We start from the raw sequence: 51,612 nt of genomic DNA, 5'->3' as shown, positions 1-51,612 counted from the left end.
CTGGTGCCTGGGAGATTGGATTAGTAATGACAGGCTTCTTTTGACCTTACCACGGTATAGAGTATGCCACCACTTTTCAGACCCCAGGATATAAATTGTTTTACTACCCCTCCATGGCTGTATATTTGCAAGTGTTGTAGGCACTTCAGAGAGGAAGTAAATGGGTTCACTTTAGCACCCCTTCTCAGTCTTTTAGGCACTATGAGATATTAAAACAGAGCAGACACCACTACTCTGGAGGCACACTGCCTATTTCTCTGTTTTATATTCTTTTTAGACTTTATCTCTTTGAAGTTTAATTTATTCTGCATTTCCTGTGAATATTCTTTATGCATTAATACATATTTCTTGACATCTAGAAATTCAGGTGCCACATGTTGGGTGAATCTGCCTCAGTTCTCAGCAATTAAGTTTTCCCCCTTTTACATTCCCATTCTAATCCCTCACCCAATCTCCAAAGGCAAAAAATAAAATAAAATAAAATAAAAAGTCATAAAACTTGTGGTTTCCATTACACTTCCCTCAGAATACCGACACCGGGACACCTGGTTGGTTCAATCTATTGAACTTCTGACTCTTGATTTTGGCTCAGGTTATGATCTCAGGGCCATAAGATGGAGCCCTACCTACATCCTACATCAACGGGGTGGGGAGGAATCTGAACTGGCAGTGCAGAGCCTGCTTGGGATACTCTCCCTCTCCCTCTCTCTCTCTCTGCCCTCCAACCCCAAGTTCTTGCTCTCTCTCTCTTTCAAAACAAATAAAAATAAACTACAAAGAAAAAGAAAAAAGAATACAGACACTTTCATTGAAATTCTCTCAATTTCCTGCAGGGAAGGGAAATTCAGTGTTATTGCCACTTGAAAGCAGCAAAAAAGGCCTAGAGCTTATCTATATGAATTTTTGGTAATGTTTCTCCTAATGCTGTCCATGGACTACGAGCATCAGATTTACTGGGGGACTTGCTCAAAATCCATATTCTGAGTGCTATCCAACTCTATAAGAACAGAATTGCTGAGAGTAGGGTAAGACATTAATCATCAGGAGATTTTCATGTACATTAAAGTTAAGGTATTATATCCTACTTTTGGACATAGGGTTTGAAGAATGAACGCTTCAAGAGGACAAGCAATTTGGCTTGTTCCCCCAGATGTCCCCATCACCTAGAATATTGGCTGACATTTCCCACACACTCAGTAATTAGTGGTTAAGTAAATGAACAGAAAAGAACATGAAGTTGTAGGCTTAAAACAGGAGTAACTGGAAATAGGAAGAAGCATTAAAACATGCTAGAATCCTGGTTCCACTGTTTATTGGTGCTTGACCTTGGACAAAAATTTAACCTTGTTCTTCAAAGTTCTCAAGGAGACTAGAGTAATAGTACTACTTGCTTAGTCTATCATGAAGAATAAATGAATTTAAATATATAGAGTGCTTAGAACAATTCTTGTCTAAAACATTTAACAACTTTGTCATTTAGCAGTAACCAGCCCAAGGTCAGGCATCTTTTCAGCCAGATCTGACCCAGGTTTTCTCACTCCTCCAACACTCATATACATATGAATGACTTCATAAACAGCAGAAGGTCCTCTCTTTCCAAAATATCTCTTTAAGCACACCACTTGGTTCTTCAGATATGGGTAGAAATTTCCACCATCCCAGTCATTTTTACTTAAGTAGACAGGAAAACAGTGAGCACTTTCTAGTAAAACAAGCACCTGTTACTAAGGATGGACTGGCAATCACAAACTGACCTCCCCTTTCTCCATGAGCTAGTTTCCCCCATTAACCCTAGTCAAGGATGAGGGTGTCAGCAGGTGGCCAATGAGAAGATTCCAAAAGTCTACCCAGAAATACATACTTTTTTTTTTCCTTCAGAACTTCAGATATATACTTTTTTTTTAACCGCTGGGGTGAAAGAGAAAGGGAGTGGAGGAGTAAAGGTATAGATTTAAAAAATAATGAGGAGTGCCTGGGTGGCTTGGTTGGCTAAACCTCAGGCTCTTGATTTCAGCTCAGGTCATGATCTCACGGTTTGTGAGTTCGAGCCTGCATCCTGCTCTGCACTGACAGTGCAGAGATTCCCTTTCTCGCTCTCTCTACCCCTCCCCATTTATACTCTCTCTCTCAAAACAAATAAATAAACTTAAAAAAAAAGACACCTTGATCTTTGTTCTACAAAAATAAAAAAATACAAAAATGACGCAAACACCAAATTTTAAATCCTGAAGACGTTCATTTAGTGATGTTTTTGTTTTGTTTTTGTTCCATGCAAAGCACTAACCCCCTTCGCAGGATAAGCATCGATTATAGCCAAAATGAAGATAGAAGCGACCACTGTCCTGCAGATCCTGGCATCCCAAAAGAAGAACAACCCCACCAGAAGCCGCGTTCTCAAAGGCTTCAACTTTTCTAGCCTGATCCCTAGATCCACATTCAATAATGTTGGCAGCATGATGGGGATGGATTTGGAGTGGACACGAAACCGTTTTCACAGCATTTGATTAACTCAGATAATTAAAGCAAAACCAAAACAACCTTCCCTATTCCTTCACCTGGAGGCGTGTCGTTGGGAAGAAGAGGGCGCCTCGTCGCGGGTACTTCAAGGGGGGCGCTGTGCGAGGGTGTCTTTTGCGCCTCTGCCCTGTAGAAAAGCAGAAGGTGGGAACCAGAATACAACTGGGATGTAAGAGGGGTAGAGAAGTACGAAAAAAGCAGCAGGGCTAGGGCCGAGAGTAAGAAGAAGAAAGAGAAGCGCCTGCGGGGAGATCAAGCTAGGCGGCCCCAGGTGGACGCGCCGGGAGGCGCCGAGCTGCAGGAGGCGGGGTCTGCACCCAGCTGGCCGTGGGCGGGGCGGGGCGAGGCGGGCGGCCCCGGGACCACACCCAGCGCCCGCGCGGCCCGCGCTTTCCCCAGCTCAGTGGGAATTTGCTGCCGGAACCGCTGAAAGGGCCGACGGATGAATGAGCCTCCCACCGGGCTGGGGGGCCCCGGCCCCGGGGCCCCGGGGCCCCGCGGGCCTGAGAACGGGCCTGAGAATCTCGCGGGCGCTCCCCGCAGCCTGGGGCGCGCCGGGTCCTTTCCGCGAGACGTGGGGCGCGGGGCTCCCCTGGCTCCTGGCTCCCGGAATCCCGCGGCGACTGCGGGGGCGAGCGGAAGCCGGGGCGGCGCTCCCGAGAACCGCCCGGTGGCGGAGAACCTGGACTGTGAGCCCTGGGTCAGAGAGAAAGTGCTCTTTCTTCTGCACCCAGAGAGATGGTTGGGGACTCCAGGGGACCCTGCGCGGGAAGAAGCGGCCGGTGAGGAGGACTTCTTCCAGGCGGCCGGAGACTACCGGGAACCCAACTGCCCTTCCCTCTTTCCGGGAAAAAAGGGAATTTCTGGCAGCCGTGTAGACGCTCCGTTCGGAGCCCCGCCGCAGGACCCCGCAGCCCCGCCCAAGTCCGTGCTCGTGCGGATCGTGGACTATCAGGTAACAGAGGAAGTCCTGTGGACCGCCTGGACGCAGGGCCGCATGACCAGGCGCACGGAGGAGCACTCCATGACCGCGATCACGTTTCGCACCAACAGGGAATGAAGCCGGCTGTGGGGCGCCAGGCCCCCCGAGAACCCCGGGCTCTCTCCCCTTGGGGGGAGGCACCCCGCGTCCACGCTGCGGAGAGGTCACTTCGCGGTCCCCGAGGACTTGATTGCCCGAGGATATGAAACAGGAAAGGAGAGCCTGAGGAATGTTGCGAGCAGGTGGTTGAGCAATAATCCTTAAGAAAAGAAAAATTCTCTCCTGGGAACGCCAGCCTGTAGTTATCCAACGGAAGGACTTTTTGAAAGACTGAGGCAGCGCTTCTGGGAGGCGGATGTTACTCCACACAGAATGAAGAACAGTGAGCAACATAATACCTCCTTTGTGTCTTAAATACTGTGACGGCCTGGGGACCTAAGTCATTTAGAAGAGGGGCAGGAAAGGTATTTTCAGATTGGTAAAATGTGAGCCTTTTGAAATAAGAAAATGCTTTTGTTAAGTCTCATTTTGCAATACATCTCAATTGATCTCTTTGCTGCCTCCGTGATCTCTCTAAGAACTAAAACCAGAAGTGCAGTTTGAGGTCTGCCCCCTAAAGGGGGTGGGAGTAGAAGAGGAGAGCGGCTTCTTTTAAAGCTGAAAAGTAAAGTAAAAAGAAATGGGAAAATTAAAGTACCAAGTAAACAAAATATTTTCTTTTTACTTTCTTCTGATGTGCACATTTTTCTTTTTTATTTCATTAAGTGTTGGGGAAAAAAACAAAACTAGGAAAAGAAGAGGGAGAACAGAAGGCCCAGCTTTGAAGGTGAGATGCCATTTAAATGGGCTTTATACTCCAAAGTATTTAGTCTAGTAAAAATACTTTTTATCTGGTTGTTATTTATTTTAAAGTTTTAAATACGGTAGATAAATCGGATCTCAAGGTAGATAATGTATAGTTTGCTTTACATGATTTGTGTGTCTTACTCATGTCCTTAGCTCCTTATTAATAACATTTGTATGCAAGACTGGATTGAAAATACGTCTCTCTTGATGTGTTGGAAAAGAAAGAAATTTTTTCTGGTGCTATTGAAATAACTCATTTTATTTGTTCCTCTTTTTTTTATTAAATACTGTTGTCATGAACTCTTTAGTAGTGTGGCCTGGTTTGGAGATCAGTGAGAAGCAAAGATGTACTGCTGGACTTCAGCTGTGTTGAAGGAGTCTTTGGTTACTTCAAGAATGAACAAAACAAATGGGACTCCTGGCTTTTGAGGAGTAAACTGTTGAACAGGGCCCCCTACCTCATTCCTCCCTCTTTGCCCTTTATTTTCAATTTAGAGCTTGAAATGTCCTCAGATATCATCTGATCCTCTTGCCTCCTGGCAGACAAGATAGGTAAGATACATCCCTGTTTTACAGATGACCTAACCTAGGTATAGAGACCACGTGGCTTGGGTAGGTCACACAGCTAGTAATTGCATACACTTATTAAGTAGGTAAGAATACAATCTCCCTTCTAAAGGTTTGAGAATGGCCTTCAGAGGAACTTACTTGTAGGGAGTCAAAACATGACAGAGCATCCTGGGTTTTCTGACTCATGTTTATGGAAGGTGCTAGAATCACCTTGATGCCCCAGAGTCCTACAAGGTCTTTTGGCTGGAGGATCACCACTGGCAGTTCTTAGGACCATGAGACCCACACTGGAGAGAAGAATTCAGCACCTGACCTCATCTCGGTTCAAAGCTGCTTGGTAGATAGAAAGGGTAATATAAGCCCCATAAAGTGAATTATCCTTTACTCCAACAAACTTGTCTGGCCCCTATGTGAGGTTAAATTTCTTTGGTAGACAGTTTTCAGGACTGAAAATTAATTTAATGAATTTGGTTGTGAGTCATTATGTGACCCAGGTGACTGAACATTGAATTTACAGTCAGCAAGGAAAGCCTCCTCAACGTTGACCAAAATGTCATTTTGTTGCCTTCTGTATGGAGGCAAACTCTGAAGTTCAGCTTTTGGGTTCAAAACTGTCCCATTTCTTACTGTGACTTTGGACAAGTGCTTAATCTCTATGTGCCTCTGTGTCCTTATTTGTTAAGTAGGAATAATAAATAGCATCAACCTCATAATAAAGTTTTTTTCCTGGGATTAAGTTAAATGAAGAAACCTTAGAATAATGCTTGGCACAGTAAAAATGCTGAGTTAGCTGTTATTATTAGTGTTGTGATTGTTTAGTTCACTTTCATCCTAACCATTCTTTTATTTAATAAGAAAAACAGCTGAAGGCATACAACACCAGGAATCCTGTGATCCAAACCACTGATTTTTATTGACTTATGCATTCCTGAAAGAAAAAACTTATCTCTGGTTTTTGCTTAAACTTATTTCAGGTACATCCTTAAATTTCTTAGAAATGACCTCCACATCTTGATTCAAAGGCCTAAGGTGCATCATGCTTGACAGTCTTTGAAGAGGTTTCAAGTCTGCTTAGTTCCCCTTTGTAGGAGTTTTGAATGCTTTCTTTAGGTGTCAGGTTAGTTTCCCCTTAGAGTTTTAAATCTGATGCCCTATTGTCCCAGAGAAGCAGAATAGATACCCGTTTTAATCTTACCTCCTTTCTGACAAAAATGTATTTATTCAAGTCAGCTTAACTCTTTTAGTCCAAGTATACTTACGTTAATTTTATCTCAAGTAAAAATTATTTTTATTTTTTTGAGAAACAGAGGCAGAGTGTGAGCAGAGGAGGGGCAGTGAGTGAGGGAGACAGACCGGAAGCAGGCTCCAGGCTCTGAGCTGTCATCACAGATCCCAATGTGGAACTTGAACTTATGAACTGTGAGATCATGACCTGAGCCGAAGTCAGCCACTTAACCAACTGAGCCACCCAAGTGCCCCTAAAATAAAGGTTATTTTTAAAGCACTTGCCAGCCTTCTTGTTGACTGCCTACAATGCGCTTACAGATTTTCTAATTAAACCGAGGTCTCCCTGATACGAAGTAGTAAGTTGAAGCACTGTTGAATTAGCTGCACAGGTTTTCAATATCCAAACAGAACCCTCTTGAGTGAGGAGCCTGAGTCTTTTCCCATTCACAGTGTCCTGGGAGTGAATCCAAAGTGAAATTTGAGCATTCTCAATACTAAGAAATCTCTGCGAATGGCTGGGTGTTGGCTGTTTGGTCTTACCACCACCTTGCTGGAAAATATGATCATCTATAATTGTCTCAGGTGGATGAATCATAGCAAGGACTTCCAGAAGCCCCGTGGCCACTCAAGTGACCATAAGGCAAATATCACATAAGTTCCATCAGGCAAGTGTTGGCCTGTCTTAAAACCTTTGTCCCCATTAGGCAAGTGTTGTCCTCTCTTAAAACCTTTGTCTACATCCTTCGCCAACTTTGACATGCATTACATTTGACTTGCTGTTCTTGTTCTTTATCACCAATACTTTATGTGCCTTTTTGCTTATAAAAAGGAGAAAGAAAGACAAATCTTCCTGTTAAAAGAAGTTATATTCACTGCAGAAAAGTTTGAGGAAATAGTTTGCAAGGAAAAAGAAAACTGGAGTAAAAGGAAACAAAAATTCACCCATGACCCCAAATCTGTTCATATCTGATACATTTCCAGTCTTGTTTTATTTACTTTATTTTTTATGTGTATATCCATACCTACAGAACTATGCTTTTCTTGGCATAAGCAATTATAAAATCTGAGTATCGTCAACTACATAAACTAAGATATAGTGATGCTATTCAGGGTGAACCAGAAGCATGGGCGTCTCTAAGAATATTTTTTTTTAGACTTGGAGAATCTCGGGCCCCAGTCTAAATGTTTAATCACAATTCTAAATATTTAATCACAATTTGTATTCCCACAAGACCACTGGGTGGCTCACATTAAAGTTTGAGAAGTACTGATATATATGCTGTATGTAGTTCTGTGTCCTACTTTGTCACAAAAACCAAAACGTTTTCATTTTCTCTCTATTCCCCATTAACAATTGTTAACAATGCCATGGAAATAACACTTTGTAGAATTACAAAGGCATTTAGAGATTACAAAAGAGTGAGGTATATATTGATTCGTGAATTGGCAAGGAGATCTCTAAAAATCTGTGGTTTTTTTTTAAAGAGTCATTAGTCTAGAGGTTTTCATAATGAAACATTGATTATTAGAGTTCAGAAATGTGGTTCTTTTATTACCTAAGGATGTGAGACAGTACTTAAAAAACCCCTTAAGGGAGGAAGGGCAGGAAGTCATTAAGGAAAACACAATTTCAACACTTCTACAGGCTGAGTCAGGTCTCCTGTTAATGAATTGCAAGGGGTTGGGGAGGAAGGTGGAGCCTGAATTTGAATCCACGAATCAGTGATTCAGATAAGAAAACAAAGGCCTTGACTCTTGAACACCCTGATTTGTTTAGAACTCTAGTGGGTACTTTGCTCTTTAATTAAGGAGGGCAAATCTTTGTAACTTCTCCAGATGAAGATAAGAGGTGACACAGTACTGTTTACTTTGGAAAGAGTAAGAAGTTATAATCCGTTCTTAGGCACTGTTCTGCCAATAGTGACCAACGAAACGTTAGACTTGCTTGCTTTGAGGCTTGGAATTAACTTTAAATTCAAACTCAGATTTCAAAGTGTTATGATAGAATGAATACTTTTGGGGAGACTGCAGCCTTTGCAAAACTGGACGGGCAGACGTTCTTTATTTAGAGTTCGGTGTAGGAAAGGAATTAGCCAGCCTCACTTGGCACTGGGCAGGGAAGCAAAGGCAGGCAGGGCAGTGGGAATGCTTTACAGTAACCACGATGACCTTAATGTTACCCCCAGCTTGACTAAACCAGACAGCTTGCTTTCTGAGTGTAAGCTTTTGACCTCCCTTTCCTTGGAGGATTTTCTTTTTTTTTTTTTAATTTTTTTTTTAACGTTTATTTATTTTTGAGACAGAGAGAGACAGAGCACGAACGGGGGAGGGGTAGAGAGAGAGGGAGACACAGAATCGGAAGCAGGCTCCAGGCTCTGAGCTGTCAGCCCAGAGCCCTACGCGGGGCTCGAACTCACGGACCGCAAGATCGTGACCTGAGCTGAAGTCGGCCGCTTAACCGACTGAGCCACCCAGGTGCCCCTCCTTGGAGCATTTTCTTTACAAAACTTGAAATTGTCAATTCTTTCTTTGCCTCTTTGGCATGTAAATCTCTCAACTTCGTGTCTGTTTTTACATCTGGAGAACATCTTTCTCAAGGATCTGGGAGCCATCTCTTGGAAATGTAATAAAAAAAAAAAGATAGGGCTCCTAACTTCCAGTGTCTGGGAGAAGGTAAGAGCCTACCTTAATAAGTATCAATTAGCAAACAAGAGGGCCTAATTGAATTGACCACCCTCCTCTCAGTGCCCCCCAGTACTTTTCCACTAACCTACCCCAGTGCTTAAAAACTCTGTCACCTTTTATTTCAAAGGAGTTGAGTTTAATTCAGTTCATCTTCTCTCTCCTATTGCAATAAATTCTTAAAGTTATTTATCAGTGTTAAATAAATTCTTCCTTGCCGTTCCATTCTGTCTGGTACAATTTTTCTTTGACAGTAGTGAAAAAAAGGCTTCATATATGCTCTGATTGGAAACTATTAACATAGAGAAGCTGGAGATGGGCTATCTAAAAAAACTTCTTTGGGACGCCTGGATGGCTCAGTTGGCCACTGACTCTCGATATCTGCTCAGGTTGTGATTCACAGTTGTGAGAAGGAGCTCTGAGTCTGGCCCCCACTCTGAGCCTGGAGCCCCCTTGGAATTTTTTCTCTTCTCTCTCTACTCCTCCCCTGCTTATTCTCTGTCTTTCAAAATAAGTAAACATTAAAAAAATTATTTTTAGAGAGACTTCTTGTATGTTTGGCTTGGGGCTTTCTCTGGTGTATCCTGCGCTAGAAGGGTACCAAAAAAAAAAAAAGGGAAGCTGGCAGTCACTGACCAAGTTCTGATCTTTCTGGGCTGATTGCTGCTGAGGCTGTGGTTCCCAAGCTATTTGCTTTACAAATTGTGGTCATAGTTCTACAACCAGATAAATAATATCAACATCATAAGGTTTGGTTTTTTTTCCCCCAGGAGTAAGTTAAAAATACTTGGAACAACAAAAATGCTTAATATTAGCTATTAGAATAATATTACTATTATCTGTGTTATTATTACTGTTTAGTTCACTTTTTATCCTAACCCAGGCTTCAGTCTTTTATAACACAACAGAACACATACAACACAAGAAATCATATCAAAACCAAACCAGTGGCTTTTACTAAGATGCTTTTCTGTCTTTTTTCACATATTATCATACATGGCCTGGCCATTGTCCACTTTTATATTCAGTCTTTCATTAATTTTAGGACAATCTTGAAGACAGAATTAGACACCAGAAGACCTAGTCACAGAATTCTGGAAGGTCCAGTCACAGAATTCTTTTTTGGAGATAATCACATTATATTTATTTCTTAGAAACATCCAGAGTACAGCATTGCAAGTAGTTTCTTTATGGGGGTGAAATATGCTTTGGCATAGTTCAGCCCTGACTGTTGGGACCCAAAATGCTGTATAATGGATTAGTGCCTCCTTACTGAGGTAAGGGCTGTGTAAAGTCTACCTGGGCATGTGGATTTCCCAGTGGTCACTGAGATTGCTGGGTGCATAAGCCTGATCTTAAGCCTGGTTTGTTAGACAACCTGCCCCAGGCCCAAAACCCTGAGTCTTAAAGCTGATTCTATACCCACTCTATTATCCTTAGGCACACGTCCAACTTCAAAAAAAAAAAAAAAAAAAAAAAAATCTTACGACTTTGAAGTTGTTTCGAAAGTTTACTAGGTTTTTGGAAAAGTGGATATAATTGAATTCCCAAATTCAGCTTACTTGGGAGAAGGGTGGGGGAGTATAATGGACACCAGATACTTTTTACGAAACCAAGACAGCTCTCAGCAAGGGCTTCGGTACACAGTCAATTTCTGTAAAGATTGGTTCTCTGACAGCTGGTCTCCGTGTCTCAGAGAAGCCATGAGAGTACCTGTGGGCTTTCCAAGACAGCCTCAGTATTAATGCAGATCCCTGAGGTTATATGGTTCAGGCTCTGCAGTCCTTCTTTTCTTTCTTTCTTTTTTTTTTTTTTTTTAATTGTAGTATAATTAGCATACAGTATTACACTAGGTTATGCAGTCTTTCCATCCCAACATAACTGAGTGGGAAAATGTGCAAATGTACAAGTGAAATAATTCTATAATCAAAATGTTGGAATGGAAGGGGGCACCTGGATGGCTCAGTTGGTTAAACGTACAAATCTTGATATCAGCTCAGGTCATGATATCACAGTTTGTGAGTTCGAGCCCCACATTGGGCTCTGCTGACAGTGTGGAGCCTGGTGGGATTCTCTCTCTGCCCTCCCCTGCTCCTCTCTCTCGCTCAAAATAAATAAGTGAACTTAAAAACATGTTTGAGTGGAAGAAAGGAGATTCTGTGACCTGTAATTAATGACATGCCAAAGACTTGGCCTGAGGAGCAAAATAAAAGCTGTGTGTCATCTTTAGAGCTGTTAAAACAGGGATAAACCTGAACTAAAAGTCTATCTGCTTTTTATCATCACCAAGTGTTTAGTGATAGAATACCCCTCTCTAAAAAAATTCTATTGTTGATCTAACTTCTAAAAAATTCCTGATTACTGCTTGAATTTGAATAATACAAGTGTAAGCTTGAAATGAACACATTAAAAGTTTTCTTTTTTTTTGTGAGGAAGATCATTTAAAGAACTCTTCAATGTTGTCCCCCTAATATCTCTCTCTCACACATGCATGTGGAATCAACTACATGTGTTCATTTTGAGAGTAAATTCCTAAGGGTTCTGAATACTTTCAGCTCACTGGGAGTGCACGTTTTGTCTCCAACCCTTATATATTCCTGCATTTCAAGATTCAATATAAACATTAACAGAGCAATTATAGTGATTAAGAAAATGAACTTGAGTTACTTCAGTTCTGACGCTTCATGTGATATTATGTGTAAAATTTAAAATAAGAAAACAGTAAAATGTAATAGTTTTTGTTTGATAACTGCAAATTTAGTTCATACATAAACTTTTACTGGACTCGGATAATGTATTTAACATTAAATTTATTTTTTATTCATTATTTTAAAACTAAAGAATGAGTCAAGAAAATAAAACATTGCATGAGTGGTGTAATTTAGTAGTTGTTTCTTTTGCAGATACTTCAGTTTTATTAAAGGTTACTTGACAATTATTTACACAAATCATTAGACTAACCAAAGGATCAAAGTTCTTTGTTTTACTTTATGACTATTGCTGAACATTCTTTTCTCATGCTGGTTTTTTTTTAACTTTATTTGTTTATTTTTTTAAGATGGAATTTATTGTCAAATTGGTTTCCATACAATACCAAGTGCTCATCCCAACAAGGTGCCCTCCTCAATGCCCATCACCCACTTTCCCCTCCCTCCCACCCCTCATCAACCCTCAGTTTATTCTCAGGTTTTTTTTTTTTTAATTTTTTAATGTTTATTTCTGAGACAGAGAAAGACAGAGCATGAGTGGAGAAGGGGCAGAGAGAGAGGGAGACACAGAATCTGAAGCAGGCTCCAGGCTCCTAGCTGTCAGCACAAAGCCCAATGCAGAGCTTGAACCCACAAACTGTGAGATCATGACCTGAGCCGAAGTCGGTCACGCAACCGACTGAGCCACCCAGGCACCCCAGTTTATTCTCAGTTTTTAAGAGTCTCTTATGGTTTGCCTCCTTCCTTCTCTGTAACTTTTTTTTCCCCCTTCCCCTCCCCCATGGTTTTCTGTTAAGTTTCTCAGGATCCACATATGAGTGAAAACATATGGTATCTTTCTCTGTATGACTTATTTCACTTAGCATAACACTCTCCAGTTCCATCCTCGTTGCTACAAAAGGCCAGATTTCATTCTTTCTCATTGCCATGTAGTACTCCATTGTGTATATAAACCACAATTTCTTTATCCATTCATCAGTTGATGGACATTTCGGCTCTTTCCATAATTTGGCTATTGTTGAGAGTGCTGCTATAAACATTGGGGTACAAGTGCCCCTATGCATCAGTACTCCTGTATCCCTTGGGTAAATTCCCTGCAGTGCTATTGCTGGGTCATAGGGTAGATCTATTTTTAATTTTTTGAGGAACTTCCACACTGTTTTCCAGAGCGGCAGAACCATTTTGCATTCCCACCAACAGTGCAAGAGGGTTCCTGTTTCTCCACATCCTCTCCAGCATCTATAGTCTCGTGATTTGTTCATTTTAGCCACTCTGACTGGCATGAGGTGATATCTCAGGGTGATTTTGATTTGTATTTCCCTGATGAGGAGTGACGGTGAGCATCTTTTCATGTGCCTGTTGGCCATCTGGATGTCTTCTTTAGAGAAATGTCTATTCATGTCTTCTGCCCATTTCTTCACTGGATTATTTGTTTTTCAGGTGTGGAGTTTGGTGAGTTCTTTATAGATTTTGGATACTAGCCCTTTGTCTGATATGTCACTTGCAAATATCTTTTCCCATTCCATTAGTTGCCTTTTAGTTTTGTTGATTGTTTCCTTTGCAGTGCAGAGCTTTTTATCTTAATGAGGTCCTAATAGTTCGTTTTTGCTTTTAATTCCCTTGCCTTTGGAGAAGTGTCAAGTAAGAAATTGCTGCGGCTGAGGTCAGAGAGGTTTTCTCCTGCTTTCTCCTCTAGGGTTTTGATGGTTTCCTGTCTCGCATTCAAGTCCTTCATCCAGTTTTTAGTTTATTTTTGTGAATGGTGTAAGAAAGTGGTCTAGTTTCATTCTTCTGCATGTTGCTGTCCAGTTCTCCCAACTCATGCTGGTTTTAAAAATTAACTTCTTTTTGGTGCCAGATTCACTAAGTATGCCACTGCCAACATGTGGTCATAAAGTCACAAACATGGGGGACTAAAGGTTTGGAATTGAAGCTCATATTTCCTGATCTCTAATCAAAATTGTATCTTTCCCCTCTATGAGTGAAAGCAGTCCACAAATTAATTTTGACTTTGGATGGAGATTTAACATATATTATTGTACACCAGTTAGGTACTAAGTGTAACTCAGAAAATGCTGCTACTTCTTGAATGTGTTCAAACAATAAGTTAAAATTAACAGGTCCTATTTCTTTTGGCATTGGCGGCTTTATTTAGTTCAACAAAGTCGGGGAACCTGAATATTCCCCATCTGACTCTTTCTAAAAGGACTCTGTGTACAGTGCTGCTTGGGGGATGACCAAGAAGGACGTAACATTCCTCTCAGTTTGACTAAGCTTTAGACCAGCTTTTTCCTGACTTTAGTTCCTGCCTTCCATTTTCTTAGGGCATTTACTTTAGAAAACTTTCACATCAATTCTTTCTCTGCCCTCTTTGAGTTGTAATTATTAAAAAAAAAAAAAAAAAAAGAGCCTCCTGCCAGATTTACAACCCAAGGATGTCTTTTGCAAGGACCTGGAACCCATCTCTTTGAAATGCAATTATCAAGGAAGACAGCACCCCTGTCTCCAGTCCCCATGGGAGGGTAGAAGTCTGGCTTCAACGGATGCTGTTAGTTAGCAAACACTCATGGCCTAATCCTAGAGAAAAAATGTGCAAGTTAAGAAGTAACTCAGAGTAGGGGACACATGCCATTGATCAGCCTCCACACTAAACATCACCTGTGCTCTTCTACTCACTCACCAGGACACTTCAAAACTCTTCCCCGCCTTGTTTCAGCAGAGTTGAGTTCAGACTAAGTTCTGGCATCTTTTCTCTATTGCAGTAGCCTTAAAGTCTTGCTTCATGGCATAACTTTATCCAGTGCCAGTTTTGCTCTGACAGGGATCAGGTAAGAGCAGGGGAGAACCATTTATGTTGATGATGGGGACATACATTTGACTCCATAAAAACTGAAGATGGTTTTTGTGTCTTGGGAACTGCCGATGATTTTGTTATTCTGCAGCCGTGTTGCTTGCATGTGCCTTCACTGGGACTTCAGAGCACTGAACACAGGGGACTGGGGTCTGCAAGTTCCAGTTATGTCAGAGCAGAGGAATTCGCTTTCTGAGCTCAGCAAACTGGCAGTACTCGTAAGCAATTATCTGCTATTAATCCTCCCTTTTTGGTTATTCACAGAATGAAGCCAATGTCTTATGCTTAGTGTGCTCCTCACTCAAAAGTTGAATTTTCTTAGGGCCCCTGGGTGGCTCAGTTGGTTAAATGTCTGACTTCGGCTCAGGCCATGATCTCACAGCTCGTGAATTCAAGCCCTGCGTCAGGCTCTGTGCCTGACAGCTCAGAGCCTGGAGCCTGCTTTGGATTCTGTGTCTCCCTCTCTCTCTGCCCGTCCACTGCTCATGCTCTGTCTCTCTCTCTCAAAAATAAATAAATATTAAAAAAAATTTTTTTAAGTTTAATTTTCTTCCTTGCAACTTTGAAGGTGTTCTTGGGCATTCTAGAACAAAGCATTATATTGTTTTCCTGAGCAAACCAATTAAAACGATTGATTGGTGATACTTAGATGTGTCCTATCCCCTGGAAGAAAAGGACAGATTTGACTTGAAAGACCTTAGAGCAGGAAGTGAAGTTTCTAGGTGCCAATGTTCTGTCTTAGAGAATGGCAGTAAGGTGGTTTCCACTACATTGATTAGCACAGGAACTCAGAACCCTCTGTGATAATGTGGCTGATGATTTAAATAAAGCTGAAGTGCTTGGCAGAATATCATGGCTGGCAAAATGCAGAAAAGGGAAGCTGGCACATCAAGAACTAGGGCTGCGTCTTGTATTGCAGAGCCTAGGCTCAGAGCAGAACATATATCTTGTGAGGCATGAGTTGAGTGGTAAAGCCAATGTCAGGGGTTAGGTCCAGGTCTAGATGGGAGACCTCAGGGGATGGATGGACGGCGAACTTCTGCATGAGGCTGGTGAAGAACAGGAAAAGCTCCATCTTGGCCAGTGACTCACCAACGCACATCTGGAGACCTGGAGAGATGGACATGGTGGAGGATTATAAGATATACGAGCACAAAAATCTGAGCCACAATTTGGACAAAGACAAAAGCTGTCCATGTGTGATTTCTCCTACTTTAGAATGTACCTCTTCTGAGCCTCATGGACTCTTCCTAAGCCCCGGAAATACAAAATTAACTACACATGCTACCTACCTTATGAGCTCCCAAGAGGGAGATGGGCAGCTAAATAAACATTAACATTTCAATGTGAAAAATGCTACAGCAGGTAAAGCCAAGTGTGTCATGAGAACAGATAATAAAGGTACCCAATGTGATTTGAAGGGCCAGGGAGGACTCCTCCTTTGTGTGAGAGCTTTGTATCTCTCACAAAGCTGCATAGACAGCTCCTATGCAAAGGGTGAGAAGAAGTCAGCCAGAAAAAGATGGGGTGAGATGTGGAAGGGGTCGTGATATATTTCAGGGCTGAAAAAACTTTGACTCTGACCAGAACATAGAGCATGAGTTAGGGAATATAAGGCCTGAGGCCAAAGGATAAGTAGACAGTAGGTCATGCTGAAGCATTTTAAGAACAGAGACTTGGTTGCTTTTGGAACATGACTTATTTGAGAAAATGTCAAGGTATCTGAAAAGTGGGGTCAGTTAAAATTGAGGAAGGAAGTCTTCTCGGTAAGTTTTTTATTAAAGAAAAAAAAAACAGGAGGCTTAATGTTTATATACATTTCTTAAGATATATTGTGTTGAGGATGGCACCTTTTTTTTCTGGCTCAAATTTAATGAGTTTGTGGTTATATTATAAAACAAAGATGACATATTTGACTGAGATGTAGCATTATTACAAGTTTTTGCTTCTAGTCCTTCAGAAGGCCCAACCAAGTCTTTTCGTCCCTGCTTCCAGAGTCTATAAATCCTAAGCCTGATACTTTGCATTCCTGCCAGTAAAATGTTGTAGACAGTCCAGCTAGATTTCTCTTTTTTAAAAAAATATTTATTTATTTTTGAGAGAGACAGACAGAGTATAAGCAGGGGAAGGGACAGAGAGAGAGGGAGACACAGAATCTGAAGCAGGCTCCAGGCTCTGAGCTGTCAGCACAGAGCCCGGCGTGGGGCTCGAACTCATGAACCGTGAGATCATGACCTGAGCTGGTCGGACGCTTAACCTACTGAGCCACGCACGTGCCAGCTAGATTTCTTTTGTTGTTGTTTATTTATTTAATTTGTAAAATAACTCACAAGTATACTGAGTCACAAAAGACTTCGAAGTTCAGAGAAATATTTAAATGTAGATAATTTACAACACAGGGTAAAGTAGTACTTTGGTTTATATAGGACTTCCAGGAACCAGATTAACTCCACAAATGGGGTGGTTGGGGGTATTTTTTCACTGTGCCTAGTAGCAAGGCAAGATTTTTAGGGGTGAAAGGCCACTACTTCTGTCTAAAAATGTTTATTGAATGAAAGCTAACAGTTCAATCCACCAATGCATGTGCAATGTCAACAAGATACAGGTATTTAATTAAACTTGGCTGTGAGACTATTGTTCCCAAGGGGCTTCCTGCCCAGTAAGTGAGCCTAACAAGGAAACAGGTAAATCTAACAGTGTCACAAGCTATGATAGGGTGTTGAGGGAGCCCATGGAAGGAACACCTAATCTGCCTTTTGGGATCAGATTTTCCCACCTGCCCAGAATGAAAAGTATGATTGAGTGGTGTCATCTAAATGGGTATGTAATGCAACTTAGGGTGTGAATTATCTACCCTATATTTAGGCTTATTCAGTTTCAAGGTTAAGAGTCTAGCTGCTCAACAAGACAAAGTATGTATCATTTTCGTTTGTTTTTAAGGATAAATCGGTGAAAACATAGCAAATGATCTTGTTTATCTTAAAAAGAAATGCTGTATGCAAAATTAGTTAAGAGTGATGGTGATCAAAGATCAAATGAGGCCTCCAGAGAGCAACATCTCTATCTCAATAAAGTAAGGAAGAAGTGATAAGAAAAGAACTGGGGAAGAGTGACTTCACCACAACTTAAAGGAACATGAGGACTTAGCACTCAAAACTGGTTTTATGATATGTTTTCTTATGGTGATAGTTTTGTGATTATTATACTCTACGGATATTTCCATTTGTTTGCCTAGGATAAAAAAAGAGTATCAATACTCCTAGATGTCCTAAAGCAGGAAAACACACACACACACACACACACACACACACACACACACACACACACAGTATATCTGGAGATGTTTAGAATTCCTGAGGCAAAATTGTTTGAAGATGGGCCTCTCTGCCAAATTCTGAACTACTACTGCTTGTCTCATAGTCCAAAGAAGCTTCCAGGTCCAGGTGTGTGAGAAACCACAGAGGACCTGGAGACAGTGTTGGTCAGCGTAAAAGTAATTGTTGTTTATGGAGAAAAGGGGGTTTTAAGGGGAGTAAAACTTCTGTTTAAACTTGAACATCAGTTTCTTCTCTCTAAACATAAACATCAGTAAATCCAAGGTCTGATAAAGGAGACTAGGAAAGAAACCTTTATGTGTGAGAAACTAACTGCTCCATCTCTCCACTTACAAAATGAGGGTTCAGAATTAGAAGTATGTAGCTGAAGAACCCTCCAGAGATTATCGTTTGTTTCCACGGCTTTTGTTTCCCCCCAAAATATAATGCAGGGAAGCGTTAAGAAAAATTGAGCTCACAACACTGTGAATTACATGTAGATTATTTTTCATTTCTGTTCACTCTGTTTCCAAATGTGATATTATGTTTTTATTTAAATCAGGAGTCATTACTACATTTTCTTGTATATCATCCTGTGTGTGTGTGTGTGTGTGTGTGTGTGTGTGTGTGTGTGTGTAAAAAATTGGAGCATGCATTGTACTCTGTCTCTCTCTGTATCCCTGAGTCATCAGTAGTTAAGGAAAGTCTATCTTTTGGGTGACTGCTGTTTACCTATCACTGAATGGGTATCTGGAGTGAATGCTAAGCTGTTGTTTAAGTAGAAAGGCACACGGTGACAAACTGCTTATGGTTTATAGTTTTTCTAAGATTCTTTTCCAGGAATGAAGAATTCATTTCAGGTTCTTAGGGATCCAGACAATTATAAAGTCATTTAGTTCCTTGGATTCCAACATATACTCTTGTGGAAAGCTCTTCTCTCTTCCCTTTCCTAAGCCCCCTCCCTCCCTCTCCTAGTCAAGAAATCCTAAGAGAAACATAGGTATTTACACATATTGAAGCAAAGCTTTTCTGGTTGGAGTGAAGTGAGTTGCACATTGTCACCCTTGCTACACTTTCTCATGAGATTCCCAAGGCTCTACACTAGCCTCAGCCGCATGGAATCTTCAAGGATTCCTTAAGAAAATACCATTCCAATGCCTAATGTCTTAACAGCCAATTTAAAGCCTGGGGAGGAAAGTCTCTTTCCACTTTCCCATTTTTCTTATGTTTAGTGCCACATGGAAAAAAAAATACAAAACCTAAGCACAATCCTCAGACAAGGCAGAATCTCTCCAGATTTTTTTAAACCACCTGTTTCAAAGTAGGAGACCTTACCCACTGAGAAGTGCATGAAAGCTTCTTTCTTGATAAACTTTCCAGTAGAACTGATGAAATGTTCAGGATTAAATGTGTTGGGGGGCGCCTGGGTGGCTCAGTCGGTTAAGCGTCCAACTTCGGCCCAGGTCATGATCTCGCGGTCCATGAGTTCGAGCCCCGCGTCGGGCTCTGTGCTGACAGCTCAGAGCCTGGAGCCTGTTTCAGATTCTGTGTCTCCCTCTCTCTGACCCTCCCCCATTCATGCTTTGTCTCTCTGTCTCAAAAATAAATAAACGTTAAAAAAAATTTTTTTTAATGTGTTGGGTTTTTCCCACTGTGTTTGATCACAAAGTACCGAGGTCAGCAAAGTGATGACCTCAGTGCCCTAGAAAGAGAAGGGTTGGGGCGCCTGGGTGGCTCGGTTGGTTAAGCGTCCGACTTCGGCTCAGGTCATGATCTCGCGGTCCGTGAGTTTGAGCCCTGCGTCGGGCTCTGGGCTGACAGCTCAGAGCCTGGAGCCTGTTTCAGATTCTGTGTCTCCCTCTCTCTCTGCCCCTCCCCTGTTCCTGCTCTGTCTCTCTCTGTCTCAAAAATAAATAAACGTTAAAAAAAAGAAAGAGAAGGGTTATTAATGACAGAGATTAAATACCTTCCTAAAATGGTGGCTCTTAAAAGATGCGTGAAGGTCTCGGCTGGCAATTTTTCAGAAACAGTGTGTTCTAGAAGGATAGGAGAGGAGGGAAAGTAGAGGGGCAGTGGGCGGAGTTTAAGATGGAGCGTGGAACATTCATTTACTCAACCAAGTTTTTGTTCTGTACCTACTACAAGACACGAGTCTTGCACTCAGAACTGGAAATAAATTCTTACGTAGTCCTATGTTTGCTATGTGATAACGGCATGTTATTTAACTTTTGATATGTCCCAGTTTCTAAATTTATAGGAAGGGAGTTAAACAGTCCTCATGTGGTGACTGTGAGCCTTAAAACTGGGTGCAGTTCCTGGCAGGTTTGAGGCTCAGTGAAGTTTTGCTCTATTACCCCCAGGGACTGTGATAGTGAACAAACTTAACAGGCCCCTCAAAACAAACTCTTAAAAGTCAGCTACCCCCCTTCCACATCTTGCCACAGGCTATGAAACAACATAGGGCCATCAAAGAAAGGAAGTTTAATTGTGATACAGGAAAGAGTATTCTGAAAAATAAAAATAAAACGAGAATAAGAGGAAAAGCCTGTCCCTAAATTAAGGACAATGTTTACTGCTTCACCTTAATCATAGCCTCCTCTTTAAGAAAGTTTTGGAATACTATCATTGTGGTTAGCTGTTTTATCACATGAATCTGTATAGTTTTTGAGTCACAAAAAGCAAACAACTGCTTTAAAGTGTTTTATTTGGGGACGCCTGGGTGGCTCAGTCAGTTAAGCATCCTACTTCGGCTCAGGTCATAATCTCACAGTTTGTGAGTTCCAGCCCCACATTGGGCTCTCTGCTGTCAGCTCAGAGCCCTCTTTGGATTCTCTCTCTCTCTCTCTCTCTCTCTCTCTCTCTCTCTCCCCCTCCCTCCCTCTCTCCCGCTCCACCTCTCCTGATCATGCTCTCCCTCTCTCTCAAAAATAAATAAACATTAAAAAACTTTTTAAAAATAAAGTGTTTTGTTTTAAAACATTCCTTGCTTTGTTTGTTTGTTTGTTTTTTATTTATAATTACATATACCTGGGCATTGTGGATTTTTTTTCCTCCTCGTAACAAGTATGCTAAATTATTTCCACTGGGGCTCAGTGAAACCAAGGGACTAACAGCCAGTAGTATGGGTAGGAGTGTTAGACACCCTGAAATCCTGCCATTATTATAGCTTCCTTGGTCGTCTCTTTTTCTTCTTTTTGACATTGGTTATATTTGTTTTCTCATGTCAGCCATTGTGGCCCCTGTGGATTCATGCAGGGATGGGCCCAGAAGCAGCAAGCAGATTTAGTTTTAAGGAAAAGAATTAGTGCCATGGGCATACCATGACCTTATGCCAATCCCTGCCTTCAGTGTACTTTTAGCAAAGATCTGTGCGTACTTCTTCAGGTTGCCAGTGGAAAGCACAAGAATGCATCTGGAAGTAGTAAGATTGACAAGCATAGGGTCTGGGGGGTGTTTCTGTGTGAGGGGGGAAGTGAGGCTGGAGGGGCCCTGTGAGGTGAAAACAGTGCTCTAAGTGGAGGCACGCCTTTCCTGGGATCTGGCCCTTTTACCCACCCACCTCGCTTAAGCCTTCTGATCCCCGATTTCTTCAGTTACCACATAAAAATAACTATACCTTATAAAGTTGCACAGAGTAATTACCACCTATTTTGTGTACTTACACACTGACACACTCAGTTACCTTTTGTTGGACGGGAGGGAGGGAGGGAGAGAGAGAGGAAAAAGGGAAAGGAGGGTGGGAAGGAAGAAAGGTAGGCCAAGATTGTCTTTAACAGTTCATTTCAGTGCTTCTGTGATTTTGAGCAGCTGACATCCTTTCCCTCTCCCCTCATTTCCCCTTCTTAAACCCTTACCTTGGGACTGTAGTAATTTTTAAATAGAACATTTGTGGTGGTTGCATGAGGTAAGCTTGTGGGCAGGGTATTAGCAAATCTCTGCACTTCTGAACGATCACCTCTGTGTATGGCACTTGAGTTCGATGTGCAGTTCGAGGCCGGGCTGACCCCACAAGCTTGGTGATCTCATCACAGACCTTTTCTGGATAAAACGCAGAGTGATTTGAGTCTGGCGTGGGAGGGGATATTGGAACCATCTTCTCACATTTCTTTCCTTGTGAAAATCAAACCCAGGTGCTCTCCGAGTTCTGCCTGACTCATCTTTTCTCTGCACTGCTTCCACTCGAGGGCTCTATTCCCAAGGTTCCTCTGGGGACCGGCCTGGAGTGACACCTGCAGACCATCTCAGGAAGCTTAGGAAGTGAAATCTAATTTCTTACGTCAAAAAGAAACTAAAGGTATACACTGTCCTCAAGGACATAAATTAAAGGTATCCAGTGTGGCCATAGAATTCTGCCTTTTCCAGTCCAAGAGATTTCTGAGTCCTTCCTTCAGGCAATGCTCTGAATCTTAGGAGACTTACTCTGGACCTCAGTATATCGCATCATGAGCAGAAGCTCCCAGTGCAGTGTGGAGGCCGTGGTCTCTGTACTAGCCACAAACGGATTACTAACAAGTGCCGCCAAATTTTCATCACTGAAATGGGCAATAGATGTGTCTTTTCTCCTGAAAGGAGAAGAGGAATCATTAGTGATGAAATAATTTTATACTGGACAATCATAGTGAATAACCTAACATGAACTTAAAAAAGCAATGCATTGCATTCTTTCCTCGATACAGTAGAATTTTTTCATTATGAGGGTGCTGTGCAGAGTGTTTGAATAAAGCCTGTCCCCGATGTCCCCAATTTAATAATGATAAATAGTTCTAACAATGGGAGAGGCTGTTTGCCACTTGGAAATTAGTTTTTACCCGAGTGATTAGAATATGCTCAACCCTTTCTTTTTTTAAAAAACTGCATTAAATACTCTTTCTTGTGTTAATCAACTGAAACATTTTCAATATTGTGTGAAATATTGCAATATTTCAATTGCAATAAAAGGAATACTATACTAATTCTAAAAGCTAACATTTTGGATCTTGTATATGTCCTTTTTTTTTTTTTTCAGAGAGTGATGTGAAAAGCAGTGGAAAATATTTGAGAATGCAGAATGTACTAAATAGCATGTCTTGGAGTGTACAAATCTACCATGATTAACTTAATTGAATCCAGCTATCCTTCTTCTTTGAAAGAAATATTTTTCCTCCAGATGCTATTAATTAAACCAAATAATACACAATAGGCCTAGGTAACCCCTGAGCAAAACACCATGATCTCCTGCTGTCTGACCAGAAAGGCATCAGTGAAACTTCTTGGGTCATTTTTGTCAAATTTATGCTGACAATCTAGGAAATAACACTTTTATAATCATTATAAAAGCAAATAATTCATCTTGGTTCCTGAGTACTGTCTTATGACTTTTCAGGAGGAACCCCAAAACTGGAAACACACTGAAAAGCTGAAAGAACAAAAAACAACAAAGATAAATATACATATATAATACTTGCAATAATGGGAAGGCCCCATCATTTCTGAAAGCATTATAGAAATAGCATCTCATTTAGACTTCAAGTTTATCTCAACTAACTGGCAGACTGAATTGGACAACGCAAATTCCTCATTGGAATTAAGTAACTTATGATGAATATTGGTATGGTTTATAGTAAGTTCTGTGTACCCAGAGTATTTTGTATATTATGCTGGTGGTAGTACATCTACTTAGAGGTTAGATGAGACATGAAAACAACATGGGCTTTATGGACAGAGCTATAAATCCAAAGGTTTTCTTGCAAACTCCTAGGTGATTCCAGGTCAAGCTATTTTAGTTCTGCATAGCACACTCACTTTACCACTGTTTCTTTGCAGGATTAGAATAATTATTTTTGTAATTTATAATAGGCTTACTGTCCCATAGAGCAGTACCATGTAATTCTAATATTCCGTAATCCTTAAAAACTTCAGGGAGGACTTCACTGTTTGCTAAATTTGGTGGGTTTGTCAGTATATTCATGTGCTTGAGAGAAGCTCTATCATATATTTCATCAAATTCTCTATAGGGCCCCTAACCACCCAAATGACCTAATAAATACCGAAGATAAAAGGCATCCCTAAAATACATATAGTTGCCTGATCCAGTGTTCCCCTGAATCAGTACTTAGAGTAAATACGTACTTATAGTAACAGAACCTAAATTATTACAAAGTGAAATAATATTAACAGTTGTCAGTTGTGCTATTGGAAATGGGAACTATTTGACAAGACTCTTTTCCTTACATTCTAGAAGACAGCAACTTCATCGCTCACAAGTATAACAAATTGGATTGTAGCATTATTGTGAACTTACATGGCTCAGAGTAAATATTAAAGTTTTAGTTAGAACTTTGTTTAGTATTTGACAGTTCCCCTTTGTTTAAATTCACTCTTGTAAGTGAATTCTACTGAGTGTTCCTTATTCATTCATGGCTTATCCCATAGTCCGTGTATAAGTAGTGGTATAGGTAAAACATGAATGGCCAAAATTGTAAAAATGTATTGAAGTCATATACTGAACTATTTATGGTGTGATTCACAATCTGTGCATTATAAGTAAGATATTTGACACAGTAATGTGTGATTGGAGAATTATCAAATGTGTTAACCAAGCAGGCTTGTGACATCTCTGTATTCAGAATGTTCTATAAAGTGTACATTTTTGAAATGGCAATTCTCTAACAAATACTGTTTCATGGTCTCTTGAACAATCTAGTGTACCTAAGAAGACGTGAAGTTGAAGAGGGAAGATACGATTACTGCAATCCTAGGACCTCCAAAGAGCTTCACATTTTCATCAATCAAGGTTAAGTCTCAGGAATTGAGTGCCTTGTTAATCAAACCATTTTCCAAGCAACACTGGCACAATGCCATTAACAACAGAAGCATTCATTACTGTTTTGCCTACAAGGGAATTCATTAATCAGAGTAGGAAAACACATACACAGTATTAAACCAGTTCTGGGCTGATTGTGACAAACTGTCAAGAAAAGATTTTATAGAGGAACAAAATTATTGGTGACCATGCCTTCTAAGAAGAAGTGACACTTGAATGGACCTTTAAAAATTTCCAGAATTTGATTAAAATATTGACACAAGCCAGAGACAAAAAGTGTCCCAAATTTCTAGAAGGAATAAAAGAAGGTAGATCCTGGAAGCTGAAGATCAGGGATCTTGAATGAACTGTTGTTACTCAATGCTGATTTTAAGAGATGTTAGTGGGAATTCCAAGAAAAAAATGTTCCAAGGACTAGTAAGTGTGAAAACTGAATTAAATAAAATTAAACAGGTTTTTGGTGTTTTTCTCAGAGGCTTTAATATCCTAATAGGCACACCATGAACCAAAAGAGAGGCCTGTAATATGAGCATTTCTCAAATTCACTTCACTGACACTGCTTTTTTGCATAGAACATCTACTAATGTCTCAAAGAACAAGATTTTGGAGAACAATAGTGTGAGAAATGCCTTTTCAAAAAGTTGTTGAAACATTAAAATAGCTTAGTAGTATTTGCTAGATGCCAATATTAGTCTACTAAAAATAATTAAAGTAAAGATGAAACCATTCCCATTTTTAGAGTTATTAAAGTACCATTAAAAAGTTAATCTAATGATTTAAAGGGTTATTTAAAAAAAATTTTAATGTTTATTTATTTTTGAGAGAAAGAGAGACAGAAAGTGAGTGGGGGACAGGAAGAGAGAGAGGGAAACACATAATCTGAAGCAGGCTCCAGTCTCTGAGCTTTCAGCACAGAGCCCGATGCAGGGCTGGAACCCATGAATGGTGATATTACAACCTGAGCCAAAGTTGGACACTTAATTGACTGAGCCACTCAAGCACTCCTAAAGGGTTATTAAATTAGTGGAATGACATAAAAGTACAATATTTGGATTTCATCAAGGCATTTAGCCAAGGCACAAATACAACAACTTTATCTAGGTGAAAATATGGTTCAGTATATTTATAACACTAGTGTTATTGTTTACATTCTTTTTAAGAAAATGATTATCTATTTTTGAGAGCAGGGAGTGGCAGAGAGTGGAAGACAGAGAATCTCAAGAAGGCCCCGTGCTCGAGGATATACATTCAGGATTGTTGGCTACAGAACTTGTGGTCTTAACCCAACAGAGGTTTAAGCAAAGAATGAGATGAGGGCTTCTAATCCTAGCTTTTTAAGGAAACTTGACTTTGGAAAATAACATTAGAATTGCAACTTTTGTGCACTGTTGGTGGGAATGTAAATTGCTGCAGTCACTATGGAAAACAGTAAGTCAGTTCCTCAAAAAATTAAAAATAGAAATATATTATGACTTGGGTATTTACCCAGAGAAAATGAAACACTAATTTAAAGGTATATGCACCCCTATGTTTATTGCAGCATTATTTACAATGGCCAAGAAATGGGAGCAACCCGAGTGTCCATCAATAGACAAAAGGATAAGGAAGAGGTGGTATATCTATACAATGGAATATTACTCAGCCATAAAAAAGAATGAGATCTTGCCATTTGCAATAACATGGAAGGACCTAGATGTTATTATGTTAAGTGAAATAAATTAGAGAAAAACAAATACCACATGATTTCACTTATATGTGGAATTTAAGAAACAAAACAAATGAGTAAAGGAGAGAAAGAGAGAGAGAGAGAGAGAGAGAGAGAGAGGCAAACCAAGAAACAGACTCTTAAATATAGAGAACAAACTTGTATTACCAGAAGGGAAGTAGCTGGGGGATGGGTGAAATAGATAAAGGGGATTAAGAGATACAAACTTCTAGTCATAAATAAATCTCAGAGATGAAAAGTACAGCATAGGGGATATAGTCTATAATATTGTAATAATGTTGTTTGGTGACAGATGATGTCTACAAAAAAAAAACCTGAATTTAAAAAATAACATTAGGATTGTAACAGGAATTTCAGAAGGGTTCAATAATTTAGGAAGATGATATAGTTAAAATTATTATTATAGGAAAATAAAAATTAAAATAGGAATTTGAGGCTGGGAGGACAGAGTTCCTCAGGTGTGAACCACTATATATAAAGTGGATAAAGTGGATATGGTATGTTTCAAGCAAAGAACAAAAATTAGAAAGGTAAATTTTAAGAAAAAAATGTAGACATAGGCTAGGGAGAAATGTGGAAAAGACATTTCATAGATGAAATTAACACAGAACAATAGTACAGAGGTCAAAGTGCGAAAAAATGAAGGTATAAATAGTAAAGGGACGAGGTTGGTTAATACATAAGCAAAAATAGGAATGTTAAGAAACAAATGGAGTTGGGTATATGGAATTAGATGAAGGATTTATTGAAAGAAGATCTTGGGATGCCTGGGTGGCTCAGTTGGTTAAGCATCCAACTTCAGCTCAGGTCATGATCTCATGGTTTGTGGGTCGAGCCCTGCGTTGGGCTCTGTGCTGGCAGTTCAGAGCCTGGAGCCTGCTTCGGATTCTGTGTCTCCCTTTCTCTCTGTCCCTCTATCAAAAGTAAATAAACATGAAAAAAATAAAAGAAAGAAGATTTCATTCTTCTGGGGAATTAACCTGTCATGTGACCTTTGAGTATCAGAGAAAGGGCCATAAAATAATACCAAAAGATCAGAAAAGCAAGTCCTATTGTTTTAGTTAATAATATGTCAGTTGCTCTGAGTCACATATCTGTAAAACTGAGATAAAAATATCATCCCTACTTTCCTCTGAGGGTGGTTATAAGGAATAAGTGATATCCTTGCAGTCCTTTGTAAAATACAAAGTACAATACAAATAAAAGATGATATGATGATGATGATGATGATGATACACATGGAGGCAAAGCAATGATTTTCTCTTCATTATATCTCCCAGTTTGGTTTTCAAACTTAGAATTTACATAATATAGCAAAATTCAATTTCAATCATCTGCCCTTTAGAACTTAAAAATTGGAATTTATGGACTAATGAAAACTATGAATATTATATCTCCTTCCTTCCTTCCTTTCTTCCTACCTTCTCTCTTTTCTCCCTCCCTCCATCCCTTCATCCTCCCTCTCTACTATCTATTATCATCTATCTATCTATCTATCTATCTACCTATCTATCTTATTCCACAATCAAGAACTGTAAAATCTTTGAAGTGGAAATTAGAGAAATATGATCCAATACTTGGTCTAGCTCTGTAATTTTACAGACAAAGAAATAGAGACTAAATTCTTATATAAATCCACACAGCTAATGACAGATAGTTCTGGGTCTCAACTGTTGAGACCATACTCTTGATTGTGTCTTTTGTACACTCTGTTTTGAATAAAAATTAAAATTTTGTAGAGTAAGACTATGATCATGATTCAGTTCCTTTATAATGAAATATGTAGGATATGGAATATGTATATAGAGTATGAAAAATGTAGATCAAAGTGGTTGTAATAAAGGACACAGATCATAAATATTTCAGGATAAAATACTATTAGAAATAATAGAAATATTATTCTATTGGATATTTGGATATTGGATATTTTTATATATCCAAATTTAAAACAAACTAAAAATTAAATTTAAAGTAGCTTGACTAACTTTGAATCCTGTCTAATTACTCCATTATACATATATGAGCCAGTTATAAATATGTGCATGCTAATAAACCTATCAGGGTAAGAATGATGTAGAAAATTATAAATAGGCATGAAATGAACATTTATTTTTCACCTCCAGCATGGTTTGATATGGCCTCTTCAGATTGAGAATATGGAGATTTCCAATAATTGGCAAAGGTCCGGGTCCTGAAGGAAAATGTTGCTTGGAAGCTTTAGTCATGAAGATTTTCATATTTAAAATAAAAATAAGAAACACACTCAGAATTGGAAGTATGACTGAAGAGTCAAACCGACTCATTATCTTTAAGTAGAAGTAATTATCAAAATCATAGAAATCTTTGTGATTACAACCAGGCAGAATCAGCAACTTCCGATGCAAATCAAAAACATGAAGGCATTGCTTATAATATTTTCCCTGTCTTATAGTCAACCATCTATTTTATAATTAAAATGAATTCAGTTCTACATAGTGTGCTTGCTTTACTTGAGCCCCTTCCCCCTTCTCTCTTTTCACTTCTCGGGTCGATCCGTTTTATCCAATAAAGCCTGGGAGAGGGATTTTCTCTTCATGTAAAACAATGATTATTCTTGAAATTTCAGGGAAATACATGTTTAATCCTCAATGTGAAATCTACACTTTCACAAGAAAAAGAATTGTATTGTTTGCTAAGTTACCCCATTATCTCTGTGTGGTTGTTCAAATAAGTGTCATGCCAAGAATTTCAAGGTACTTATATAATGCTAAGTTCTTATTCTTTCACTCTCCTGAAAAAGTTTCACTGGAGTCTCAGTGCCATGAAAAGAGAATTGGTTTTTAACTTGAATGCTGTGTACAGATCTGAGTAAGTGACTCACCTCTTCGGGCCTTAGTTTAATCTTTTTAAACCAAGAGAAATACATAGATTGTTCAATTGTGCTGAGCTAAAAATGAACAGATATACAGCTCCTAACATACACTTAAAATTCATTGCCTGGCTGGCATTCCTCATTTTTTCTTACTTTCATTTTTTTTTTTTTTAATTTTAAAGAGAGAGAGCATGTGAGCATGTGAGAGAGGCAGAGGGAGCTAGAGAGAGGGGGAGAGAGAATCTTAAGCAGGCTCCACACTTAGCACACAGCCCAATGCAGGGCTCAATCTCATGACCTGAGCCAAATGATCTGAGCATCATGATCTGAGCCAAAATCAAGAGTTGGATGCTCAACTGTCTGAGCCACCCAGGTGCCTCATGTGCTATTGACTTTTAACCATGCATCTGGGATATAGCCCATTCTAGTGGATTTGCTCAAGAAAGAAATATTTCTCTTTCCTTTTTGTGTTGGAATGACTGTGAGTAAGGAACTAGTTTAATAGTTTAAACTGAACAATTTTTTATATATTGCCTTCTTGATAACAATATTTCTTCAAGTGTCCTACAAGTTGCCATCGTATTCTATATTTACTTTTTAGTTTATCATTCATTGTCTTCAAGGAATTTAAATTTCTTGAAAGTGAGGACTCTATTTTCATCCCCCTCCCCTACGGTGGAATCAACAATGTTTAGAACAGTGCCTGGCACAATGTTTAGAACAGTGCCTGGCACTAAAAAAATTTAAATTTATGAATAGGGGCAACTGGTGACTCAGTCAGTTAAATATCTGACTCTTGGTTTTGGCTAAGATCATAATCTCATGGTTTCTGGGATGGAGTCCTGTGTTGGGCTCAGTGCTGACAACATGGAGCCTACTTGGGATTCTCTCTCTCTCTCTCTCTCTCTTTGCCCCTCCCCTGCTCACATGCGGGTTCTCTTTCTCAAAATAAATAAACTTAAATAAAAATAAATAAATAAATAAATAAGCAAATAAATGATTGAAAAATCTTCTGAACACTTTATTTTTGGAGAGTCATTCCTAGTAACTTAGAATTTGGGGAACTGAGTGACTATATGTACCAAATTCTGTCATTTTGTAAATAAGTAAATTGAGACCCAGAGGGTTCAGATTGAGCCAGGGTCATGCAGCTTTTTCCTAACAGAGCTGCAATCAGGACTTACGGCTGCTGCTTCACAATACTCTTTATGCCAGATGGCTTAATGCCATGATACTAAGTGTTTTGTACACAGTTACTTGACTCCTCTGCTTGGTGTGGCTTTGGATGCCTGGAACACAATTCCAAATAGTCCTGTCTGGGCAGGCAGTAATGAAAACTTTCTTGAACCAAGTCTTGAACTTTTGAATAGTCTAAAAGGGGCAGCTACAGGCACAAAACAAAGGGCATGGAAAGTGACCATTAGTTTCAGAGCCATGTTTTCAATGGCATCCACACTTAACAGTGTTACTGTCAAGTAGGCTCTTTTTCTAAAACAGAGAGTAGAGGGAGAGACCAAGAGAGACAGTCCAATCAGATCAAAGTGGGTGTGTCTGGAATTAAAATAACTTGTAGCTGATTTTTTCAAATTTTGATAAAATAATAGGCAATTCAGTATATAATAATAGATCCCAGTGATGTTAATATTATTCCAATATTACAAATAAGGAAACTGAAGCTTTAAGAAGTTAAATGATTAGCCCAAGGTCACATAGTTGGTAAGTGAGAGAATTCAAGTTTTCCCGATTCCAAAGCTCTTATTTTAGGAGAAAGAGTGTATAGGTTATTATCATGCTTTTAAATTGATGGGGAATGGAGGGTCATCCCTCAAGGAAGATACTTTTGATAACTTGAAATATGATTGTTTATTATTATTATTACTGAGAGTTTACCATGTACCCCAATATTATACTATGGTATTTAATTTCTGGGCCTAAGGAGGGTCGGAAGCCTATTATACAGCTCTTGATGCATAACATACGACATAATGAGAAAAAACAAGCGTGGCCTTTGGCACCAAGCAGATGTAAATTTGATTTCAGATCCTGCTTTTAATTTTGTCTTTTGTGGCAAGCTACTTAAACTCTCGGATTCATCTAGAGGATTTATCAAAATTAAAATAAATCTATGAAAACAATCTGATTTACTGACCAGTTATCTACCTTTGTTAATGATTGGGCATGCTTTCTATATTCATAGGGCATTAGATTACCAGAATTCCTACTTAAAAGATAAGAGCAATTTCACCCCCCAAAATTTGTTCCATTCTGGTGAGTCATAGATGAAAAGTTATTATGTAAATGGTTGATTCTTTATAAAATGTACTATTATTATTAATCCACACACCCACCTCTCTCACTACATTCAAAACTGTAAGCATGATTCTCTTACTATTTCACTTAGGAAGTCACTTCTGTGGACCATTTTTTGGACACCAGAATATCAAATTTCTCCAAGATTATTTCTTGGAGATCAAATAAAATTGGAGTTTGGGCTATCCAACAATCTGTAAATATAGAAAAATGTAACCAGTTATTCATGAAGATGGCCACCTGATTAATGAATTAGGGCCCTTGAATGTATTTGTTTAGTTCTGATAAAATCCTTACATCTAAGGATTAGTATAAAGTACAGTATCAGGGGCACCTGGGTGGCTCAGTCGGTTGAGCATCTGACTTCGGCTCAGGTCATGATCTCACAGTTAGTGAGTTCGAGCTCCACATTGGGCTCTGTGCTGACAGCTCAGAGCCTGGAGCCTGCTTCGGATTCTGTGTCTCCCTCTCTCTCTGCCTCTTCCCCATCTAGTGCTCTCTTTTTCAAATAAATAAACATTTACTGACAGCTCAGAGCCTGGAGCCTGCTTCGGATTCTGTGTCTCCCTCTCTCTCTGTCCCTCCCCCACTTGTGCTCTGTCTCTCTCTGTCTCTCGAAAATAAATAAATGTAAAAAAAAATAAAAAAATAAATTAAAGTACAGTATCATATCCTCCCCTGTCTAGGGAAAACATCTCAAGATGTACAATAAACAGCTTAAAGGTTTTTGGTGGAAACAAATGCTGGCGAAGCCTAAAAACAGATAAATTTTCACAAAACTGTCTGTAATTACAGTCAATAAATAAATCTTTCAGTTTAAAATGTGAACCCAAATACAAAAACTTTCAGAAATAGGCTGTCTGAGTAGAGCTTAAGGTTTTTAATCAAATCTGTCAATCTAAATAGTATTATTTACCACTTTAAATGATTTGGGAATGGATAAGGCATAAGCATACCAAAAACATTGTTTCAGTGCCTCAGAGTTGGGCTAGGCCTAAGGGTGCTTCCTCAAGAAGAGTCTCCCAGAGACTCCCAGAGTGTGAAAGGGTGAGATGGGGTCCGGGAGAGGCAGCATTTTGCTGACAACTGGGAAGTGACTCAGAAGAGATTCCTCTTAATGAATAAAAGAGGAAAAGGAAGAAAAATAAGAAAGGAAGTTTGAAAGAAATAAAGGAAGGAGAGAAAGAAAATATTTTCATGTGGAATGAGAGGAGGGCATGGTGGGATAGTAGCTCACAGAATATTCTGAGGCCAGCCTGTTCTCAGGAGGGTTGGCATGCTGGCTCAAGCTGGAGGCAGACCAATGTTCAGGACCCTGCAGGTAAAAGAGAAGTTTAACCAAGTTTGGCTAACAAGCATTTTGTTCTGATTGATCAGTGGGTAAGTAGTTCAGGTTATAATTTAATGAGACCAAAAAAAAAAAAAAAAAAAAAAAAAGAGAGAGGATTTGGAGGATCCCTGTCTGGTTTTGTCATAGGTAAACAAGGGACTTTGTGAGTCTTATCTAGTCTTATGGGGATGGTAGTTTTTGCTTTGTTTTGTTTTGTTTTGTTTTCAGTAAGCTCTTGTTTTCTGGAACATAAAAGGGTAAGGATCCTTTAACGTTTGCTTTTTACAGGAGCACAGGGCTCAGATTAAATTCCACACTATCAAATCCCTGTTATCTAATGTTTGGCATGTTATCGAAAAACTTTGAAACCAGAAAAAGCAATTAGTCAATAACGATCCACACATATACATTTATTTCCCAACCTTTTGTGGTAAGGCCAAGAGCTTTTTGGGGGGTCTGCATATTAAAACTTCCTATCTATTTCCTGGCATAAACTAACCAAAAATTCACAGTCTAAGATGTTCAGCTTTAGGCTCTTTAAATAACATAAAGGAACTTGACAAGGAATCTAAATAAGAGTCTTTCTAGATTTTTGTGTTGTTTGCTTGCCACTCTCTATGGTCTTAGTTATGCCTAATGCAAAAGCAATTTGTTTTGTTGTTTTAACAACTTGTTTTTATAGTCTTCCTAATATATCCAACATAGAAATTAACACTTTCACTGATTACATTTATGTGAATAAGTGCATAATATGAGCAACGAATTTCAGAAAGCTTCCCTATAAACAAATTACTAAAATTGCATCATTCAAAGAAGTATTAAGTAAATTGATAACATATAATTGCTGAAGGTCTGGCCTTTGCTCTCAGCTTGTGGGAGGTAACCTCTAAGCTCTTGGAATGTCCTGCTTGATTTGTTTACCTAGGGACTTTGGGCCACCTAAGCAGTCTATGCTAACAGTGTGGCCTTGGGCCATGTGGTAACAGCTCAGTCTCTGGAAGGGTAGAGAATAAGGTCAGCCATATGGGTGGCCAATCATGTCTATGTGACTAAGCCCAAATAAAAACTCTGGAGACGAAGGCTTGGAGATCTTCCTGGTTGGCAGGACTTCATATTGCCATTCTGTTCAGTTGTCTCCACTGGGAGAGGTAAACTGGAAGCTTATGTCTGGAATTTTTCTGGACCTGTTCTGTATGATTCTTTTCTAGCCTGACTGCAATCTGTATCCTTTTGCTGTAATAAACAGCAACTGTGAGCATAAGTGCTTTTTCTGAAATTCTGTGAGTCTTTTTAACAAATTATTGAATCTGAGGGTATTCTTGAGGACTCTCAAACTTTGTACCTTTTAATAAATTCAACATAGAAATTACCACTCACTTTAAGTACACTTAAACATGAGTGAATATTGAACTGGGTTGTTTTAGAAAGGCTTCATATTGGTAAATTGCTAAAATTGGATCATTCAAACAATTATAAAGTAAGCTGGTAACATATAATTATTTGAATAATCTGATTACCGTAATAGACTAGACAGCTTGCTTAATTCCATGAGTTGAGTACAATAAATGTCAGTAAAGAGAACTTCTACTGTATATTGATTAAGAACAATGAGAAGGCCATTGCACCTGATTTTGTCCACTCCAGAGACATGCATTTTTAGCTGAACATTATGTGTGATATAATGATATCTGAAAAGGATCTACTCAGGACATTTTGAAGATATCTAAAAGACTTGCTGAGAATGACTGAATCTACAAATCATAATGTAAAACATTTATAATTTACATACTTATGGCCAATAAACTCAAAAGGGTGTATTGTGAGATCTGATGTAAATTCTCATTTGTTGCTTAGTAAAGAATTGATTATAATTATTAAAAAGTGCTTCTAACAGAATAGTTTTGAGCTGGACTAGATTCTTCTTAGATCAGATCCTAGAGATACTTCTGTGACTCACTCCTAAGTGTCTCATCCTGTGCTCGCTTCGGCAGCATGTATACTAAGTGTCTCATCTTACACATAATTGTGTTTTGCTTTAAGATACCTTGTCCTGAGATTTTTAATTTTCTCCATGAATTTATTCAAAGAATAAGTGGAGAGGTTTCCATCAATTCATTTATATATGTTTTTACTTCCCTGTTATTAACTGAGTGCTGGTTACACGTTTTCTTGGTGGAGGTTGGAAGCAATAGCACCATAGTACAGCTCACTGCTGTGTGGTCTGGGCATTTTCTCTACAGACAACATTTGGCCCTACAACTGGAACATTTTCTACGACATTTTCTCGGTAAGACTGTGTTCCATGTCATCATCATGGGCATGTAAAACTCACTCTGAACTAAAAAGCCACTTCACATTTGGAATCAAGGATAAAATAAAATGTCCTTAATGCATAGCAAACTAAACATCCATCACGTATTGAAGCAGCAGCTTATACAGTGATATTTTGCAATCACTTCCTCCTCCATTTTGCTCCATTTTAGAACTTTGGGAGAAGAATGAAAGTAATTTTTCCTGGCTTGATACAGATATAATACCTGGATCCTTCTGTAAGATTAAAAGTCTTTAATAAAATGGAATAGCGCTAATTCCGTAATGCAAGTCCAGAAGACATTATTGCAGGGTGATAGGTCACTATTTTTTATTCTTTTGACAAAAATCTCAACTCTTTTTCTTCCTCTTCCCCTTTCCATTTCTTCTTTTAATGGACAATTCAGTTCTATAGCTACAGGTGGGACTGAACAAGGTAGATGTCCAGACCTGGTGGTGAGAGTGACTCAACAGTTCAGACCAACACATATTGCTGGAGAGCCTGTACAACATAAGAAAGGTGTCCATGTAAGAGGGCTGCTCATGGGGAAGAATAAGAGCCAAGAAAAGTGAAGAGAGTGACCACATGGACAAGTGGTCCAGGGTGGGTTCTCATAACCTAACGAAGGGTGAGTTGGCATCTATGCAAAGAGAACCCTGATGATGAAGTGTGGGTGGTAAGGCCATCTGCACAGGTAGTGAGGCAATGGTAGTGAGGGGAGATTGGTTACGTACTGGGGCCTGATTAATTAAATACCCATATTAAGGATAAGAGGCACAAGGTTTGTCACTGATAGAGAAAGGGGCTCCAAAAATAGAAGACAAGAAAGTTAGAATAAACTGGAGTGTTGGATTGGAATGGGAGATGTTTGTATGAATTTACAGTCTTGAATAGAGTCAATTCTGCTATAGTATGACATGCACATACCTAAAAATTTTCATGTCATACAAAATCAGACAACGAAAAGACAGAGTTTATGGGACAATAAGGTTGGAGCAAATACTTCATCAGTGATATATTTTAAAAAAAAATAGATCGGAGGGGCACCTGGTTGGCTCAGTCGGTTAAGTGTCCAACTGTTGATCTCGGCTCAGGTCATGATCTTTCTGATCATGGGATAGAGCCCCATGTTGGGCTCTGGCTGACAGTGGGAGCCTGCTTGGGATTCTTTCTCACCCTTTCTCTCTTCCCCTCCCATGCTTGTGCTCTCTCTCTCTCTCTCTCTCTCTCTCTCTCTTTCTCACTCTCTCTCTCTCTCTCAAAAAAAAAGAGACTGGAACATAGTAAAAATGATAGCACAATTGCACATGTTAAATGGCTAAGAAATACAGAAACACTATACTGAATATGTGGTCCTTAAAAAGGACCAGAAATTTGCTTGTGGAAGTGGGTGTGAAAAGGATTACAGCTTCTGAGTTATTGTGAAGCAGTGAAAGGAGAATCATTTGAAATCAGACGGAAAATTGTAACACCAGATGCAACCAGTATGGCCTGTAGCACATGAAGTAAGTTGAAGCAGATGGTAGATGTTAGGGGTGTGTGTGTGTGTGTGTGTGTGTGTGTGTGTGTGTACATGCATGTGTTTCATGGACAAGGCTTGGTTCAACTGGGTGCAGTTTCTGTGTTCATTTTGTATTTCCTGCAAAGGAAATCATGTCTAAACAAACACAAAATTTATGCTATGCTCAAATTGTTCCTTAATATTTCAGTTGTACTGGAACAAAATCACATTATGAAACAAATGTTAAAGCAGAACTCATTGCATATAGATACAGATACATATTGAAACATTTATAGTGCAAATGCACACATTCATACATACGCTTACATAGATATTCTCTATCTCCAACCACTGAGAGAACATTGGAGAGGCAACATCCCAATAGCAAAGAGCACACTTAGTTCTCAGATCTTAGAATCTACAAATCTTCCTCAATTACACTGGGATCACATTCCAATAAACCCACTGTAAATTGAAAATATTGTAGGTAAAAAAGGCACTTAATACACCTAACCTACTGAACATCACAGCTTAGCCTAACCTGCCTTAAATGTGCTCAAGAGCACCTGGGTGTCTCAGTTGTTAAGCATCTGACTTTGACTCAGGTTGTGATCTCACAATTGGTGAGTCCAAGTCCCACATCAAGGTGAGCATAAGCCCCATTTCAGGTGGGCATGAGCCCCGCTTCTGGTGAGCTCCAGCCCCACTTCAGGTAAAAACACAAGGCCCAGGTGAGCCCCACTTCTCTCTCTCTCTCTTCTCTCTGCCCCTTTCTCCCTTACGCTTTTTCTCTGTCCAAAACAAACAAACAAAAATGTCCTCAAAATAACAGTAGGCTTATAGTTGGGCACAATCATCTAACACAAAACCTATTTTATAATAGAATGTTCAATATCTCATTGTAACTTGTGGAATTCTGTATCGAAAGTGAAAAACAGAATAGTTGCATGGGGACAGAATTAGTGAGTGGTTATAACTGGTTTTCCACCCTCAGGATCGCACACCTGACTGGGAGCTGCGCTGTAGCTACCCAGCATAAGGAGAGGTGATCAGACTGTGTATCACTAGCTGCAGAAAGATCATAATTCCAAAGTCAAAGTATGGTTTCTACTGACTGTGTATTGCTTTCACACCATTTAAAATTGAAAAATCAGGGGCGCCTGGGTGGCTCAGTCAGTTGAGCGACCGACTTCGGCTCAGGTCATGATCTCGCGGTTTGTGAGTTTGAGCCCCGCGTCGGGCTCTGTGCTGTCAGCTCAGAGCCCGGAGCCTGCTTCGGATTCTGTGTCTCCTTCTCTCTATGCCCCTCCCCCACTTGTGATCTCTCTCTCTCTGCCTATCAAAAATAAATAAATGTAAAAAAAATTTTTAATAAATAAAATAAAATTGAAAAATCATAAGTCAAACCATCATAAGCTGGGGACTCTCTGTACCACTAAAAGGAACCAGGATTTGGAGAAAAGACTGGTTGAAGAGCTGGAACCAGACAAGTACAAGATAAGCACCACATCAGAAGGACATAGGAACCAGCCTGAGTAGTCTTCCACCTGCCAAATCTGGGACAATTTTACCATTACAACAAGTAATAACTATAATGTAAACAGTTGAATAAAATAAGAATTCATGAGTCTCTATTGACATAAATAAATAAAAATTAAAAGATTGAGGAGGAATGGAGCATATCACATTGTTTTCCTACAAAACAATATTAATGACAAAAGTAAGAACAAGAAACTTTAAAATGGAGAAAGAGGTACCACCTTCATCAGTGATCAAATGATCATTGGCAATAGAGCAAGCTCAAAAACAAGTTCTACCTGATGGGATGAAATGAGTGTATGTAAGTTCACTTTTGTGATACTGCTGTAAGAGTTGTATAACTTGAATCTAGCCATTAGGAAACCTCAGGGAGACCCGAATTGGGGGCATTCTACAAAAAAAAAAAATGGCCTATAATTTTCAAAAGCGTCAAAGTCATGAAAGTCAGACTGAGGAACTGTTACAGATAGAGGGATTAGACAGAAATAACAAGTAAATGCAAAATGTGATTCTGAGCTGCATTCTTTTGCTACAAAGGATATCATTAGGACATTTGGTGAAACTTGAATGGGGAGGGTTTAAGATTTAATAGTTGCTATGTGTATCCCCCTAACCCTGACACCAAATTTATATTTTGAAGCCCTAACCCCCAATGTGACTGTATTTGGAGATAGAGCTTTTAGCAGATAGTTAAGGTTACATGAGGTCAAAAGGCAGGGTCCTAATCTGATAGGAATTGTGACCCTAAAAGAAGAGAAAGGGATCTCTCTCTCTCTCTCTCTCTCTCTCTCTCTCTCTCTCTCTCTCTCTCTCTCTCTCTCTCCCCACACCTAGGAAAAGCCATGTGAGGACACAGAGAGAAGGCAGACATCTATAATACAGGAAGAGAATGTTCACCAGGAACCAAATAGGCTGACACTTCCATCTTGGACTTTCCTGCTTCCAGAACTGTGAGAAAATAAACTTCTGTTGTTTAAGCTGCCTGGTGTATTTTGGTACAGGAGCTCAAGCTGACAATGGTCATAATTTGGCAAAGCTATTTCCCTAGTTTTGATGGTTGTGGTTTGGTTTAGAGAATATTTGTTTATAGGAACTATACAGGGACAATGAAGTCAGAAACTTAGATGGTTCCAGAAAACACAGTTTTTTGTACTGTACTTCTTTTTCTGAAAGCTTCAGATTGTTTCAAAATAAAAATATTTCAAAAACTTACAAAAGTCTCTTTATTTCAAGGAGGTAGAGAGCAAAATATTCAAATATTTTCTGAGGACATTTGGTCCTACTTTAATAGATTTCATTTCAGGAGGATAATAAGATAAAATGTGCAGAAAGCGGACATTCAGATTTATGTTGATGAAAAATTGACAAAAATATCAGCTAAGCTTTTTAGAATAAATCTTTTTTTAATTTTTAATTTTTTTAATGTTTATTTGTTTTTGAGAGAGAGAGCACCAGGGAGGGGCAGAGCGAGGCAGAGCAAGGCAGAGACACAGAATCCTAAGCAGACTCCAGGCTTTGAATTGTCAGCAAAGAGCCCAACATGGAGCTCGGACCCACCAGCTGTGAGATCATGACCTGAGCTAAAGTGGGATACTTAACCAACTGAGCAACCCAGGTGCCCCAAGAATAAATCTTTTTTTAAAAACGTATTGACTTTCATATCCAAACAAACTCTTTGGAGTAGATGGGAGCTTTAATTACTGAAAGACAGAAATAAGATGGGACTTGAAACTTTTGTCTCCAGAACTAACTGCCTGAGTGCTGGATATCATGCCAGGTGCTCCCGTGTGTGTGTGTGTGTGTGTGTGTAATTTACATTATTTTTTCTTTCTTTATTTTTTTATTTTGAGAGAGAGAGAGAGAGAGAAAGTGTGAGTGCACAGGGAAGAAGCAGAGAGAGATGGAGAGAAAGAATCCCAAGCAGGCTGGAGCCTATCTCTGTCAGCTCTGGCCCAACTCGGGGCTCAAACTCACAAACGGTGAGATCATGACCTACAGGCACTCAATGGGTTTTCATAAAAAATCGATTAAGCAAAATGCAAGTCTCGGCCTAGTTCAATGCTTTGGAGCAGAGATGTGTAAACTTGACCAGGGGAACAGATCAGGCATTTGTTTGGGTTTTATTTATTTTTATGGACCAATATTGCTCTGGTTCTTGAAATTATACCATGTGTAGAAAAGAGAATGCAAGAATGGCTCCTTTTCAAGGTAAGTACTGATATCCCTCGTGACCAGAAAAGTGTCTTCCACATCATACATCATTTTATCTAATGCATATATGGAAATCAGGAAATGGACAAAATTTGAAGGATAATCAATTCCGATTTTTTTTATTGCTATAAATGGGTTATTAGGAGAACTATATACAAATTCTAGATGCTGGAGGTTAAAATATCCCCACAGTCTTCATGATTCAGGCAGCTGTGGCAGAATGCTCATGTCTAAGACGCTCTTCCTTAGGTCTGATGGAATTCATTCAATGCTGGGGTAAGCTGCTGGCTATGTGGTGCCAAAATCTCTCCCACAATCTTTTTACTAATGCTTGATATTCCACCATGAGACATTCATTTCTCTGTGCTTTTACGACTTAATTTTCAGAGGAAGCGTTTGGAGTTGTTTGTAAAAAATCAGTATTTGAAGTTACAAGATCTATGTCTGAACCTCAGCTCCCTTGGCCAAAATTTCAGCTTCCTCAGTGATAATACCTAACCCAGAGGGCCATTGCAAGAGCAAAATTGGATAATTTATGGAAAAGCCCCTGTTAATGTAAATTCCTTAACAATTTTAAAGAATATTAAGATGACTTAACTTTCTTCTAATTTTTCTTAAGTGTCCCTAAGTGTCAAAATGTCACTATTCATCCTCAAAATTACTCCACAGAGTTGGTATTATATCTTTTAGTAGGTGAGTAAAGAGATGCAGAAAACTAAAATACTTTTCCAAAGATACTGAAATAGTGAAAGACTAAGTACGAATTAAATTCAAGACCTGGATTACTCATGGGCACTCCCCCAAAAAGGACTTTGTCCAAAAGTGGGCCTGGCAGATCAGTACTTATTGTCAAATGAGGTCTCCTACAGGAAGTGTCTATGTCTGGTTAACAAGGACAAGATGCACTGGTTTGGAGGCTCCCATAGCTGGTCTCATTTTGGTTGGACAACACTGGGGTCGATATTATTCTGAGAGATTTCTGGTGAATACACATTGAAATAAGACCACGATAAGAGCTAAGGTTATTAGTTAGAAAAGACTGGATTCTGTGCCCCCCCAAATGGACAGAACATAGGTTTAGGAGTAGACAAGATAGAGGTGGGTGATTTAGGAAATAAGGTACAGGTTAGAGAGATCTGACAGTTCGTGAGTTTGTTAACTCCCCTCATTTGCTACTCTCTCCAGCTGACCTATCCCACCAACTCACATACATGTAAACACCCCCCCCCCACACACACAAATAACTTCTATCTTCAAAAAGAAGAAGAAAGAATTGATTGAGCAGACTTCTAATCTTTCATTTCATAAACAAAGTACTCTCCAGGGGAAAGAGTTTTGGCTTTATTTCAATAGAGTTGAGTCTTAAATCACTCTTTGCCTAATTGTATGCTTTTTTAATGCATTTTTTTCTGGCAAGTTTTCCTTGATTTTTACTTAGGTTCCTCTCTCTTATTTATGACACTCTGTGTATGCTACCATTCTAGCTCTCTTCACACTTTAGTCTATCACTGATCCACTAGCTATATTCCTGGTTGATACAGATGGATGGATGGATAGATAGATAGATAGGTAGATAGATAGATAGATAGGCAATAGATAGATATTTCTTTTCCCTTGAGGTCAAGGACTTTGTCTTATATGACTTTGTATTTACAGATTTATAGAGTCTGGTGCATAGCAATTGCTCCACAAATTATTATTGAATAAATGAGTAACAGGGTAAATAATAAAAATTTCCTTGCTTTTTTGAGACTGATTTTACTCATTTGTTCATTTATTCAATTATTTACTCATTTATCCACTGAACAAACATCACTTAAACATGCGCTTTCTCAAGATATGAGGGTTATAAAGAACAAAATGAGAAGTATCAGCTCTTAAGAGTTTACTTTTTCATCTTCAAAAGGCAAATGTAACATTACCAAATTGTCAAGTACATGGAATCACACCTTTATACCTTATTTAAGTGGGAAGATGGTTGCTTGAGTGTGTCCCTCCTGATTTCATCATACATCTTTTTTTTTTAATTAAAAAAATTTTTAAATGTTTATTTATATTTGAGAGAGACAGAGACACAGAGAGACAGAGAGACAGAGCAACAGACCATGAGCAGTGGAAGGTCAGAGAGTGAGGGAGACAGAATCCGAAGCAGGCTCCAGGTGCTGAGATGTCAGCACAGAGCCCAACATGGGGCTTGAACTCATGAGCCGTGAGATCATGACCTGAGCCAAAGTCAGCGCCACCCAGGGGCCCCTCTTTTTTTTTTTTTTTTTTTATGTAGGCTCCTTGCCTAACATGAGGCTTGAACTCATGACCCTGAGATCAAGAGTCACATGCTCTGCCAACTGAGCCAGCCAGCCAGGCACCTTTCATCCTACATCTCTAACCAAACTATAGGACTTGTCCTGAGCTGAGTAGTAGCCAGGTCTGCTGTTTAACTGGATGATGTAAGACCTTGGAGAAAAAAAAGCTGATAGAGAATCTCCCTCCTTTGTGTTGGATGAAAGTTTGGAGGCAGTTGGCAGAGACCCAAGGGGTAAGGATTTGAGAACTACTGGTTTGCAGAGACTTGTGAATTCCCAGGGAATTTATCTTCCTGACTGAGCATTCCTGAGATGACAGTGGGTCTCGCTGGTCCCCCATGAGGTGCAGGAATGCTTAGCAGATGCATTGAGTTCCTTCTGACACTGGTCTAGAACATCAAGCATTGACTGCTGAAAAGACTGAGGAACAAAGAAGCTTTGTTCAGGCTCTAATCAGGGGGAGTATGTGTTCACCATCTGGCAAATCTCTGATGTATTTTTGCCAGATTGCTGTTCCTCCCTTCATTTTCAAGATTGTTGCTACCCAAGGTACCTCAGCAACTGAAACTTCACCCCCCAGGGAATAGACAAACAAAATCAACAGCCAACCAAAGGGGTGTCAGAACACAGAATGAAGAGAATCAAGAGATACACAAAATAAGAGGCTTCTAGCAAAATAAAGCTATTGTAGAAGTCCTCCCTTATATCAGCAGAGCTCTCCTATCTTATGCAATAGACAATTAAAGACTGTGGAAACAAGGGCTTGGGAAGCCTGAAAATATCTCTGCTTTCCCCAAACTGCCTGAAATTGCAGTTAAAAATTATAGACCAGTCTTTCAGACTTAGATAAGAACAAAGAATAACAAAAACTTCCTGAAACCAATCAGCTAGGTAGAGCTTAAAAATCAGCCAATTAGTACAAATCAGCCAATTAATATAAATAGTATTATTTGATATCTGAAGTGTTTTTCTGGGAGAGATACAAAATGGTATAAAAATGTTATTTAAATATTGACAGAGCTAAGTTAGACTTTGAACTTGATCTTGAGCAAAAATGCACCCCATTTCCCAATAAACAAAATTGTAAGAACAATTAAGGATATTTAAGCATAGCATGCACATACACACACACACACACACACACACACACACACACACACACGCCCCTTTGCCGCATCTATAAAAACGGATGATGATTTGCAAACAAACAAACCAGCAGACAAATGGAAAGAGCACAGAATCTCTGTTAAAACCAATGATATAAAAATGGGCAAGATAATAGATTTGGATAACAGACCCAATAGACTTTAAAAAAAAATATTTACTTTTGAGGACAGGAGGGGCAGAGAGAGAGGGAGAGAGAGACTCCTAAGCAGGCTGTGTGCTGTCAGTACGAAGCCCAATGCAGGGCTTAATACAGGACTTGATCTCACTGAACCATGAGATCATGACGTGAGCTGAAATCAACAGTCAGATGCTTAACCAACTGACCCACCCAGGCACCCTATCCAGTGGACTTTCTGTGTGAATAACAGGAGTGCTAGACAAAAAAAAAAAAAAAAAAAAAAAAACAGATGGAGAAGAGGAACACATTAAGTAGTAGAAGGAAGTTTATCTGAGCAGAAGACTCAAATCTTCAAATTAAAATGCTTCACCAAATTCTAGGCAAGATGGATAAAAAAGGACATATTCTACTGTGAAAAAAAGGCCATGAACTCAGAATTTTAAAATAAAACTACCGGTTGTAAGAAGATCATTGAAGAAAGGCAAGGAGAAAGTGCTCATAAGCTAAGGGCTGGTGGCCATCATAACCCTGTTTCTAAGCACATAAAAATTATAGACTTAAAAAAATACTTGTGTATACTCAAGACCCTCTGAGTTTTGCCTTATTTTTTTTATTAATTTTATTTCTTTAATGTACATCCAAATTAGTTAGCAATATAGTGCAACAATGATTTCAGGAGTAGTTTCCTTATTGCCCCTTACCCATTTAGCCCATCCCCCCTCCCACAACCCCTCCAGTAACCCTCTGTTTGTTCTCCATTGTTAAGAGTCTCTTATGTTTTGTCCCACTCCCTGTTTTTATATTATTTTTGCTTCCCTTCCCTTATGTTCATCTGTTCTGTGTATTAAAGTCCTCACATGAGTGAAGTCATATGATGTTTGTCTTTCTCTGACTAATTTCGCTTAGCATAATACCCTCTAGTTCAATCCATGTAATTGTAAATGGCAAGATTTCATTCTTTTTGATTGCTGAGTAATACTCCATTGTGTGTGTGTGTGTGTGTGTGTGCGTGTGTGTGTGTGTGTACACATATATCACACATCTTCATTATCCATTCATCCATCAATGGACATCTGGGCTCTTTCCATACTTTGGCTATTGTTGATAGTGCTGCTGTCAACATTGGGGTGCGTGTGTCCCTTTGAAACAACATACCTGTATCCCTTGCATAAATACCTAGTAGTGCAATTGCTGGGTCATAGGGTAGTTCTATTTTTAATTTTTTGAGGAAACTCCAGACCGTTTTCCAGAGTGGCTGCACCAGCTTGCATTCCCACCAGCAATGTAAAAGAGATCCTCTTTCTCCACATCCTCACCAACCTCTGTTGTTGCCTGAGATGTTAATGTTAGCCATTCTGACAGGTGTGAGGTGATATCTCATTGTGGTTTTGATTTGTATTTCCCTGATGATGAGTTATGTTGAGCATTTTTTCATGTGTCCATTGGCCATCTGGATATCTTCTTTGGAGAAGTGTCTATTCATGTCTTTTGCCCATTTCTTCACTGGATTATTTGTTTTTTTAGGTGTTGAGTTTGATAAGTTCTTTATAGATTTTGTATACTAACCCTTTATCTGATATGTCATTTGCAAATATCTTCTCCCATTCTGTTGGTTGCCTTTTAGTTTTGCTGATTGTTTCCTTCACTGTGCAGAAGCTTTTTATTTTGATGAGGTCCCAGTAGTTCATTTTTGCTTTTGTTTCCCTTGCCTCCGGAGACGTGTTGAGTAAGAAGTTGCTGCGGCCAAGATCAAAGAGGTTTTTGACTGCTTTCTCCTCAAGGATTTTGATGGCTTCTTGTCTTACATTGAGGTCTTTCATCCATTTTGAGTTTATTTTTGTGTATGGTGTAAGAGAGTGGTCCAGGTTTATTCTTCTGCATGTTGCTGTCCAGTTTTCCCAGCACCACTTGCTGAAGAGACTGTCTTTATTCCATTGGATATTCTTTCCTTCTTTGTCAAAGATGAGTTGGCCATACGTTTGTGGGTCCATTTCTGGGTTCTCTATTCTGTTCCATTGATCTGAGTGTCTGTTATTGTGCCAGTACTTTACTGTCTTGATGATTACAGCTTTGTAGTATAGCTTGAAGTCTGGGATTATGATGCCTCCTGCTTTGGTTTTCTTTTTCAAGATTGCTTTGGCTATTCAGGGTCTTTTCTGGTTCCATACAAATTTTGGGATTATTTGTTCTAGCTCTGTGAAGAATGCTGGTGTTACTTTGATAGGGATTGCATTGAATATGTAGATTGCTTGGGGTAGTATTGACATTTTAACAATATTTGTTCTTTCTATCCAGGAGTATGGAATCTTTTTCTATTTTTTGTGTGTCTTCTTCAATTTCTTCATAAGCTTTCTATAGTTTTTAGTATATATTTTTCACCTCTTTGGTTAGATTTATTCCTAGGTATTTTATGGTTTTTGGTGCAATTGTAAATGGGATTGATTCCTTGATTTCTCCTTTTGTTGCTTCATTGTTGGTGTATAGGAATGCAACCGATGTCTGTGCATTGATAGTATATCCTGCAACTTTGCTGAATTCATGAATCAGTTCTAGCAGTTTTTTGGTGGAATCTTTTGGATTTTCCATATAGAGTTTCACGTCATCTGTGAAGAGTAAAAGTTTGACCTCCTCCTGGCCGATTTGGATGCCTTTTATTTCTTTGTATTGTCTGATTGCAGAGGCTAAGACTTCCAATACTATGTTGAATAACAATGGCAAGAGTGGACATCCCTGTCTTGTTCCTGACCTTAGGGGGATAGCTCTCAGTTTTTCCCCATTGAGGATGATATTAGTGTTGGGTCTTTCATATATGGCTTTTATGATCTTGAGGTATAATTCTTCTATCCCTATTTTCTTGAGGGTTTTTTTTTATAAAGAAATGATGCTGTATTTTGTCAAATGCTTTCTCTGCATCTATTGAGAGGATCATACAGTTCTTGTCCTTTCTTTTATTGATGTGATGAATCACATTGATTGTTTTGTGGATATTGAACCAGCCCTGCATCCCAGGTATAAATTCCACTTGGTCGTGGTGAATAATTCTTTTAATGTATTGTTGGATTTGGTAGGCTAGTATCTTGTTGAGGATTTTTGCATCCATGTTCATCAGGAAAATTAGTCTATAGTTCTCCTTTTTAGTGTGTCTTTGTCTGGTTTTGGAATCAAGGTAATGCTGGCTTCCTAGTAAGAGTTTGGAAGTTTTCCTTCCATTTCTATTTTTTGGAACAGCTTCAAGAGAATAGGTGTTAACTCTTCCTTAAATGTTTGGTAGAATTCCCCTGGAAAGCCATCTGGCCTTGGACTCTTATTTTTTAGGAGATTTTTGATTACTAATTCAATTTCCTTACTGGTTATGGGTCTGTTCAAATTTTCTTTATCTTCCTGTTTCAGTTTTAGTAGTGTATATGCTTCTAGGAACTTGTCCATTTCTTCCAGATACCCATTCTATTGGCATATAATTGCTCATAATATTCCCTTATTATTGTTTTTATTTCTGTTGTGTTGGTTGTGATCTCTCCTCTTTCATTCCTTGATTTTATTTATTTGGGTCCTTTCCTTTTTCTTCTTGATCAAACTGGCTAGTGGTTTATCAATTTTGTTAATTCTTTCAAAGAACTAGCTTCAGGTTTCATTGATCTGTTCTACTGTTCTTTTGGTTTCAATAGCATTAATCTCTGCTCTAATCTTTATTATTTCCTGTCTTCTGCTGGTTATGGGTTTCATTGGCTGTTCTTTTTCCAGCTCCTTAAGGCATAAGGTTAGGTTGTGTATCTGAGATCTTTCTTCCTTCTTTAGGAAGGCCTGGCTTGCTATATACTTTCCTCTTATGACCGCCTTTGCTGCATCCCAGAGGTTTTGGGTTGTGGTATTATGGTTTTAATTGGCTTCCATGAACTTCTTAATTTCATCTTTAACTTCTTATTTAGCCCATTTATTCTTTAGTGGGATGCTCTTTAGTCTCCAAGTATTTGTTACTTTAAAAATTTTTTTCTTGTGGTTGATTTCGAGTTTCATAGCATTGTGGTGTGAAAATATTCACAGTATGATCTCTTTCATTATGTACTTGTTGAGGGCTGATTTGTGTCCCAGTATGTGGTGTTTTCTGGAGAACGTTCCATGTGCACTGGAGAAGAATGTATATTCTGCTGGTTTAGGATGAAATGTTCTGAATATATCTGTTAAGTCCATCTGGTCCAGTGCCATTCAAAGTCATTGTTTCCTTGTTGATTTTTTGATTAGACGATCTGTCCATTGCTGTGAGTGGGGTGTTGAAGTCCCCTACTATTAAGGTATTACTATCAATGAGTTTCTTTATGTTTGTGATTAATTGATTTATATATTTGAGTGCTTCCACATTTGGGCATAAATGTTTACAATTAGGTATTATTGGTGGATAGACCCCTTAATTATGATATAATGCCTTTCTGCATCTCTTGATACAGTCTTTATTTTAAAGTCCTGATTGTCTAAGTATGGCTACTCTGGCTTTCTTTTGTTGGTTCTCCATCCCCTTACTTTCAATCTGAAGGTGTCTTTAGGTCTAAAGTGGGTCTCTTGTAAACAGCATATAGATGCATCTTGTTTTCTTATGCATTCTGTTACCCTATGTCTTTTGATTGGAGCATTTAGTCCATTGACATTTAGAGTGAGTACTGAAAGATATTAATTTATTGCCATTATGTTGCTTGTAGAGTTGGAGTTTCTGGTGGTATTCTCTGGTCCTTTCTAGTCTTCGTTGCTTTTATTTATTTTTTTTTATTTGTGTGTTGTGTGTGTGTGCACGCGCATGTGTTTTCATCTTTTCTCCCCTCAGAGAGTCCCCCTTAAAATTTCTTGCAGGGCTGGTTTAGTGGTCACAAACTCCTTTAGTTTTTGTTTGTCTGGGAAACTGTTCATCTCTCTTTCTATTTTGAATGACAGCCTTGTTGGATAAAGAACTCTTGGCTGCATATTTTTCTGATTCAGCACACTGAATATATCCTGCCACTCCTTTCTGGCCTGCCAAGTTTCTGTGGATAGGTGTGCTGCAAACATGATCTATCTTCCCTTGTAGGTTAGGGACTTTTTTTCCCTTGCTGCTTTCATGATTCTCTCCTTGCCTCGGTATTTTGTGAATTTGACTATGACATGACTTGTTGGTGGTTGGTTTTTGTTGAATCTAATGGGAGTCCTCTGTGCTTCCTGGATTTTGATGTCTGTGTCTTCCCCTGGGTTAGGAAAGTTTTCTGCTATGATTTGCTCACATAACACTTCTACACCTATTTCTCTCTCTTCCTCTTCTGGGGACTCCTATGGTTCTGATGTTGTTCCTTTTTAATGAGTCACTGATTTCTCTAATTCTTAAATAGTGCTCTTTTGCCTTAATCTCCCTCTTTTTTTCTGCTTCATTATTCTCCACAAGTTTGTCCTCTGTATCACTGATTCTGTGTTCTGCCTCATCCATCCTTGCCTCCGTGACCTTCATTTGAAATTGCAGCTCAGTCACAGCATTTTTTATCTCATCCTGACTAGCTTTTACTACTTTTATCTCCACAGGAATGGATTCTAATCTATTTTCGACTTCAGCTAGTATTCTTATTATTGTGATTCTAAATTCTGCTTCAGACATCTTTCTAGTATCTGTGTTGGTTAAATCCCTGGATGTCGTTTGTTCCTACTCTTCTATTTGGGGTGAATTCCTTCATTTTGTCATTTTGAAGGGAGAAAAGGAATTAATGCAGTAAAAAAATTAAAATTAAAAAATATTAAAATTAAAAAAAATTATAAATTAGAAACACACACACACACACAAATCGAATAAATGATGCTAGATCCTAGGTGTGTTTTGGTCTGGGTGTTGAAAGGGGCTTGATAGATTAGAGAAAAAAGGGGCAAGAAAAAAAAAAGGAAATCGATTGAAAATTTGAAAAAAATGAATACACTGAAGTAGACTAAAATGAAATGATGGAAGTAAAATAGAATTTGAAAAAGTTTTCACAACAGTAAAAAATATAGTAGAAAAAAATTAAATAAAAATATTTTTAATAAAAATTGAAAATAAAAATGAATTTTTTCTCTTTCTGCATTCATGAGAAGAAACAAAATGAAAAAGATAAAAAAGAAAAAAAAAAAGACAAGTGAATAGACGGACCAGCCAACAGACTAAAATACAACTGAAATTACTTCATTTTCCCCTGGGAGTAAAACTATGAAGCACTTTATAGTCCATAAACTAAGCAGGCGGAGAGACTTGTGTTCCTGAAGAGCAAGGTTGGCCTAGTTGGGCTAGTGTAATGGCTCCGTTCTCCACTAGATGGTGCTGCTTAGCTTACTGGGGTGGATGGTTGTGGTGCTTGTGTGTGAAAACGCGCATGTGCGGGAGTAAGACAATGGTGTTACCCAGCTACCCATTGTCTAGTATGGGAACTTTGTCCCCCGGATCAGCAATCATGCACCTGTCCTTTGTCTTCAGCTTCCGTCCACTTCCCGCTTTTACACAGTCTGTGACCAAGCCCCAGGCAGCACCTCCCTCCCGAGTTTTGTCTCAGATGCGGCTATTTTTCCCGGCCCCTTACTTCTGAGGGACTGCGGCTTTGACCCATTCTGCCCTTCTGCAGGAGGGTCTCACGGAGCAATGGCCGGGTGCCGGCCGCACTCAGGAATGTTTGCAGGATCGTGCTGCTACCAGTGCCCAGAGACTGCAACCGGGTGCCAGCCGGGTCCAGAAAAAGTTTGCAAGATAGTGTGGCAGCAGTGTTTCAGGGATTATGGAAAATCTCAACACGTATCTGGCACCAGGTTTCACCCTTAACGACTTTGTTCCAGCACCAGTGAATGTGGTTGTTCTCCTGGGTCCACCGGGGCCTTGCCTTTAGGGGACCCACACAGCCTCTACCAAGTGTCCTCCCAGCAGGGGAACCGCCTCTCCCCATTTGGCCTGAAGACCCCAGACTGCACTCTGCTGCTGGGATTCGCCCTTCCCACCAGAGCACTGCCAGGTATTGTGCTGCGGAGTTTCAGACTCTGCACTCCCCCTGTTTACAGTCTTAATGGAATTTAAACTCTCTCCTTTCTCCTTTTTCCCTTTTTAGTTCAGTCCCTGAGACTGTTTCCACTTTTCTACTTTCTCTCCACCTGCTTTTGCGGGGGGGGGGGTGCTTTTCCCGTATTCTCTGCCTCTCCACCCCCCCCCCCGCCCCCGCACGCAAAAGTGGCTCCCTGCCCTCGGCAGCTTCTCTCTCCCCCAGTTTGCCTCTCAGCGCCGTGTACCTGCTGAATTCTGTGGTTCAGGTTGTGCAGATTGTTGTGTTAATCCTCAGATCAGTTTTCTAGGTGTGCAGGATGGTTTAGTGTTGGTCTGGCTGTATTTCATGGACTCAAGCCACACAAAAAACTTCCATGCTGTTCCGCCATCTTGGCTCCTCCCCTCTGAGTTTTGCCTTTTGATCAGCAGGAAATGAGGGGGTCTCTGGACATTGGGTAGTGAAGATGATTCCTTGTGATGATCAGGAAGAGTGGAGATAGTGGACTTTATAACGTAAGCACACTTAAAAAACCCACGTGAAAGAGACTTGGATGTACATTTTGAAAAAGTCACCTAAAATATTTAGGATCTATAAATAAACTGTACTATTTGTCCCGTGGAATAAAATATTAATTAATTCACTGTTACTTGTAAGTTTTAAGTTCTAGTACCTAGTAACTGAGGTTTTGTTAATTATGCCAGGGGCTTATTTCCTCCCTGATACTAAGACACATTTTGAGAAG

At 39.3% G+C, this 51,612-nt stretch overlaps 1 protein-coding gene, 1 long non-coding RNA gene and 1 other non-coding gene across 3 annotated transcripts; 2 read left to right on the top strand and 1 right to left on the bottom strand.

The window, feature by feature from the left end:
* The first annotated feature begins 2,570 nt into the window (after window positions 1–2,570).
* CUNH6orf141 (chromosome unknown C6orf141 homolog) lies at window positions 2,571–4,645 on the top strand. The gene has a single exon (XM_019457376.2). The coding sequence runs from the start codon at window positions 2,960–2,962 to the stop codon at window positions 3,575–3,577; it is 618 nt and encodes a 205-aa protein (XP_019312921.2). The 5' UTR covers window positions 2,571–2,959; the 3' UTR covers window positions 3,578–4,645.
* Window positions 4,646–21,374: 16,729 nt separating this feature from the next.
* LOC109271729 (uncharacterized) lies at window positions 21,375–24,966 on the top strand. Its single transcript, XR_002082086.2, has 2 exons — window positions 21,375–21,991; window positions 24,380–24,966. It is a non-coding gene; the product is annotated as an uncharacterized LOC109271729 (long non-coding RNA).
* A 17,599-nt stretch (window positions 24,967–42,565) lies between these two features.
* On the bottom strand, window positions 42,566–42,638 carry TRNAK-CUU (transfer RNA lysine (anticodon CUU)). The gene has a single exon. It is a non-coding gene; the product is annotated as a tRNA-Lys (tRNA).
* Window positions 42,639–51,612: the final 8,974 nt, after the last annotated feature.

Source organism: Panthera pardus, unplaced genomic scaffold (assembly GCF_024362965.1).
Source record: "Panthera pardus isolate Hobbes unplaced genomic scaffold, ASM2436296v1 HiC_scaffold_17, whole genome shotgun sequence".
Classification (NCBI taxonomy): Eukaryota; Metazoa; Chordata; class Mammalia; order Carnivora; family Felidae; genus Panthera; species Panthera pardus.
Note: the sequence above shows the minus strand (reverse complement) of the source record. Positions and strands in the feature narration are given on the sequence as shown.

What these genes read in the sequence shown, in the direction of transcription:
- CUNH6orf141 (XM_019457376.2), top strand. Translation starts at nt 2,960, where the DNA reads ATGAATGAGCCTCCCACCGGGCTGGGGGGCCCCGGCCCCGGGGCCCCG.